At 36.1% G+C, this 72,089-nt stretch overlaps 2 protein-coding genes across 3 annotated transcripts; one reads left to right on the top strand and one right to left on the bottom strand.

Annotated features, from left to right (window-relative positions):
* The first annotated feature begins 24,634 nt into the window (after positions 1-24,634).
* Positions 24,635-26,436, top strand: LOC111915396 (uncharacterized). The gene is made up of 3 exons (XM_023911057.3): positions 24,635-24,794; positions 25,201-26,037; positions 26,141-26,436. The coding sequence occupies exons 2-3, from the start codon at positions 25,208-25,210 to the stop codon at positions 26,313-26,315; spliced, it is 1,005 nt and encodes a 334-aa protein (XP_023766825.1). The 5' UTR covers positions 24,635-24,794; positions 25,201-25,207; the 3' UTR covers positions 26,316-26,436.
* A 3,765-nt stretch (positions 26,437-30,201) lies between these two features.
* On the bottom strand, positions 30,202-31,926 carry LOC111915397 (uncharacterized). Of its 2 annotated transcripts, none has more exons than XM_023911058.3 (3): positions 31,769-31,926; positions 30,656-31,492; positions 30,202-30,550 (listed from the first exon to the last, which is right to left on the bottom strand). In XM_023911058.3, the coding sequence occupies exons 2-3, from the start codon at positions 31,483-31,485 to the stop codon at positions 30,376-30,378; spliced, it is 1,005 nt and encodes a 334-aa protein (XP_023766826.1). In that variant the 5' UTR covers positions 31,486-31,492; positions 31,769-31,926; the 3' UTR covers positions 30,202-30,375. The 2 variants fall into 2 exon arrangements, with proteins under 2 accessions (XP_023766826.1, XP_023766828.1); XM_023911060.3 differs by having other exon boundaries at positions 30,656-31,472; positions 31,769-31,922.
* Between the last annotated feature and the right edge of the window lie 40,163 nt (positions 31,927-72,089).

Genomic DNA, 72,089 nt, shown 5'->3' with positions numbered 1-72,089 from the left:
CCTCCCACGGGTATGGCTTGGCATGGACCCTCTGGTCATGCGTCTCTGTAAGGTCCTTGATGGAAGGATCTTCACCAATGATCAATCAAGAAAATGAAATAAAGAAGAAGATGAGTAGAATAGTGTGATTAAAATTAAACTTGCATACGATTATAGCTACAAACCGTCTGATACAACTCAATGGACCGAAAACCTCACAGTGAACAACTCCTTACAAATGACAACCTGATAACCTATTTATACCAACTTAGACCGAAAACAGGTTTTCGGTCACACCCTAACCGAGAACCTTCCTAGACCGAAAACACCAAAAATACCGAAAAGACTACAAATAACAATCTCAAATGCCCTATCTCATTTATACATATATTGCCTAGCCCAAACCATATATTTTGACCTTTCAATCTCCCCTTTGGTTTGCGGCTAGAATGATTTAGTCTTTATCAACCAGCATCACATCGGTCCCCTCCATCGATCCACTCCACATTCCCTTTTGGATAATGTTTACCACCATCGAAGTGAACTCCTTTGCAGCATGCTCGAAGATCTCCTCAGCGACTTTAATTTGATGCAGAGACAAGTGATGGATATCCCACTTTCCAAATTGAAGCAGGCCATTTTTGTCATAGAGACGAAAACTGCCATTTGGAAGTTTGATGATAGCGGTAGTCGTTGTTTCATCATAAATCTAGAAGAGCATGTTTTCAAGTGACTTGTCTTTAAAGTTTTGTAGCACATGAACTTGCCTCACTTGGTTAGTGGGAGGCCACATCATTGTTCTGAAAGGTCTATCTATCTTCGGATCAATAACATATGGGGATAGCTTGATGATAGACTCGGCAGTCTCCATGATAGGAAACCTCTTCTTTGTCTGATCTTCCAGAAATAACCTGAAGTGAGTTGCTTTAGGATTGCCTGACGGATTCGCAAACGGAGCGTTAATGAGTTTAGTTAGATCAACTTTTGTCCAGGATTCGAAATCATGAAAATCCTTGTAGTATTCAACATTATTGCTCTTCCGTCTCACGACCCACATGTTCAAACGGTCGTGGAAACCCCATGATGAAGCAATGAATCAAGTATAAAATGAATCAGAGTTTAATGATAAAAGTAAGATTGCGAGATTAGAACACAGATGTAAATAATATTTTTCACTTAAGTTTTATTACACTTTCAAGTTTTACAGAGAACAAAATGACTATTCTGTAAAAGACCCGTTCCTATGACTTTAGTAAACACTCCTATTTATAGGAGAGAAAAGTGTACAAAAAATATACTAAGGACTAAACACTTTAAGCTTCGAATAAAACTACCTTAGTAAAATACATTATAAACCATACGAAGAGTACAAAAGACTTCGACTCATTACAACACAAAATACCCTTACAATCTCCCCCTTTGTAAACAGAGTTGAAGACTTCAATTTGTAAGAAGTTGAATTGAATACAACATAACTCTTCGTATTTATGTATACCAGTTGATTATCTTTTTCAGCTCCTTCTTGTCTCATTTATTATTCTTTTTGCAATGATTCACACGAACAATTAAGTTCGTATATTGAGAAGTTGAATACCTTTCTACTTCACTTGCTTGAAACAAAAACTTCTTAGATCTTCCAGACTTGTCCTTCCCAGAAAAGACTAAACCAAAAGGTTTCAAGCAGATTTCCCCATCAGTATATTTCTTAAGTTTTGCATGTGTCTTCGAAGGATTCATTGGAGCAGTGATTTCAAGACCATTCACTGTAGCTAACTCCACATCTGTCATTGCTAGACATTCGTAATAATTTTCAATGAAGATTTTGATGTGAGTAACTCCCAGCTTAACCTCTTTCGGCTTAGTGTTTTGTAGATAAGAAAATGACCTTTCCTTCAGAATTAATGCAACGTGTATAAGATCATACAAGTTCATCAATGGAAAGTCAGCAACTGTAAATTCACACACTTTTCCATTCGCCCTTACCACCGCGTACTTCAAATTTTGGACTGTGTCTTCAAAGACTGCATCCTTCTTTATACTTATAACTTTCATGATCTTCGTCGAAGACCACACCTCCTCATCAGATTTTTCAAGAACAGCATGAAATCTGATCTTCATGTGTGTTCCTTCATCCTTTTCCTTAAATTTGCTTTCAGCTTTAAATTGAGGCATGATAAACATCATCTCGTTTATAGGAAAATCCAGCTGGCATGCATCTGTATTTGTGACAACTTACAAGGTAACTCTGCTTGGGATTTTTCTCAAATGCGTACATGTGATTGAATGCAACCTTGGCTTCAATCGTTTCGTAATTGTAATGCTTCGAAGGATCACCCTTATTCAAGCCCGGAGGGTCACTGGCCCTTTGAGTCATTATACTTTATATCATTCTCATTTTCTCAACCTCAGCCTCAGCCTCTGCTTTCTTTTCCTCTTTGGATTTTTCTATCAGAATCTCTTTACCTTTTGACTTTGAACCGGACTAGACAACATTATCTCTAGGATTTGAAGCACTTCCACCAATGTCTCCAGTTTTACCAATCACAATTCCTTTCGGTTTCGTGATTGGCACAGTTGTTACAACTGTTGAAGTGATATGACCAACTGTTGCCATTATCGGTTTTGTTGTTGGGATTTTCGAAGAAAATACCTTCCCCACTATTTTCGAATCCTCTCCTCCAGTCTTCGAACCTACAGATATTTTTCCTCCCCCTTGAACCCCTATGCTAGCAGGTGGGACATAAGTAGTTGGAAGAAGACTGGAGATGCATGACAAAGGGGCTAGGTGTTGGACAAGTAGTTCTTCAAATTTGGAAAATTTCTGGATCAAATATTCCGAAGATAGCAAAGACACAGTAGGCTTTGAAGATAGACTTTTAAGCTCCTTTAAGAGTTCAAACACCTCCATAAAATTCTTGTTATCATTAGTTGAAAGCTGAGTAATCTGAGGGATCAGACTTTCGTATAACCTTGCAAATTTTGTAACTACGTAACAAATAATATCCACCTTTTTGTTGATGGAATCAAACTCATTGCGAACAACCGATATTTCTTTCTCCATGTCTTCGCGTAGTTCCTGAAGTTTGAAATTTACATCTTCTCTCACCTTCTTTACATCCTAAAAAAACATCACATGCCTCTCTTTTGCAACCGTCTGCAATTCTTTCAAGTCAGATGCAAATCCAAACTTCTGAGAATTCACTCATAATTCATTATTTTGATCACAATGATCAATCTTCTCCAATAAATGAGACTCTGAATCTTTCAACATGCCAGAGACTTTTGTGGTTAATCTTGCTTCAAGTAAGGACAACATGCCATCAACTTCAAGACTTGATACATAATGACCTCCCCCTAGATCAGCTTGAGATTCAATAATCGAATTGAGCTTCGTATTCAAGATTTTGAATTGTTTCATCATCATGAGCATATGATATGGGAAGTCTGTTTCCTCTTCATCAAAATCCAGATTCTTAAAACTTCCCCCAAAACCTTCAGACTCATTTTCTGTATCTATGAATGAATCTTTTATCGGAGAAGTAGTGGTTGGTGGATCAGTGGCTTGTGAAGAAAAAAGAGTTGTGAAAGGTTGTGAAATAATGTTTGCAAAGGTTGGAGAATCAATGGTGGATGTTATAGGAACAATGGGAGTAATCTGTTGAGGTAAAGAAATGAAAGAATATGAAACAACACTCGAAAGGTAACATTTTGCTGCTTTATTCGAATCGTCCTCACCCATGATGACATTTGTATTCATATTAGATATGTTTACAGAGATGTCTGAAGTTCGTGCCTCCACAATAACTATTTTAGCAATCAAAACTTTGGGTGGTGTACTAACTGAAGTATCCAGTTGAGAAGAATCTTTAATCAAATCTGCCTCAGGTGTCTCAGGAATAGTTTCACCCTCATCGGCAGTAGATTCTGAGGTAAGAATCGCCCTATGCTTCTTCTTCTTTGAGATTTGTTTTGCCATGTCAGCAGCTATTCGCTTTTTCGAAGACGGTGAAGCAGGAGCAGGTACTTCACGAAAAATTACCCCTTGATGTGAAACATGAGGTTTGTGAACAATATTCGTAAGAGAGGATCGTCCCTTATGCTTTGACTTCAATTTCATTTTGATTCTTATAAATACACCAGTCTTCAAAGGAATAACTTCCTTTTCAGTTAACTGGGTATCAGCAATAATAGGCTCTGGTTGGATTGGCTCGGCTTCAATAACATGAACCTGCTTTGGACTTTTAGAAGAACTGATTGGCTTCACCTTGGTACCCGAAGACCCAACGTCAGTTTTCTTCGACTTCTTTGACTTCTTATCATTGGTTTGTGGCAAAAGAACACCTGTTTCCACAGAAGAATCTATTGATTTCAAATAAGTAATCAATACAGGATTTGTAGAATCAACCCTTTTTAGCATAGCATCAGGGATACGAGCAGCAAAAGGGAATACATACGAGTCATCTGTAGCATCCTTCGGACATCCATAAGTATGAAACACATCGTTTTCTTCTTCTGCTGGAACTAAAATTCCTTCCTTTTCATAGAAATATTGCTGAATCAAACTCCAATATCGAGCACACGAAATGCCATAAATAGCATTCGTGTTTTCGATACTCTTCTAAAACTCCTCCATAGTTGTGTGGAGTAATCTACTTGAAGATCATAGTACAACCCTGCAACCATGGTGTACACCTCCATTCTTCCCTTATCTAGCCCAACCATTCTGCCAATTAAACACCGAAGAAAAATCCCATACAGAAAATTCCATACACTTGGTAACCCTGATTTCTTGAAGTCACTAATCTTTGTCAATTGGGGTTGATGACTCATTTCATTGAACATATGTACGATTTGCAAAAAGATAAAAGTAACATATGGTGGTGAATTAGGTATGGCAAGGATTTGGCAAAAAAACTTCTTTGATAATCTAACCTTTTTATCATTGATGAGGTTGAATGTAATAGCTTCCAAAGCTTTTGAATAAGTTGCAGTTGAACCGGCTTGAGATAACCAAGAAAAAGGAACATAAAATGAGTTGAACATGGCCTTTGATATTACCGATTTTTGCAGAGCAACCACCAGCATTTTCAATTCTTCAGGATACAGAGAAACATTGGATTCAACCTGGTAATTAGTACCCTGAATCTTCATGATCGGCAGAGAAGTAACATCATCAGTTGTGTGAGAAAGAGTAGCATCAGGAATTGCAGTCACCATTTTTAGGGTTTAAAAGCAGATGATTATTAGAGAAACTTTAGTAAGATGAAAGCATAAACTGATAATGAACCCTTGAATCCCCTTTTATATGTAACTCTTCAATTTGAAATCAAAGTGGGATATGCATTTAATGCTTGCTGATGTGTCACCAAGAAAAGCGCATCATGATGATGATAAAGTAACCATGCGTCAAAAAGTAACTGTCACATCGCCTTGAAAATCGGAAGTAATATAAAATGTCTCCTCAAACAGCCTGTATTTATTGACCCAATGGAATTGTAACTGTCAGAACCCTTCGGATGAAAGTTGAGCTCTTTCACTTTTGGGATGAAAAGCAAAGTCATATGCCAGATGTTTGAAATCATCAGCCTGAGTTGGTGTTACTCAGAACCTCAAGGATTTCGTTGGTGCAGTGTTCAAAAGAAAGTAAGACAAGAAACAATGGAAAAAAATTGGGATTATGTGATGTCAAAAAGTTAATTTGACACAAATGCAGTTAAACCCCAGGCAAAGGTTGCTTCGTTAATCATCAAGAGAGATGATCAACAGCTTGTGTATGTTCCCGTGAATTACAATTGAAAACTTGTAGAGAAGTTTCGAAGGGTTTGTAAGGCTACATAGGTGGCTTAATAAATTTTGTTACATATTAGCCTTAACATAAGGTGAGTAACTGTAACAAAAATTACTTGTTTGACCAGAGTAGTCAGTGACAAGTATGCTTTGAAAAACATTGAATGTAACTTTGGGATTCAAAGTAAACTCACACAGAAATCATATTCATGAAAAAAATTATGCTAGATCTTGTTGGGTAACAAACACCGTGGGTTTCAAATGTTTGATCAAGAACACTCATATGAAATGAATATAATTTGGAGTTTTGAAAATAGGTACTAAAACAAAAGTTTCGTAAAGTCTAGAACATAGTTCCCTGTCAATTCCTTAATTTGCAAGAAATTTGGATTTCACTTTCATCACGGTCTTATGATGTTAGATCATTAACACAGATTGTTGATATGTCTAAGTCTCGATTGGTTTGATCAGACACCTCTTGTACATATGTCTTCGTGTGTGATCATAAAAGAAATTTTAGATGAAAAAGATTGGTGAAGATCCGAAGTGTACCTCTGTTATATTTGGACAAAACAGTAAACTCTTTACTCATATGAGAAGAGTCAGGTAGCTCATAAGACTAATGTGAATACAAGCCTGATTGGGAAGAAATTTTCATATGAAAAGTTCATTAAGGCTTTCGTACACACACATTGAGTCATTGGAGGCTTTGGACAACATGCAGCAGCATGCTTCTAGGGACATCTTAACTAGTTCAAAGTAAATAAAATGTAAAGAGTTGAAAGATTCATTTACTTGACCCTAGATCTGCAAGCATGTGCCTCTTCATTCGTTCAAAAAGATCTGCAACAAAGTACTTAAATGAAGAAGAAAAAATATAAAATCTTTTTGTTGTTTTTGATTTTTCGAAAATAAAGAACAAAAGAAAATGAAAATATTTTTTTTATGTTTTTTTTTTCGAAAAGAAAGAACAAGAACAAAATAAACAAAAGTACTTGTTGTAAACCTATGAAGTTTTAAGATGTGATGAAAAATACCAATCATACGAATTCGAAGCATACGAAGAGTGACTTATGAACAGTAACCTTATCCTTTGATGATGTATCTGTGAAATATTATTATCAAACCTTCAATCTCCTTTTTCGTATGAAATTGAATTACCATCAATCATTCCAAGTCCTTCCAAATCCTCACAAATGATTTTTCATCTAGTGCTTTTGTGAAAATATCAACTAACTTATCATTTGTTTTCACAAAATGAACTTCAATATTCCCATCCTCTACATGATCTTTTATGAAGTGATAATGAAGAACAATGTGTTTCGTCTTCGAATGCTTCACATGATTAATAAAAAATTCTTATTGCACTTTGTGAATCACAATATAAAGGAATCTTTTTCATATTAATTGCATAATCACGTAATTTACTTTGAATCCAAATTATCTGTGAAGTGCAGGCTGCAGCAACAACATATTCAGCTTCAGCCGTTGAGATGGCTACACATGTTTGCTTCTTCGATTGCCAACTCACTAACTTACCATCAAGTAGCTGACATCCTCCAGTCGTAATTTTCCTATCCAAAGTACAACCACCCAAATCTACATCTGAATATGCTTGAATAAAGATCCACTATTCGAAGGATACCACAATCCTAACGAAACAGTTCCTTTGAGATAACGAAAGATGTTCTTCACATCAGTGAGATGTGGTTCTCGAGGATTTGATTGATACCTAGCATAGTTACACACAGAAAATATGATATCAGGTCTACTTGCTGTTAAGTAAAGTAAAGATCCAATCATGCTCATGTATAGAGTTAGGTCAACAGATGGTTTATCTAACGAAGGAGTTAGTTTTATGTCGGTTGCCATTGGTACTCGTAACTTTGTGTTATTCATCATCTCAAACTTTTCCTGTAAGTTCTTCGTATATTTCTCTTGATTTATAAAAATACCTTCTCTATTCTGACGAATGTTTAAACCACAAAAATTGTTAATTTTACCCATCAAGCTCATTTCAAATTTGCTCTTCATCAAGTCTTCGAATTCTTTCGACAACGCAAGGTCAGTTGAACCAAATATGATATCATCAACATAAATTTGAACAAGCATTAGATGATTCCCAACTTTCTTATGAAATAATGTGGGATCAACTGATCCTTGTTTAAATTTGGATTGCTTCAAAAATGAAGTAAGAGTTGCATACCAGGCTCGTGGAGCTTGTTTTAACCCATAAACTGCCTTATCTAGAATATAAACATGATTAGGATGTTCTTCGTTTACAAAACCTGGGGGTTGTTCCACATAAACTGTTTCTTCAAGTTTGCCATTAAGAAATGCACACTTCACATCCATTTGATAAACATCAAAGTTTTTGTGAGCTGCATAAGCCAAAAATATAGGAACAGCCTCGAGTCTTGCGACACGGGCAAAAGTTTCTTCGTAATCAATTCCTTCTTGTTGAGAATATTCCTTAACAACAAGTCTAGCTTTGTTTCGAATGATATTTCCATCTTTGTCAGTTTTATTTTTAAAAATCCACTTTAATCCAACAATTGAAACATTTTCAGGTTTAGGAATTAATCTCCAAACCTTTTTTCTTTCAAATTTCGAAAGCTCAGATTGCATTGCAACAACCCAATCAGATTGTTCCATTGCAACCTTAACATTCTTTGGTTCAATCTTAGAGATAAAAACATTAAACATGCAAAATTCTTGATGAGGATTTAATACCTCATTCTTTGCACGAAGCTGAGCTCTTGTCAACACTGTTTCTTGTGGATTTCCAATGATTTGTTCCTTCGGATGACTTTAAGTCCATTTTTCCATTCGAGGATATGTTGGATCAAAATCCAAAGGTGCATCTTCGAACATTTCATCATTTTCTTATCCGGCAATTGAACCAACATCGTTAAGATCCTGAAAATCCTCATTATTTTGAACATGCTCCCCCTCAACAACATCAGCAATTTGCTCATTCTCCCCCTCGAATGAATGCTCCCCCTGGACTAGAGTATTTAAATCCACATGCTCCCCCTCCACTGGATCATTTTGCTGACATTCGTCTACTTCTTAAGGAGTTGATGTTGATTCCTCAGTAAACTTCGCAAGTTCTGGTATTTGATTATCAGGAGCATGAATTTCAGCATCTACTACATGATCTGAAATTCCAAAAATAAAATCATAATCAATATCATTCATTTGTAAAGATTCATTTTCAACTTGTGTTTCTTGTAAAATTGGATGATTTGCAAATGTATGCTCATTTTGTTTAACATAGTAATCATCAAATGTGAGATTGAAAGTTTCTTCCACTTTTCGTGTTCGCTTATTTAACACATGATATGCAACAGAATTGTGCGAATATCCAAGAAGAATCTCTTCATCAGCTTTTGCTTGAAATTTCGAAAGATGATCCTTGAGATTCATAATACAGCACCTACATCCGAAAACATGAAAGAATTTCACATTAGGTTTACGATTATCCAAAATTTCATATGGTGTTATATTAAAACGCATGTGTATGAAAGATCTGTTCTAAGTAAAACATGCAGTGGGTATCGCCTCAGCCAAAAGATATTGAGGTAAATTCACATATGCCAACATGGTTCTTGCTGCTTTGCATAGTGAGTGATTTCTTCGTTCAACAACTCCATTTTGTTGCGAAGTATATGGAGAAGAAAAATTATGCGAAATGCCTTTGTACACCCAAAATGAATCAAGAACATTGTTCTTAAATTCAGTGCCATGATCACTCTTGATTTTGTGTACAGTCTTTTTCAATGTTGTTTCCATTTTCTTGATAAAATCAATCATGATTTGTGCCACTTCGGATTTTTTTTCTGAGAAAATAAACCCATGTGAATCTAGAAAAATCATCAACAATAACTAAAATATATTGTTTGTTGTTGAGTGTTGAAACACTCGAATGACCACATAAATCAATATGTAATAGTTCCAAAGGTTCAATAATCTTTGAGTCAATTGTTATTGGATGACCTTGTTTATGTTACTTGTTAACTTCACAAGCTGCACATAAAGAATCATAATCAAATTTAAGCACAGGTAAACCTCTTACCCGATCTTGAATAACAAGTTTGTTGATGTTTTGAAAGTTGAGATGTGAAAGTCTTCGATGCCATAGCTAGCTTAGATCAGATGTGGCTTTCGAAAGAAGGCATACAGCAGGTTTACCTACAATTGGATTGATATCCAATGTAAACATATCACCTTTCCTCTTTGGTTTGAGCATAACTTCTTTTGTATTGAAATTCGAAATAACGCTTCCTTTTTCTTTGAAGAGAACTTGATTGCCAGTGCCCACAACTAGTTGTGAAACACTTATAAAGTTATGTTGCAGACCTTCAACATAAGCAACTCGATTCACAGTAAATTAACCATTTGTAATTTTCCTATATCCTTTGACCTGGCACTTCTTATTGTTTCCAAATTTGACAACTCCAGCATTTTGTAAGCTTCGAAACTCTCGTAGATTCTCCTTCTTTCCAGTCATGTGACAAGAACAACCACTATCAATATACCATTTGTTATCGTATTGCTTGTCACATAGTACCTGCGATCATTGGAAGAATTTAGGTACCCAAGACTTTTTGGGTCCTTGGAAATTAGATTTCAACATGGAATTAAATAAAGAATTTTTGACCCAATCACAAACTTTAGTTTTGAGACTATTAATAATCTCCACATCATCATTTGTAGGAACCGAAACATAAGATTTTGTTGGTTTCAGATGTACACTGACTTTACCCTTTGCATCTTGAGTTTGTGACTGAACTGTCTTTGCTTTTGTGACTGGTCTCCAAGCTTTGATGGAAATGTTCGAATCTTTTGAGGATGAACTTCTATTTGAAGAAGTATTGACATACTTTTCATAAGCTTCGTTGATTTATTCTTCTGAGTATTTGCTTGATTGATAAACTTTTCCTCATCCTTCGAGCCAGTGATCTATATTTTTCCTTGAAGTGATGCCTTTTTCATGCGAAGCCTTTAATGTTTGTTTCTTCGTATGATTAGGAAAATTTGGTTTTTGAGGAACAAAATCAATTTTTGGTTTTGAAACATATGATTCAGCATAGGAAGTATCAATTTTTGATTTAAAATGTTGACAAGGAGTAAAAAACTTTGTTGAATGAGAATTCAAGAAATTATCAGAAATCTTGCTTGAAATATTAGATTTTGACTCAGTTGAAAACTTTAGGGTTGTTTCCTCTTTAGACTTTGTATGAGTTTTTGGACGATAAACTTGTTTTACTTTTGAAAAAGATGAATTTTTCACTTTGAAAAATATATTTTGATTCAGACGCATTTTTGTTTGAATGATTAGAATTTTTCCTTTTGTCTGAATGATTATCTGAATTCACAGACTTAACTGGTTTTGATAATTCAGTTGACATTTTTCGATACTCAGTTGTTTGCCAAAATATTTTTTTTCGTGCTTGTCTTTTTGAAACATTATTTTCTTTTGAAAATTTGACAATTTGTTCTTTGAATTCCTTTGAATTTAGTGTTACTTCATCTTTAATTTCCTCAATGACTGGTTTAACAACTTCTTTCTCAAATTTTGATTTTTCAACATATGAATTTTTTGTTAGATTGTTTTCAGTTGTAATTTGATTTGAGAAGAACCCTTCGTCTGACGTTTTCAGATTATCTTGTTCCACCAATTTCTTGAATTCTGGTTTGATTTTTTCAACATTTCCAATTGTTACGAATACTTGATTTGGAGACACAACATCATCCAAGCACTTGAAAATTGGATACACTATTGCATTTGTTTCACGATAATGAGCACCTTGTTCTTTCAACACTTTTTCATATTGTTGTGTATCACTATACACCTGATCAATTACAATTCGAGGAATATTTTCATCTTTTGACAATTCCTTTTCCTTCGAAAGTCCCTCATCTGTTTCATCATCACTATCATCTGTTTGACTGTCTAGAATTTCCAAGACGTCCAAATCACAAACTTTCGAAGTTGAGGGTTGATCAGTGTCAATCTCAACCAATAAATCCTTACCTATTTCTTTTCCTTTAAATGATGATGCAACATTTATAATAGACAATTGAGAATAGTCAACATCCTCAATATCACTGATTTCACTAATATTGTCAGAATTATCCTCAATATCAGCAAAATTAGATTGATAATCAGATGTTGAATTTTCAGTCTTTTTCAAAATGTGAATTTGTTCAGACTTAGTCAAAGTGTCATTTACAATATTAACCAATTCAGTTGAATCAATACATTCATCTACTTTGACTATTCCATATCTACACATATCATTCAAAACTTTGTTAAAATCAGCAATTTCATTTTCACAGTCATACAAAATGTTATCTACCGTAGCTCTTTCATAAGCTAAAAATGGCAGCAATTTTCTATGTTGTTCTTTATTGATTTCACACGAATGATGTAGTTCAGTTAATTTCTCATACAATCTTTAGCCGAATTACAGTAAATGTTCCTCTGGGCTAATAAAAGTTTAGACTCACTCGACAAATTGTCCCTATCAATCATGATATTAGTTATTTGAAGTTCTAAACAATCTATCTTAGTAATTTTCAAATCTAGTTTCTTCTGTGTCTCTAGCAACTGCACAGACAACGTCTTAGCCTCATTGCTAGCAGATACCACAATTGAGTTAAAATAAGTAACAGTTTCATGGGAAGATACTAATTCAGAATTATAAGCATGAACTGGAATATTGAAATTCAAGAATATTACGTAGCTTTGTGGTCATCGGAGATTTATCAGCGGCTTTTGATATGAAGCATCTTCCATGAACTTCGTATTCCTCCTCATCTAATTCTTATTCCATCTTCGCATACATTGCTCCATGGGTCGGATTTCGCATCTCCTCATCATCTGATCCAGATGACTAGATTTGATAAGTTCCATCTTCTTCTTGTTCACCATGAGCAACTAAAGAAAGATTATTTGCCTTCGCATGCAACTCCTCCAACTTTTCCACATAATACGCTTCATCCTTCGTCTTATTCTTTTTCTCATCTTTCTTCCTTAGCATGCAACCATTAGCTAAATAATTAGCCCCATTGCAATAATGACAATCAATCCCAACATCTCCTTTCAACTTCTTCTCTGTTTTTCCCTCAACAACCTTCACATCTTTCTTCTCTTCTTTCTTCTTCTCATCCCTAGCACTTTTACTCACGAAATTCCCTTTTGTCTCAGATGAGTTTGCCTTTGGATTAAATGACGTTTTGAAGAACTTTTTCACACGATTGTTTGAATAGAAAGCAATTGCCTCATCATCTGAGTTCATGATAAACCCTTCGTCTTCATATGACACATCCTTCTCAACTTCCCTTTCAGAGATCTTTGAAACCAATGCTAGTGGTCCTCCCAAACTTGCATTTGATTCTTCAGCAATTTCATTCACTTCGCTTTCATGAGACTTCAGCTGATTGTACAAGTCATTCAAATTTGACGTATCAAAGCTCTGTTGATTCTTAACCATCATGCTCACACTACGTCATTCCTTACGAAGACCCATAAAAAAATTAAATTGAACGCCATAGCTGATCTGGTGATTCCATATCGATTGCATCGATAGATTAATTCATTAAGACGATCGTAGTAAACTTCAATCGTTTCACCATTTTTTTTGTCTGAAATCCTTCAGTTCCACTAAGCATTGCATCACAGAGTTAACTTTCGTCTTCTCACTCCCCTGAAATTTTTCCTTGAGATTGTTCTAGATTTCCTCTGCAGTTGTACAACTCCTAACATAGTGGTAAACAACTTGAGGCAAAGCTCCTCTTAGCTCTCTCATGCATCTCTTCTCTAGCTTTTTCAGACGATCAGACTGATTCTCAAAACCGGAACTTCCAGAAGATGATCCAATTGGTTGAATATTCGTTGGTGGATTGAGATTATTAGAAATGCAATTCCACAGTTCTTCATCCAATCCGTTGAGATAATCCTACATGCGATCAACCCATTGATCATAATACTCAGGGATTAGCAAAGGAATTTTGGTGGATGATCCTAGAAGATGAGAAAATGAAGTCATGGAATTAAGATTGAAAGACGCCATTGTTGTACGGAATAAAACCTTGAGAATTTTTGAAGAAACTTTGATAAATTGACAACAAACTATATGATTCAAACTAGAATCACTAGTAGAATACTCGATTAAATGATTCAAATGCAGAATCGAATCAGAGACTTAAATCTAAAGAATTTTTCACTTTTAAAAAGTGCGGAATTTCTTAAACCAAAAAGTTGATTTAAAAACTTTTGAAAAAAAATGAAAATCAAATTAGAGATATGATTCCTGCTCTGATACCAATTGATGGAGCAATGAATCAAGTACAAAATGAATCAGAGTTTAATGATCAAAGTAAGATTGCGAGATTAGAACACAGATGTAAATAATATTTTTCACTTCAGCTTTATTACGCTTTCAAGTTTTATAGAGAACACAATGACTATTCTGTAAAAGAACCGTGCCTATGACTCTAGTAAACACTCATATTTATAGGAGAGGAAAGCGTACAAAAAATATACTAAGGACTAAACACTTTAAGCTTCGAATAAAATTGCCTTAGTAAAATACATTATAAACCATACGAAGAGTACAAAAGACTTCGACTCATTACAACACAAAATACCCTTACAAAGAACACTAGATTAACACCTTGAAAATGCCAAGAACCCATGAACATGAGGTGTGTACGGCCGTACACCCATGGGTGGCCGTACACTCCTCAAAACACCCTTAAAGGGCCTCCAAAGTACCTTTCTTGCTTCAAGACTTGAAGAGCAGTTGTCCCACAAGCATCCCTATGTCACACCCCCAAACCAAGGATGGCGGAAATGTCCGGGGGCGGAAGACTTCATGTATAGTATCATAACCACAATTGCAATAGTAATTTAAGCAAATACAACCAACATATATATATATATATATATATATATATATATATATATATATATATATATATATATAATTGAAAAAGTTACATCACTTGTATGAATTACATGTTTCAAAATCAATTACAATATGTTGACAGAATATGAAAAGTTTGACGCCTTAACGTCCCATCCTCGAAAGCACTTGGTTACCTGTTTAGTGATTTCCTGAGAATACAAGTTGTTTGAAAAAGTGTCAACACGAGGGTTGGTGAGTTCATAAGAGATTTATTTAGAGAAGTAAACCGTTTTCCTTATAAAAGCGATGGAATATGTATTCAGAAAATCCAATATTTTCTTAAATGTGTGTATGTAGTTCTATATCCCGAGTGATGTGTAGTCGTAAATACCTAAACCGAGAGTGTACTGTAATATCTGTATTTATTGATATAAAAGTGATTTTATAAAACCCCTTTTGTTTTATAAAAATCCCGTAAACTTTATGTATTGTTAGCTCCCTATGTGAGTCGCTATAACCATACTATGACTAGAGGTAACCTGCACAACGTCTTTTAGACACCCTGATCCTATGACTCTTGTCACCCGCAGACCTGCCGGTCCGGCTGTAGCTAGAAGCGAGGTGTGAGATGTCAACCCCAATATAGATCTATACACAATTATCATGCTCTCCCTACAAGAGATTTTGGTTATAACTTACAGGAATTGGGATCCCGTACTCGGACGTACGGGGAGAGATAGTCTCACATTCTGAGTTAACGAGTTTACGTGTAGTGTGCATGAGTGTAGAACCTTTTTGTATGAATGTACCCTTTTTGTACGAGTGTGTTATGTGATGAATCATAAACTATACCTATTATAGTTTATCCAAAACGTTTGTAGTGTATAAAAACTCTTTTATGAAACTGCAATAGTGCCATAAATCCATAAACTCTTTTTATTATAGCTTAATATACGTGTTCTAAATGAATGAATAATCTTATAATGAGTGACTAAGTTTCAGTTTATTAAGATAAACTAACAAGGTAACACATTCAATATTTAGAACTTATTGTTATACACTTTGCTCAACATAATACAAAGTGTTATGAAATTTATATGTTGTTAACTAACTTTAACCCTTCTGCGTTGTTTTAGAAAAGCCATAGAAAAATCATACGAAGTCAAAAACTAGATTCGTAAATTCAGAGAGTTCCCAAAATGTGTCTAGTTTACTCATAATTTTTAATGACCTCCAACTTGGGTGAAAAAGTCCATAATCACAGGCTGGTCCGGATTGGTGTTTGAAATGATAGGCAGTTTTGTAAAAATCACCATAAATTGTAGAAAAATCGTATGGAGATGTGCAAGTAGTCGTTTTAAAGCTAAGAACTTGAACTACTTGCACCTTGTACAGTTTTGAAAAAAAAATGTTTAAGTTTCCCAAAACAGTCCGTGAATGGAGTTGAACTTTTCTGATGAAGGCTGTTAGAAAAGTTTAGTTATGTTATTGGTGTTTTAACTTGTATTCCCCCCCCCCCCCCCCCCTAAAAACTTGAGAAAACATGAAAATGTAGGGGTATCAACTCACCTTGAGTGATTTCAGAAGATGGATGATGGAGAAAAGAAGTGTTCAACCTAAGAACACTTGAAGAATCACTTGAAGATTTGTAGATCTAACAAGAATGTGATGATGTTTGTGTAAGAAATCAATGATTTGAGTAGAATGATGTGTAATAATCACAAGGAGGATGAATTATACTTACCAAGGGGAGGGTAAAGCTTGAAGATCAGTCTTGGAGTCATGGAATAGTGAGATAAAGTTAGAGAGAAAAGTTGTGTTGTATCTTTGGTGAAATGAGGTAAAATGAAAGAAGTGAGGAGAGGGGATAGGTTATTCCACCTCTAAGAACGTGGGAAAGGCTAATAACTGAGTGGGAAGGACATTGAAGTGACCTAGGTAAGGTGGGAAGGTGTGGTTGGTCATAGAGTGGGTATGGGGGTGGTTGCTTGTGTCATAAGGTAAAGTAAAGTCAACACTCCACCTCAATTATTCACCCACTATATTTTTATTATTTAAATAGGAATTTTCATGAAAATATAATTAAATTATGAATATTTAGGGTTTATTATGTTAAAATATGATTTTTGGAGAAAATCCCGCGTTAAAATCACGAAAAACGGGCTCAAAATGTTAAAAATATCAAAAATGGGTGAAAAGTGTCGTTTTTCCGAAGTCTGGCCGAGGTTCGGTCCTCTGGTGCAAAGAACCGAGAGGAGAGAAGAAGAACCGAGAGAGGGAAGGGAAGGACCGAGAGAGGGCAAGAAACCGAGAGGCGAGAGGAGAGATCGAGAGGCGAAGAAGAGGGACCGAGAGGCGAGACTCGGTCTTCGCGAGTTTCGGCCCGAGAGGCTTCTCTCCTTAGTTTCGGCTACTGAGTCTCGGCTGCTATAGGGTTTTGGTCCTAAGAAGGGTTTCGGTCCCTAAGAAGGGTTTCGGTCCCTAAGAACGGTTTCGGGCCCTTAAGTCTATTTTACTCGTTTTTACCCCATTTCAAGCCGTTTTTGACCCGGTTAAGGGTCGGAATGACCCGAATGACTCCCAAAAGTTACGGAAACTTTTGAGAGAGATTTGGGAGAGATTTCACATTCTTGGAGAGATTTCACATACAAAGAGAGATTTCACATTCTTGGAGAGATTTCACATACAAAGAGAGATTTCACATTCTTGGAGAGATTTCTCATACAAAGAGAGATTTGGGAGAGATTTCACATTCTTGGAGAGATTTCTCATACAAAGAGAGATTTGGGAGAGATTTCACATTCTTGGAGAGATTTCTCATACAAAGAGAGATTTGGGAGAGATTTCACATTCTTGGAGAGATTTCTCATACAAAGAGAGATTTGGGAGAGATTTCACATACTTAGAGAGATTTAGGAGAGATTTCACATACTTAGAGAGATTTGACATTAGAGAGAGATAGAGTGAAAACGATTGAGAGAGGTTTCATGTGTGACAATTGTGAGTGTGGGGCTCCGCAACACAAGGTCCGTGAACTCCGTTAAGCCATGATTTAGGATCTTTCACACTCCCGATGAGTATGTAACATTGTTTCCTCATTTTGTTCATTGTTTAGCACTAAGGCTAAGGAAAAATTAAACACACGATTTTTCCAAGTGATGTTTTCTCATTAAAATAGTGAGTTATATAGTATTTACATAACACGAACCCTAATGTACCAGGTTTAATTGAGTTGATCGGTTTGAGTTGATGACTTTGTTCTACTTAGACTTGACCCGAAATTGACTATTGTCACACCCTACCATTAGAAAATGATTTTTTGCACTTGTTACCATGAGTGTATGGTCGTACACTCCCTGGCTGTACACTCCTAGCCACATAGTCCTCCATGTGGCCGTATACTCCCCTTTAGTGAATCACATGTGATTCCAACACTTGGTCAAAGTGTTCCTAGTCCCATGAGGTGTTTCCTTGCATTTGGTTGCTTCCAAACACTATATTTATGTCAATGTATGCCATTATATGTCATTTAGGACCCGTTAAGTCTCGGGAGTCATTCGTGCAGGTTCTCATCCTTACACACATATTCGTTTGAATCATTCACATCAGGTGAGTTCATACCCCGAAATAAATCTTTTAAACTGTTTTAAATGCTTTTAAGGGGGGAATACAAGTTGAACACAATTGATAATTGTGTAAATGTGTGTTAAACCTCTTTTAAAAGATTACTTATGTATTTTATAAGTGATCAAATTATTTCAAAAACTCTTTTAAAGTTATGTTACTTTATAGTTTAACAAAACTCCGTTTTTAAAGTACAAGCATAACTTGGTATTAAAATGAGTCTTTTCAATAACAGTTCAAGTAAAATACTAGTAAACTATAAGGGGTATAGTTTAGAGGTTCAGTTCATACTAGATACAATACACGATAACATAACAGAACACATAATAAAGAGAAACAGGGAGGAAGATACAATACACGATAACAGAAGGAACATACTAAGATACTATAATAGAATGAACACACTAAGTTGCTATAGCATGGAACAACTACAGGATCTAACTATACCAATAATCACTAACACATTGTTCTAAACAAAAGGTGATAACATATTGGGTATACATGATCATATAGCTTTAATGTGGATTACATGGCCTAGCAACTAGTTTGCTGATGTTGCATTTGGTTCCAAGAATCTTTTGATAGGGAGAGCGTTTAGTATGGGAACTAGCCTTCACATTATGAACTTAATAAAACAAATATGTTTTAAGGTAATTAGTACGTTAGAATGTCAATTCATAAGACAACTGAGTACTTATATTCTCCCATTACTTTCATAAAGTGACAGTTCCACTTGAAAGTTAATGCAAACTATTTTCGAGTAAAGATAGTTATAAACTAGGGAAAAACTTACATTTTACAAACGACAATCAGAATAGTCGAGTCTAGTACATTCAGTAGAAAAGGGACCATAATTCTAACCTTATAATTCCTCAATGTATACATCAAGATATATATATATATATATATATATATATATATTAATAATATTTAGCAGGTAATAGGATGTGTGCTTTCCGCTTCATTTCATGTTTCTTGTTTGGTAGTGGGCATATAACGGATTCACCCGGCCTATTATCCATTCGATATTAGTTATATATGTTCCGTATACATTAAGTCATTATAAGGAGTACCAGGTAATGGTCAGGTTATAGGATACTAATTTAATGCATAGTTTTCTAGTACAAAACATACTTTTCAAAGCATAACTTTTGATATACAAAACTAGAAACTTACCAATAAAGGGTTTAATCCATTTTATTAAACCATCATTTTAAAGGATCTTAGGTAGTTAACTCTATAATATCTTAGTTTATACATCAAAGGTTATATATAATTAATATCCAATAGGTAGTTGGATGTGTTCCTTCTGCTTTATTTCCTTTTCCTTGTTTGGTTGTGGGCTTAGAGCATATTCACACAATTAACTATTAGTTCGATATTAGATTATATATAGCTAGTATAAACTAAGTGATTATAGAAGGAACCACTATGGCTACTATTTTATTATAATAAATAAGGGTTTCCTTAAACAATCTTTTCATAAATTATAAAGGAATTATTACAATTAACTATGTGAGTACCAAGGGAATACACCAGGGCTATATACAATAAGGATCTAACAACTAATGGGATGTGTGTCATCCGCCTTATTTCCTATTCCTTGATTGGTTGTGGACTTAGAGCAGATACACATAATATATTGTTTGTTTACTTTAAGTTTTATATAACTTGTATCCATTTAGTACTCATAGAAAGGATTGTAGAGTCATTTTTACTTATCTTTCTTCAAATCAGGAAATATAGGGTTTTCTGGAGGAACATGCAAACTTTTCTAAAACAAAACTTACAATTTACTACAACTTACTAAGTTTTCTACAACTTACTTACCTCACTCATAGAAAGGATTGTAGATAGGTACTCACATTGAGAATTCAGAAGATGGAGCAGTATAGCTTCAAGCCTTGTTTTGTTATTTGCTTATGTATTCTATGTTTTGTGAACACACACCTTGTAAACACTTTCTTTCTAATGAAATGGTTGTTTATTTACTTTGATTACTATGATGCATGTCTTGTGATACTAAACATGACGTCCTCCACCCCCGAAAGTTTCTACTGTACCGGTTTTGGGGTGTGACAGTTTGGCATGCGGAATTAAAGTTTGCACAATTGAACATGGTGATTTGGGTGCTAAAAGATATATTCGATCATAGTAAATGACTACAAAAAGGGATCTAGTCTAGAACTTCATAAATACACTCACTAATCACTATGATTACATCTCTCAAGCACACCTCTACAAGTGGTATGAACCCACCTTATATAGAGGTGTTTACATGTCTCTCTCTCACTCTCAAATACTCATTAGTCATAAGGCTAATGCACCACATGCTAGTGGGTCTACAAAATTCAAATCATTTACAAAGTCATACATGGAGAACTTTGCACCCCAAAATTCTCCCCCTCAAAGTTAGGAATGGATGACCCACTTCAAATCTTCCAAAATCGAGAAACTATGCAGTTCAAGCCTCAAAGGTGACACATATCGAAACGAACTTCAATCTTCAATTCTTCCATGATTCATCAATTTAGGCTCTAGGATGTGAGACCATACAATTCGAGCATCAACAAATGATCACGAGCTTCTCAAACTCTAAATCAATCACCAAAAGTTGAGCATAAAAACACATCCCAAAAATCTTCAATAATTCCAAAACCATTTCGAAAATAAATCATTTCCGAACTTCCAATTGCCTCATTCCGTAAGCTTCAAAACTTCAAGATCACTTCGGTCTTCAAATCCGCGTAATATGAAAAATTCAAGTTCGAATTTCCATATAAACTTCTCCCCCTTTTTATAATTGAAATTTGATTATAAAACTCCAAGGAAAAAGAACGTGCTCTTTTCGTAATTTTTCGTGTCAAAACTCCCCATTAACATGTGGCATAAACTTTGTGCTTCAATCTGGAAAACCCAAAAAATATTCAATTTTTAGCTTCGTTCACGGATCGTCTTTGACAAAATTTCTTAAAAATTGGTAGAAATTGTCAATTTCAAAATTCTGCAGTGACTCGTTACGCCCAAAACAGCAAAATATGCAAAACTCTCCCCTTTTCCAAAGTTGGGTAGAAAGCGTCAATTTGCACAAACTGTAGGGGCCTAAAATGCACTTTCTTCAATTTTTAGCAAAAACAGTCCTTTTTCGAATTTGGGTACGAACTACAAAACATTCAAAACCTCAGGGACTATTTTCGATAATTCTGCCCTTTGTGCTCAAATCATACCAAGAATCACCCCAAACATACGAAGCTTCAAAAAATTTCGAATTTGAGTGAAAAGTGTTAAACATTCGAAACTTGAATTAATTTTCGAAATGTCACATATTCGAAGGTACAGGGGCTGTTTTCGAAACTTTTTCATTTGATCCAATCATACGAAATGTTCAGCTATCATATGAAGGGTAACATTCGAACATGTTAAACTTTCATAAGATTAGGGACCAGTTTCGTAACATTTCACTTTTATGCGAAATTGCAAACGTTCATTTAATTCATTAATACCCCTTATAAAACCAAAACACCCCTTTCGTATATATTCCAAACAACCCTTCGTTCAAAATCAAAAACACCTTCGATCATTCCAACACAGTCATCCTTCGTTCAAACCCAAAACCACCCTTCGTTCTTAAAGTCACAGATTCGTTATCAACCCAAGAAATCCTTCTTATGTTTTATACCCTGATAAGCTTCGAACATATCTCAAAAACCTTCGAAAACATTAAATACAGAACCAAAATCAATAGCCAATAAACTAATCTTCGAACATCGATTCTTCAAGTGTCAACCATCGACTCCAAAATCAAAATCAACTCCAATCCAGTTCGATACCCAAATTAAAATCAAATATGTTCAACACAATCATCCCACAGGAAACCATCTCCTTCGATTTTGTTCATCCTTAATCCATCGAACGAACATTGACTCCAAAAAGTCAACTTTCAAATCAAGTTCCTCAATTCGATCCCAATTATGTTTTATAAACACATTGAAATCGACTTCCAAGAATCGAAAATTGAATGAAAATCACCACATTCGTTACCGCATTACAGTGACCCCAAAATTATTTGAATCGACATCACAATGACCGTCAATAATTTTGATCATTTGTAAAACTGAACTCGATCAATCGCCAACTCAGTACCAACAATCGACATAAAACAAATTCCAATCTAACTCAATAACAGATAGAACATTGTTCAGAAACGATTGAACTATCAACTCATCTTAAGTATGAATCGAGAACAGGAGGTAAGTAAAATCAATATCGATCTGTTATTAATCAAATTAAATCGATCAAAAGAATCGTTTATCAAGAACTTTTGAAAAACATGAAACTATACTTATAAGAGATCGATAGAAGATATCAAATGAAAGCGAATCTGTATAAAAAAAATGAAACTGTAACTAATTAGTGAAAGCGATGAAAGCGAATCTGATAGAAGATATCAAACAATTAGTGAAATTGTGGCTCGATCTTGGGTTGAATAAACTGTAAGGGTAATGGATCGTGGGCCATTTGATGAAGAGTATCTAATTATAGATAGGAATCGAAACTGTTCGGGCTCAAACAAATAGATGAATGAATTAGAAAATTGATTTTGTTTTGATTTGGGCTTGTGAATGAATTAAAATGAATCAAAATGATTTTAATTCAAATTTTGGACTTGATAAAAAAAATTTGGATCTTTGATGGGGTTTTTCAATAAAAATTTGATCTAACGAGTCAAACGATCACAATTCAAAAACACAGCGTACGATTTAATGAGATTAAGAGAGATCATAGAAAGAGACTCATCAAAATTGCTCAAATTGCGACAAAATTTGCCAAACCAAGAATCGTTTTTCAAAAATCACCTTAATCTTGAAAATCTCACTCTGATATCAATTGTAGAATAAAAGAACATGGTTTGGCATGCGGAATTAAAGTTTGCACAATTGAACATAGTGATTTGGGTGCTAAAATATATATTTAATCATAGTAAATGAGTACAAAAAGGGATCTAGTCTAGAACTTCATAAATATCTCACTCACTAATCACTATGACTACATCTCTCAAGCATACCTCTACAAGTGATATGAACCCACCTTATATAGAGGTGTTTACATGTCTCTCTCTCACTCTCAAATACTCATTAGTCATATGGCTAATGCACAACATGCAAGTGGGTCTACAAAAGTCAAACCATTTACAAAGTCATATGCGGAGAACTTTGCACCCCAACACGGTTACAGAGTGTTCTTGCTCGCATGACATAATGAGAAAATCCAGCTTCTTGAGATGCTTGAAGGCGACTGTGAGAGAGGAATAAAAAGATAGGGTAATAGGGAGATAAATTTTAGTTTTTTTTTATTAGTAAAATCAATTATTAAATATAAAACAGACAAAACTTCAAGAATGGTCCCTATGTAATGGAAAAGACTATTATACCCTCATATAACAGAAAAATTGGTAGGGTTACCCAAAAGGACATCCATTAAAAGATTTTAAACCAGATGTATCATCCTTGATGACCTAAAAAGTTAAGGAATGAATTCGATTTTTCTAAAAATCATAAGGACCACAAGATTTTCCTTATTATTATTATTATTATTATTATTATGTCATTTTGTTTTATTTATTTGTGTTTTAGAAAAAAAAAAAAAGTATATAGTTGTATCTTTATTTTACCAATGATGTTATCTTATTTATTTTTCAATAAAATGATTAAGAATAATTATATGTGTATTTGTGTGTGTGTGTTGTGTTTTAAAACATGTTCTTATTTATTTGTAAATTTTTCGATAAAAACATCTTTATATATATATATATATATATATATATATATATATATATATATATATATATATATATATATATATATATATATATATGTGTGTGTGTGTGTTTGTATGTGTCTTAACGTGAGATAGTTTGAATAAAAAAATAAAACAATAATAGTTTGAATAAAAAAAGATAACCTGTTCATACGAAAAAATAACATAATACAAAAAAAAAAATATACTGATAGTTTGAATGAAAAAAAAAAAAAATAACATATGAATAATCGGAATGAAAAAAAATAACAAAAGAATAGTCAAAACGAAAAAATAACACCGGATGAAAAAATAACGACCGAAAAAAATAATACAATAAGATACTAAAAAAATATATAAAAAAATAACACGGTTGTAATCCAAAAAATAATAATAACAATAATAATAATATCTAGAAAAATATCATATAAAAATTAATTAATTATAACTATCTAAGGTTGCTTTAACTTGAAATAATAATATTAATCAAAAAAGAAAAGGAAAAAATGAAATAAATCAATAAGTCTAAAACACGAGGCATGAAAAGTAAAGCAAAGAAAAGAAAAAACGATTGAGAGTGAGAGGGGGGAGAGCTCCGAAGGTCATCGTCATCGGCCGATTGTGATCGTCTCTGCCACCTCCGTCCAATCGAAATTAAGGCCTCCCAAGGTTTCTCAATCCAATAGAAAGGTACTCCTGACTCCTGAATTCCTCATTTCCTTTTCCCGCGCATTTGAATTTCTCCGATAATAAATACTAGGGTTTGCTTGATCAGGTTTCCAGTTTTGATGGTTTTATGATATGCATATAATTTCAATTTTCAAACCACTGTTATTCGCACTTGTACGTTAAACAACATACTTGTAAAAACTAAAAAGAATACCCGATTTTGCATAAACCAGAGAATGTAACGCAACCCTCTAGGGTTTCTAACCACGGCATGTCAGCTGTTTAGATTAACTGTCTCTTGTTTTATATGTTAAAATCATAAACTTTTCGGCAGTTTATACTGATTAGATTGATTATTTGTTAGGGTTTATTGTACATGTACAAGTAACCTCTCTTTGATTCTTGTATTTTTTTTTTTCTTGTTTAGAGAAGTGATGGCATTGGCAGGTAGAGAGCATGTTGAGTTTTCATCTTTAAACTCTGAATCAAGCAGCCAAACAGAACCAAATTCAAATCAAGACATGAATCATATCAATTCTCCTTCTATAGATACTGATATATTACAAGCACAAGAACAAGAGCAACTTGGTGAGGTCACTAATTCATGCATTCATGAATCAAAAAATAAAGACCCCAAAAAGGAATTGGATGTACTTTGGCGTAGAGTAAAGACAACAGCCTCATTATTGAACTACTTGAAATCAAAAGCAAAAAAAACAATGACAAATCCCCATTTCGCCCTCACCTCCCAATCCCATGACATCACAAACATAGATTCTTCCAATTTCAACTCCCCATGGATAGACATAAATACCCTTCAAGAAGAAGAAGAAGAAGATTGGGTTTACATGAATGAAGTGGCAAAGACTGTGGAAATGATCACACAGGTGATGGAGTCTCTTGTTGAAAGGGTAATAATGGCAGAATCAGAAACCGATATTGAGAAACAGAAGGTGGCAATAAGTCAAGAAGAGATTATGAAAAAGGAAATCCAGGTTGAGATAATGTCTGAGAAATTAGATGAAATGGATCGATTTGCAGTGGATACAAACTGTGTTCTGAATGAAATGAGACAGTGGGTTGACAATTTGGTTGAAGAAACATCAAGACAAAAGCAAAGGGCAACACAAAATGAACAAGAACTTATTCGTGTCAAACAGGATTTTGAATCTTTGAAATCTTATGTTAATAGTCTTATTAGTGTAAGAGAAACACTTGTTTCTTCAGAAAAACAGTTTCAAACAATGGAGAAGCTTTTTGAAAGGTTAGTTATCACTTATTACTTATTACTCTTGTATAAACTCAAAAAAGAAAATGTAATTTACTTTTTGTGTGAAATGACATTTACGCCCTTGTGTGAAATGAAGGTTGATTGCAAAGACAACACAGCTGGAGAGTGAAAAGAAGCAGAAAGAAGGGGAAGTTGAGAGATTAATGGAGGAGAATTTAAGATTGAATGGTGTTTTGGATCAAAAAGAGGCTCAATTGTTGGCTATGAATGAACAATGCAAGTTTATGGCTCTAAGTGGGTCCCATATCTGAGTTTTTACTGAAATTTCTAGATCATTAATATGTAAGGGAATATGCTGTTGTTGCTGCATTTGTATCAAAAACATAATCCATTTTTTTTCAATATAAAGTCAAAAAATATATTTTATGTTCATATGCAGACATTAGATGTGACATCTAAAATTTTCTAATTCGTTATATGATTAAGCAATGTGAATTGATTAAGTATTGGGTATTTAGGCTCTAGAAAGACTAGCCTATGTTTTATTGGGTTAAAATAAATCATAAAGCAGAAAAATTTTACTACTTTGATTTGATAAGATAGAGGGTATTTGTAGTGATTATTAAAACTTATGAGGCATTTTGGGATTATATAGTGAAAAATGAAATAAGTACAAATTTGTGGGGTTTTTTTAATTGTTTCGGATCCAAAGAAAATGAAAAAAAAAATGTGGTTATTATATTTTATTTTTTTTGAACGGTTAGACATCATAAAAAAGAACTAGCGTTTTGCTAGAACAAAAAATTACATAAGACATAATAGGGTTTTGCAACCACAATAACCAACTAACTTTAAGTTTTTGGAATCTAAACATAAACAAGATTGAAGGAGATGGCAATTATATTGCCAAAAAGAGTATCATTTTTCATCTTCTTGGTTCCAAATGTGGCATGAGTTCCGATATATCCAAATATATCAAAACATGGTCAACATGATCGATTACATAATATTCTTTTTGGCTTTCGACAACTTCAACACACTTATACCATGCCGACACTTCATCTTCTAAATTGACATTAGAAAGCGGTATGTCACACTACATAAGAACAAGAGCACGAATTTACGATGCTACCTTACAATCCGACCGAGTCTCACAAATTGGACAAAGGGTAGAGTGGATATCTATACCTTTATTAGAAAGATTCGCTCTAGAGGGAGGACGATTTAAAGATAACCTCCAAGAAAAAATATATTTTTTCTTAGGAACATAAGGACACCATCTCGTAGGATTATCTTAATTATCTAACTCCAAATCATCACCGGTTTGTCTGCGGACATCAACGATTGAGAACTTATCCTCAAGTTCTGTGGCTATGTGTCATATTCTTCTCGAAGCATAAATGATCCCAAGCAAGCAATGAATGAGAGACACGAGAAAAGGAAAGAGAAAATATGGTTAATAATTATTGAAAGAAAAAGAAGGAGAATGTTAGGAAAACCATACAATACTTGTCAAGACTCAGAACATATCTGATGTTACTTGCCAAGTTCTGATGATCCTTGTTAGGAAGTAATGCGGATAACACATGAAACCAAAAGCACACAAAGACACAATATTTACATAGTCCGGTCAAGATGACCTACGTCTACGAGCAGGGAGGGAGTATTATTTATTTACATAGTTCTCAAACAGAGATTACACGTACAACCGATTCGACCTACTCCCAAAGGATACAAAAGACACGCCAAATGAATTAGCAGACATCCTTATTTATAGTGAAGGGATTAGACCTAGAACCCTAGTGAGCCAAGGCTATTAGCCCATAGGCCCATGAATGGTGTCAACCAATCACAATCCGTCGCACAGTAGCTTCTAGAACATTCATCTATGACATACAACCTATGAGTATCAGCAACACATATGATATCTAGATGCAAGTTTGAGGAGTTCATATCCCTATTCCTCCAATGTTGTACCCTTGGGGGCCTATATGTAAGAACAAATCAGTCCATATGATCATTTGGGGAGTTCATACTCCTTCCACCAGACACATTGATTCATATTGGTTAGGAAGTTCATACCCCTTCTTCCTTCAAGGTTGTACCCTTGGGATCCTTTGAGCACTACCTCGCGATTGATTATATCGTCCTCATGGTGCCTAATATAGTGTCTGGACGATTTCAGTATGCATGAGGCACCCTTTCCCGATGCATATCATACCACACATATAACATGATATGCAATGAACAATGTCAATTTCCATCATATGAAATAATTTCTAATCATAAATAATTCATAAGGTGCTATTAAATTAGTATTATATAACATTTTATAGTATGAACTGTCATAATGAAAAACATAGTAGTTTTATTACATGTACCCAAGCTTAAAAATTCATTTGTACTCAAGTAGGGATATGAGCATTAGGTTTCAGCTTGGTTAGTATATGAATATCATTTAAATAGGTTATGTTGGTAAAAGTTACTAACAAACGTTGCTGTTTGGGTAAAAGGGCTTGTACTAATACAAAATTTGCCTAGAATAAGTAGTAAATGAAAGTTACTCCATGTTAAAATCATTGGATTTTTGCCAACAATCATTGAATTTTTAGGCAAACCGGATCAAACAAGATTAAGGAACGTTATGAGAAAATATGAGAAGTTAATGCAAAAAAATATCTTTAATAACTTACAAAACATATCTTTGTTAAGTTTCAAATCAAATTTTGAACAAGAATAATTAACTATTAAACGAATGTGTTGTTTTTTTAAAAAAAAATAGCTAAAAAGAAAAACTAAAGAAACTAAAAAAACAAATATCTTAATCTGTTTAATAATATATTATCCAATAAACCTATTAAAAGGTTTTTGATGATTGTTGATTGAGTCGGATCAGACAAGTAAAAAAACATATCAAATGTTTTTAATTGTAGTATCAAACAGTATGAATCTGACTGAATCAACTTAACCTTTTACATGACCTAATAAAAAACATATCAATCTGCCCTAAATCATAAACAAAACACCATTCTCCATAAAGCTAACAAAACCAATTCTAACTTTATATATTACTATTGGGATCTCAAAATAAACAAGTAAGACCTCTATTTTATGGGATAATATAGTGTTTGAAAAATAAAAAAGTTCGAAGTTATTTGATGAGCACGAAAAAAAGACACGCTTAATTTATAAAAAAAATATTAAATTAATGTTATTTAAGTTATTTGATTTAATCAAATAAAAATAGGGTTAAGTGAACCCAAACCAAATAAAGTTATACTAACACTTTATACTATACTAATACTTTTTACTTAAGATTAGAGTATAATAGGATAGACTTGTTCCAAACATAAATCTTTTAACTTTTTTTTTTTAAGGTTGATGGGTATGGGTCTATGTCATAGCATTATTTTTTTATCATCTTATATTTTATATCATCCTCCACACCACATCATTTTAGATAAGAAATTGTCATCACACACTACACTATCTTTATTGGTTGAAAAATGATTAAATTTAAAAAATAAAAATAAAAAATTGAATCATTCTCTCTCCTCCATATGCGTTGAGTTATATTGTCTGCTCAACGCCTCTTAACATAACATGGTAAGGATGGTGTTTCAAAAGCCTTAATGTCATTAAGGGGGTGCTAAGTAGGATACTCGACACCTAGGACCCATAACGATAAGCCTAATAAAAATCATATAACTTTAATTTTTGTCTATAGTTTGACTTTAACCAAAAAGTCAAATCTATCCATTTAAGCTAACTTGTCATTTCTAAACTCAATATTTCAAAATGCTTATTTGATGTCCCCAACTAAATAACAATAGTATTTCTTGATCGAAACTCAATTTCAACATATATCAAACATATGCCAAGTAATTCCACTTTCATAATAGATGTTTGATTATATCAAATGGTGAAATCCATCATATTCGATTAATTTTTCATTTTTCATAATAGATGTTTGATTATATCAAAAGGTGAAATCCATCATATTCAATTAATTTTCCATTTTGACTCGACCTTTTGAAGAATATAAGCTTTTGAGCATTTACCAAGCATTCTTTATACTTGCAATTAACCATGTCCATCTATCTAATGTATAACATATAAGAAGCAACTTAAACATCATCATCTTTAACATATGCATTTCAAGAACTACAAATTTCCATTAACAAATTGACTTAGGGATTTAAAAAACACCTTCAATTTTCTGTCCAATAAAAGAAATAGAAAGCATTGAGTTGTTCCAAACAAGAAATGGATTAGCTTTTTTATACAAATGTAGCAACAACATATTCCCCTTCACATTAACAATTGACATTTGATCTAAGAATAAAAGTTCCAGAAAAAAAAAAAAAAAACTCAAATATGGGAACCACTTAAAGCCATAAACTTGCATTGTTCATTCATAGCCAACAATTGAGCCTCTTTTTGATCCAAAACACCATTCAATCTTAAATTCTCCTCCATTAATTTCTCAACTTCCCCTTCTTTCTGCTTCTTTTCACTCTCCAGCTGTGTCGTCTTCGCAATCAACCTTCATTTCACACAAGGGCGTAAATGTCATTTCACACAAAGAGTAAATTACAAGTACTTTTTTTGAGTTTATAGAAGAGTAATAACTAATAAGTAAATAACTAACCTTTCAAAAAGCTTCTCCATTGTTTGAAACTGTTTTTCTGAAGAAACAAGTGTTTCTCTTACACTAATAAGACTATTAACATAAGATTTTAAAGATTCAAAATCCTGTTTGACACGAATAAGTTCTTGTTCATTTTGTGTTGCCCTTTGCTTTTGTCTTGATGTTTCTTCAACCAAATTGTCAACCCACTGTCTCATTTCATTCAGAACACAGTTTGTGTCCACTGCAAATCGATCCATTTCATCTAATTTCTCAGACATTATCTCAACCTGGATTTCCTTTTTCATAATCTCTTCTTGACTTATTGCCACCTTCTGTTTCTCAATATCAGTTTCTGATTCTGCCATAATCACCCTTTCAACAAGAGACTCCATCACCTGTGTGATCATTTCCACAGTCTTTGCCACTTCATTCATGTAAACCCCATCTTCTTCTTCTTCTTCTTGAAGGGTATTTATATCTATCCATGGGGAGTTGAAATTGGAAGAATCTATGTTTGTGATGTCATGGGATTGGGAGGTGAGGGCGAAATGGGGATTTGTCATTGTTTTTTTTGCTTTTGATTTCAAGTAGTTCAATAATGAGGCTGTTGTCTTTACTCTACGCCAAAGTACATCCAATTCCTTTTTGGGATCTTTATTTTTTGATTCATGAATGCATGAATTTGTGACCTCACCAAGTTGTTCTTGTTCTTGTTCTTGTAATATATCAGTATCTATCGAAGGAGAATTGATATGATTCATGTCCTGATTTGAACTTGATTCTGTTTGGTTGCTTGATTCAGAGTTTAAAGATGAAAACTCAACATGCTCTCTACCTGCCAATGCCATCACTTCTCTAAGCAAGAACAAAAGAAATACAAGAATCAAAGAGAGGTTACTTGTAAAATAAACCCTAACAGATAATCAATCTAAACATTATAAACTACTGAATCGTTTACAAGTATGTTGTTTAGCGTACAAGTTCGAATTACTGTGGTTTGAAAAATGGAATGATATTTACATCGTAAAACCAACCAAACTGAAAACGTGATCAAGCAAACCCTAGTACATATTATTGGGGAAATTCAAATGCGCGGGAAAAGGAAATGAGGAATTCAGGAGTCAGGAGTACCTTTCTATTGGATTGAGAAACCTTGGGAGGCCGTAATTTCGATTGTAAGGAGGCGGCAGAGACGATCAGAATCGGCCGATGACGATCACCTTCGGAGCTCTCCCCTCTCTTCAATCTCTTTTTTTCTCTGTTCTTTTGCTTTGCTTTTCTTTTCTTGCTTTGTCTTTTAAGACTTTTCTTTTTTTTGAGTAATCGTCCTTGTAGTATTGTCTAATATGCGTGTTCGTCCCTAACTTTTGACTTTTGTTATTTACGTTTCTATGATTTAGTTTTGTTTGCGGCTTTAGTTCATGAGACATAAAATAACTATAATATATTTTTAAACAAATGTTCTGCTATGCATTTATCCTTAATCTAAAAAGATAATTGGAAGATGAAATGACACTTTGTGGTGTTTTGGATCAAAAAGGCTCAATTTTTTTTTTCTTTTTCTTTTTAGAACAACTTGATTTGTTTGTTGATTTTGACCGATTGAATCTAATTGACGATCGCTATACTTCAATTGCAGTTTGGTTGAAGAATGTACATAAACAAATTCCTGTTTTTGATCTATTTTTGAACGGTAATTCTGATTTATTTATATGTTATCTCCCTACCGATTTGAACTTGTTTTCTCTTGCTATCTGCTCCTTAGAATGATGATTTTGCATTGAGATTTTCTGGATTGATGTTTCAATGGAAGAAGATAGAATTCTCAAGAGCCTTTTCTTTTGCCCTCCAGGTGTTTGATAGAATGCTTAAGTCAATTTTTCTCCATGTTTTCCTTTTGTTGCAACTTTATTTTTCTACATCCATTCATATTGATACCTCGTCTTCATGATAATGTAGCGAGCTATTTCAGTGCACACTAGTAGTGTGTTGGTGTGTCATTTCCTTTTTCTCCTTTAAATTTATGCATCATAGGTTAAGCTTTCTCGAGGCTTGCTTTCTTTTATGGCTTCTTCTTCTACAATTTCAAATGGTATTTGTCTGTGCCCGTTTAAAAGCTTCCATCGTTGCCCAAATGGTGAATTTGGAGGTAAGGGGATTGTCCGTATGATTTCACACTTCAAAAGGCATCATCTCCTAACTGGAGATCGTAAATGTGTTTTGTGTGAAGCTCTTTCTACTGATGATGGGTTTTTTTTATGGCGGTAGAGGACACATTAAAGGCTTTTAGTCAATGGATGTCTAGGAAGTGTATGACTTTACATGCTACTAGTCATGTTTTTCGTCACCTGGATGGTCATGTTCGTTTTATTATAGGGGTTGACGTCTTGAGTAGTTATATTGTTAGTATTTCAAAGTTGTCTACCAAAGATACCACATCAAACGTTTTGGGGGTTTGGTTTTAGATGTTGGGCCCCTTGATCGTGTTCTTAAAGAACCTATCACTACTGTCAAAAGTATCCCCCATAGTTGCCGCCTCACTTTCTCTCAGGCATTGAAAACAGTTCTTTACAAGGTGATTGCCCTACCAATTTCTGTTGATGCATGGTTTAGTATGTTACTTCTTCCTCGTTGTACGTTGCAGGTGTTTAGGTCCAAGAATAGACAAGAATGTTGTAACATCATGATTTTTCACCTAAATTTGTCTTTTTATTTTAAACACTTTTAACCAAAATACGTTAGCGGAAGTCTTATATTGAATTTTATGAAAACATCGCCGGTGTTACCTATTGAAACATGAAGTGATCCTCGGCAGCTAAAAGTGTGTTGAAATACTGAAGACATGTTTTGATTGATGCGGTAGAAGCTTTTGTTGAATGATCACTTGCAAAGACCATGAAGATAATATTGAAGACTTGGAATACCAGAGTGAAGGATGATGACCCAAAGAGAAGCAAGTTTTGTCTTTTGTATGCCGAAGTGTCAGAAAAGTAATGTTCACCTTTTCTGACATTGTTTGTTAGATGAGTTATGTTAGTCCAAGCGTGGCAAGCATGGCCGCCTGACTTTAGAATATATATTTTTTTATCATGTACCATGTTTTGCTATAAATGGATGATCATGTTGATTGATCTAAGTACCACTTCCTAGATTTTCAGTGTATTACTCTTATTGAATACAAGTCTTCATTATCTTAATTATCTCTTACTTATGTTGTTCATGATTTACTAACTTGTGTTTGAATGCAAACCTTGTTACGATTCAACTAAGTATTATTATTTACTTATGTTTACTGATTAATCTTGTTGCTATATTTATCTCCTTATCATTCCGCATATTTCTTCATTGTTGAGCTTATCAAAAGATCCATTAAGATTAACTTATATTTCCACAAATCTATTCAAAATTCTTCTCTCAATAATTGGTATCAGAGCCATAGTGGTTGCTTTTTAATTTTCTTTAAAAAGCACAACTCGTTTTCAAAAGAAAATTTCTAATTTAAAACGCTTTATATACCACCTAGCATATCTTTTTCAAAATCTAAGGAAATATGGAACAAGCTTACTCTCTAAATATATCTAACAGTGTTAGAGGTTTTAATCAAGCTCAATACTTGTTACAAGTGAATATCATCACTGGTCTCAACGTATGGAAAGATATGTGAAAAGACGTGGTAAGGGAGTTTGGAGATCTGTGGAAAAAGGATCACATGTACATGTCCTTACTCCCATTATCACCGATGAAACTCAAAACAGACTTGGAGGCAGTCGAGCTACCATGAACAGACCTACCAACGATAACATTGAAAAGATGGAGAAAGATGAAATTGCTTTCTTTGAAATCTCTTGTGGGGTTCTTCGTAATAGTTTTGATCTTATTATTAACTGTAAATCAGGAAAAGAAATTTGGGATGTTCTTAAAAATCTTTATGAAGGAAATGAGCAAGCTCAAGACAAAAGCTGACCACTGCCCCGAACAAGTTCAAAAACATCAAAGCTCTACCTGGTGAAAGTCTTGATGATTCCTTCAAAAGATTCAACGTCATTATAGCCAAACTCTCAAATGCAAGCATCACTCGAAGTGATCATGAAACAAACATGTAGTTCTTAAATGGTTTAGGAAAGCAGTGGACCATGGCAAAGATTATAGTTCAAGGTGACATCATGATCAAAACTCTATCATTGTACAGGCTCTACGGTGAATTACAAGATCAAGAGTCTACAGTGATGAAAGATTGCATGGATCTAGGTGGACCGCTCGCCTTGGTCGCCCATTCACAACAGTCAACCAACCGATCTCCTTAGTATCATCATAATGGAGAGTCATCATACCAAACCACATATGATGACATACTGCTGTCATATGACCCAGAGATGCAACCTGATGATGAAGAAGCTTTTCAACACGCATTAGCCCTTTTCAGCCAATAGTTCAACAGACTCCCTCCACCTAACTACCGTAAAAATCAACAGTTCACTAAACCTCCTTTTAACCACAACTACAATCCTCAAAACAACTCCAAATCAACACTATCCTCATCCCTCCATATATCCCAGAAATCCACCATTTCAACCACAGTCTCAAAACACACCTTTGATGCTCACAAATTCCAAAAGAAGACAAATAATCAGATATCGCAGATGGCACCTAAGAGAAGAAAGAAACAACTCTCATATTCCATAAGTGTTACAAGGAAATTCACTTCGCAAGAGACTGCAAAGCCACCATTATGAAAGACAAAGCATTATATCTTAGAATGGATCGAGAAGTTGAATACAAGGAAAGGGTTGAGAAAGCATTTGTAGCACAAGTAAGGAGAGACCATCACGTATGGTCTTTGGGAGATGAAGATGAAGACAATGACAACAACAGGATACGGGACAAATGTGTCTGGTTGCAAAGAAAAAGGAGAACACCAAAAAGCTAAAGGAAAACTATTGCTTCATAGAAAAGGAAGGGAGCATTAGCATCGTCGAAAAGGTAAAATTTATTATTCAGTCAAACAGTTATGACATGCATGACTATGAACCACATCTAGAAAAACTTCTCAAACGTGTGTTGACCTCCTTTCATATTATAAAAAGCCTTGGATGAAAAGAACATAGCGACTCATGTAACAAACCGTTATTTCAAACTTATGTAATAGTGTAGGTCAAATTGTACTTCTTTTTAATTAAATAAAGAGAAATTTTGGCATACTATGTATATTTTCATAATTGACCCTCAAAAATAAATTATTAAATAATCTTAATTGGGTTAAACCAAGTGATAGAGATTGTAATAAGGTTTCCAAAAATATAAAGAGCACTAAAATCCGAGTTATAATGAAGAAGTTATGACCAATCGAAAATCCGCGACAAAACCGGCAAAACACTGTTCAGTGTAAAAACTGAATTTTTGATAAAAGGCTTTCTAGCCTTAACAATCTAAATGAAAGTTATAGTTTATGTTAAACCGAGAACTTTCATAAAAAGAACGCCAAAATCTGACTTCGTATGAGGAAGTTATGATTTTTCAAAGTTTCAGTATAGAAGTGTACAGCTAAAAACTCGAAATAAAGATCGACTGGTTTTTAGCCGACACAACCTAAACGAGAATTGAAGGTCTCGTCATTAGTAGTACAACGATAAAAAGACAGACAAAAACGGACGTCGTATGAAAAAGTTATGAATTCATAACGGATTCACGTCCCGGTCTGTTTAAAATAATAATATAAAAAAATAAATTCAAAATTTGCCGACGAAGTCTAAACGAAAGTCGTAGAGTATAATTTTAGCTACGCGTGCATATAAAGAACGTCAAAAACGGAGTTCGTATCCTACTCGGACAGCCTCGCAAGGAGACACACCGAGGATGCTCCTCGCACACGCCTCGCACCACCCTCGGACACCCCTTCGCACGTGGCCTCTTTTCATTGGACCGAGGGCTAGACCAATCCGAGCCTACCACCTTCGAACCGAAGCCGCTTCCCTTCGCAGAGTGTCAGCTTCGCATAGCCTCGCACAAGCTTCGGATCCGAGGCTTCGGCCTATATAAGGCATGCGAGGGTTTCCGAAATTTTTACACTTTTCACCCCAAATTTTATTCTCTTTCACTTTTTCCACACCCTTAAACCTATATACAACCCTTAAAGCCCCGGTATCAAGACTCGAGCCTGAAGTAAGTCGTGAAGCCCCGAAATTCTCGAGAATTCATCCTCTCTCCTGTCAAAACTCTGCCCGATTTGAGCCGGTTTCTCGACAAATAAATTCCTTTTCGTGAAACGAAACCCTGTTCGAATTACCACCTATCAAGTGAGTTCATACCCCCGTATTTTCATAATTTCTACTGTTTTAAGGGGGGGAAATTCAAGTATAACACAACAACTTTGTGTTATAAATAAATGATTTCAAATCACGATAAAATGATTTTAAAGCATCGAAAATACTTCAAATTTTGAACTCTTTTATAAACTTATATTTTTCCCAAATATACATATTTGTATATATAATTTAATATAAATAAGATTTAAAAGGCTTAGGACTAATAATTCATTCTAGGCCCTTTTCCTTGTTTGGATGTGGACTTATAGTACCAGTTATTTGTTCGAAGGTCGTTCCAATTTTACTTATATTTAAAATTGTTTATGTATATAAAATTAAAAGTTATTTCATCAGTTAATCACCCTTTGTAACATGTTGAACAAAGGATTACATGCAAAAATAGTTATTTACAAATTCATAAAGTACATATAAATTATAATAGGTATAATTTATGATACATAGAGCGATAATTCATATGAATACACAGTTTTACATGCAACAAGGGTTTTAATTCAAAACAAATCAAGGGTTTACATATATCAAATACATGTTCGGGATATGAAGTCAAGAACATACTGTCAATCATTTGTTTCAGAATGATTGGGTTTTCATAATTAATATACATGTAATGTTTATATGTTTTTTATGAGACATTCAATTCAGGTTGTTTAGATTCAGTTTAGACAACCAAGGTAAAGCCCTGACATTACAACTAGAATCTCTAGTCCGGGGATCGAAACAAGTTGTGTGTAGATCTATATTGGGATTGAAAACCCCGCACTCAGGCTGCTAGCTACAATCAGGCATACACGCCAATGAGTGGAAATTGTTATCAACAGTTTAAGCGCTCACAAGGCGTTTGTTTCAGGCGTTCATGTCTTAGTATGGTTATAATAACTCATTAAAAAGATATTAACCACACGTTAGTGTATAACAACTAAAGTACATCTTCAAAGTACCAGTTTACAAAATACAAAGTACAATGGTATACTACAGTTTTCAATAACAGCTGGTGAAGCCAGGCACACTCTCAAATACAAGTTTTACAAATACAATGGTTTACAAATAGGACGGTTTTATGAGAATAAAACTACTTTTCACATACCACAGAAAATATGGGATTTTCTAGAACGGTTTTCTTATTCAAAACACAAAGACACCTATGCAAACATAAAGACTTATGTACTCACTCAACTTATTGTTGATACTCTCTTTTCAAATTACTTGTATTCTCAAGGGAAATAATAACAGGTACTCCCCGAGATTTTTGAGAAGATGGAGCCATTATGAGTCTTATCTTCTTCCTTTGTATAACTGTTTTGGTTTCAATATACAATGATTGAACACATGTAAATATTATACTTTTAAATACAATGGTGGTTTGTACTTTGATTACTATGATGCATGTGTTGTGATACTACAAATGAAGTCCTCCACCCCCGGACGTTTCCGCCGTCTGGTTTGGGGGTGTGACAGATTGGTATCAGAGCATTGTTTATAGTGAACTCCGTATATCAATCCATAAAAGATATACAAACTATAAATACATTGGGGCTAAGAGCTCTGACTACAAGTACACTTATAAAGAATTTTAAGTATTTTTAAAGAAGTATACTAACCCACATACCTACAAGTACATAATCATAAGAACTTAAAAGTATTTGGATGTTGAACATTACAGTTAAACCCGGGCAGTTATGTAATCATATCTAGAATTAATATAGCCTGATCAACTATATTGATTTCAGACATGACCAACATGTGTTTGGGAGTGATAGTAGTGTTGTGACATGTCTAAAACTTACCAACTACGAAAGAAACTCTAAGAATAGAACATAAAATACTATAAGAATATTATAAACATCGATACGCTTTAGTTTTCTTTTCAGGCATTTCTCATAACCTCATTCTCGTACAGACACAATGGCAGGACATCATCTACTAGGGGACCCTTATTTTCCAAATCATGGTAATTAAGGATGGATAGAGGAAGATCCGGAGGAAGATCCGGAAGAGGATCCAGAAGAATATTCAGATGAAGAACCGTTTGAGGACAACGTATCAAGCGGTACAGATACAGAGCCACAAGTCTGCAACCCGGGGATACATCCCCCGAGACAAGAGGAAGCAATCCCCATACCCGAGTGGGGCCAATACATAAACTATTAGAGTCGACAAGACGGCCAACGCCCTCCCTACGGAATGGCACCGGGTTTTTATAATGTCTCAGAAGGAGGAACAGCCGACAGAGCTCTTCCAGTTATAGTGAACCGAATTGCCCGAAAATTCGATCAATCAAGGATGTCAATCAATCGTATCCTAGAAGTGAATGCGGCTACGCAGGCTAACGCTGCTGATATCCTTCGTCTTGACGAGATGCAAGATGATACCCAGCACCATACTGAGGCCCTTCAAAGGCAACTTAATGTTGTTGAATCAGAAATCAAAGAACTAAGGGAGCATCAAGCTACCCAAGAAAGGCACTGGAAATCGCAAGACGAAGCGGAACCCAGTAACCGTCGCAGCAACCGTCGCAACTAGTGTTTACACTATATTTCTAGTTTAATACACTGAATGTATAGACTACTTTCAGGACATGTACAAAATCAAGCATCAATAAAATAATAAGCACCTTAATTCAACAAGAGCTATTACAATTTTCACAAACCTTCCATTCCAAAGTTTTGGGATTAAGGATATGTTCCAGTGTTGTTTTTCATACTTTTCGATACGACCGCGAAAGATTTTATTTTCGGTGGGTCGGTTTAATGTCGATACTTTCATAGTATTATGGACCTGCTTGAAGGTCACATATATAGATTACATAGATATCAACACAATCGACATGTATTTAGATACTCTTTGAAAAATAACCACTCCAATTTATATTATCCTATTGCAAGTTATACTTGCAGTGGACATTTATTTTCAATTCTTTACAAGATTCTTGTTGAATTAAGTGTTTAAGTTCAGAGATATCAAATTCATATTCATTCTTGATATCCCATTATCTTTTTATTGACTTTTATAGAAAAAAGAGATGCCTCCTCGTAGGAATCCAAGGCGTAACAATGAACTGGAAGCACCGACGCCACCTCCACCACCACCCTCTCAATTCGATGCTGCCATGTTCCAAGCGGCAGTCACGATAGCTGTAGCGACTGCCTTATCTAATATCAATGTTGCTGGTACTAGTGGGTCGGGAGTTGATCCACGTCCTTCTAACCTTGTCAAGGGTCATGAGCACTCGAGGGAGTGCACTTATAAAGACTTCTCGAATGCCAAACCCAGGACCTTTAATGGAACTGGAGGAGTAATGGTTTTAAGGCAGTGGATTGAGAAGATAGAAGCAGTCTTTGAAATTTGCTCCTGTCCAGAGGGTAGCAAAGTTAAATTTGCTGCCTTTACTTTCTTAGATAGAGCCCTAACATGGTGGAATGGCCGTGTTAAGTCACTAACTTTGGTAGTGGCTAATACTATAAGCTGGGAGAACCTAAAAACCATGCTGATGCGTGAATACTACCCACGAGGGGAAATTCAGAAATTAGAACAAGAACTCTGGGGTATTACTATGGCCGGTGCCGACATAACGACTTACACGAATCGATTCTGTGACTTGGCGATTCTGTGTCCGGAAATGGTTGCTCCAGAGAGCAAAAAGATTGAAAGGTATATTTAGGGACTGTCGCCCCAGATACAAGCAAGTGTCATTGCATCTAAACCTGTCACCTTTGACAGTGCCAAGGAACTGCACAGTCACTTATTGACTACGGAAACCATCAAAACTCTGTGGTTACTGCCCCAGAACAACCTAGGGAGAACAACAACAACATCAAGAAGAAGGGTTGGAACAAAAGGAAGGGAAAATCTCCTCTGGAACCTTCAAAGAAGCAACAAATAGTGGCATTCCATGCTACTACTATGCCTGCTACCATATCTACTACTGCACCTATTGTTGCCCGTAACTACCCCGCACCAACTTAGCCCTATGCCGGTAGTCTCCCTGAAATGCAGTGTCGTAACTGCAACAGGAAAGGGCATACTGCCCGATTCTGTCGAACACCACCTCAACCCTTTAACCAAGTACCTGCCGCTGGAGTAAGTTGAGCATGCTACCAATGCGGTGATGTGGGGCATTTCAAGAAAAATTATCCAAAAGCTGGAAATGCCAGTGGGGTTGGGAGAATTCTAGCACTAGGTCACGAAGAAGCGGTGGCAGACCCTGCTGTGGTCACGGGTACGTTCCTTCTCAACAATACTTATGCATGCATTCTTTTTGATTGTGGTGCCGAGAGGAGCTTCGTGAGCCATAACTTTAAACATCTACTAAACCAGAACTCCCAACCACTAAATAAAACCTTCACAGTAGAAATGGCTAACGGGAAATCCGAATCCACCAATGATATATACATAGGATGTACCCTTATGTTAAATGACTTGTCTTTCCCAATAGACCTTATGCCGGTCTCTATCAAAAGTTTTGACATCATAATAGGTATGGATTGGTTGTGCCCCAACCATGCCGACATCCAATGTTATGAAAGAGCTATTCGTTTGAACTTGCCAACTAACGAAACTCTTATTATCTATGGCGACAAACCCGAAATGAACCTTCAGATCATTTCTTGCATCAAGGCACAAAAATACCTTCGCAAGCAGTATTGTGCATTCCTAGCTCATGTGGTAGACAAAAAGCTAGAAGTGAAAGATATCGCAAGCATTCCTGAGGTCTACAAGAGACTGAAAAGCCACCATTAAGAAAGACAAAGCATTATCTCTTAGAATGGATCGAGAAGTTGAATACAAGGAAAGGGTTGAGAAAGCATTTGTAGCACAAGTAAGGAGAGACCATCACGTATGGTCTTTGGGAGATGAAGATGAAGACAATGACAACAACAGGATACGGGACAAATGTGTCTGGTTGCAAAGAAAAAGGAGAACACCAAAAAGCTAAAGGAAAACTATTGCTTCATAGAAAAGGAAGGGAGCATTAGCATCGTTGAAAAGGTAAAATTTATTATTCAGTCAAACAGTTATAACATGCATGACTATAAACCACATCTAGAAAAACTTACTCAAACGTGTGTTGACCTCCTTTCATATTATAAAAAGCCTTGGATGAAAAGAACATAGCGACTCATGTAACAAACCATTATTTCAAACTTATGTAATAGTGTAGGTCAAATTGTACTTCTTTTTAATTAAATAAAGAGAAATTTTGGCATACTATGTATATTTACATAATTGACCCTCAAAAATAAATTATTAAATAATCTTAATTGGGTTAAACCAAGTGATAGAGATTGTAATAAGGTTTCCAAAAATATAAAGAGCACTAAAATTCGAGTTATAACGAAGAAGTTATGACCAATCGAAAATCCGCGACAAAACCGGCAAAACACTGTTCAGTGTAAAAACTGAATTTTTGATAAAAGGCTTTCTAGCCTTAACAATCTAAATGAAAGTTATAGTTTATGTTAAACCGAGAACTTTCATAAAAAGAACGCCAAAATCTGACTTCGTATGAGGAAGTTATGATTTTTCGAAGTTTCAGTATAGCAGTGTACAACTAAAAACTCGAAATAAAGATCAACTGGTTTTTAGCCGACACAACCTAAACGAGAATTGAAGGTCTCGTCATTAGTAGTACAACGATAAAAAGACAGACAAAAACGGACGTCGTATGAAAAAGTTATGAATTTATAATGGATTCACGTCCCGGTCTGTTTAAAATAATAATATAAAAAAATAAATTCAAAATTTGCCGACGAAGTCTAAATGAAAGTCGTTGAGTACAATTTTAGCTACGCGTGCATATCAAGAACGTCAAAAACGGAGTTTGTATGCAAAAGTTATGAATTTTACAAGTTTTGGCAAAAAAATAAAGAAAAATAAAAATACCCGGGAAAATTCGCATGAACAGTACCGCCACGTCACCCTTCGCATGCGAGCCTCCACGTGTCGGCTGCTGAGTGGACCGAAGTATCGCGTGTCATCTCCTGATTCGGCCACCTCTGCGGTCCAATCCTACTCGGACAGCCTCGCAAGGAGACACACCGAGGATGCTCCTCGCACACGCCTCGCACCACCCTCGGACACCCCTTCGCACGTGGCCTCTTTTCATTGGACCGAGGGCTAGACCAATCCGAGCCTACCACCTTCGAACCGAAGCCGCTTCCCTTCGCAGAGTGTCAGCTTCGCATAGCCTCGCACAAGCTTCGGATCTGAGGCTTCGGCCTATATAAGGCATGCGAGGGTTTCCGAAATTTTTACACTTTTCACCCCAAATTTTATTCTCTTTCACTTTTTCCACACCCTTAAACCTATATACAACCCTTAAAGCCCCGGTATCAAGACTCGAGCCTGAAGTAAGCCGTGAAGCCCCGAAATTCTCGAGAATTCATCCTCTCTCCTGTCAAAACTCTGCCCGATTTGAGCCGGTTTCTCGACAAATAAATTCCTTTTCGTGAAACGAAACCCTGTCCGAATTACCACCTATCAAGTGAGTTCATACTCTCGTATTTTCATAATTTCTACTGTTTTAAAGGGGGAAATACAAGTATAACACAACAACTTTGTGTTATAAATAAATGATTTCAAATCACGATAAAATGATTTTAAAGCATCGAAAATACTTCAAATTTTGAACTCTTTTATAAACTTATATTTTTCCCAAATATACATATTTGTATATATAATTTAATATAAATAAGATTTAAAAGGCTTAGGACTAATAATTCATTCTAGGCCCTTTTCCTTGTTTGGATGTGGACTTATAGTACCAGTTATTTGTCCGAAGGTCGTTCCAATTTTACTTATATTTAAAATTGTTTATGTATTTAAAATTAAAAGTTATTTCATCAGTTAATCACCCTTTGTAACATGTTGAACAAAGGATTACATGCAAAAATAGTTATTTACAAATTCATAAAGTACATATAAATTATAATAGGTATAATTTATGATACATAGAGCGATAATTCATATGAATACACAGTTTTACATGCAAGAGGGTTTTAATTCAAAACAAATCAAGGGTTTACATATCTCAAATACATGTTCGGGATACTAAGTCAAGAACATATTGTCAATCATTTGTTTCAGAATGATTGGGTTTTCATAATTAATATACATGTAATGTTTATATGCTTTTTATGAGACATTCAATTCAGGTTGTTTAGATTCAGTTTAGACAACCAAGGTAAAGCCCTGACATTACAACTAGAATCTCTAGTCCGGGGATCGAAACAAGTTGTGTGTAGATCTATATTGGGATTGAAAACCCCGCACTCAGGCTGCTAGCTACAATCAGACATACACGCCAATGAGTGGAAATTGTTATCAACAGTTTAAGCGCTCACAAGGCGTTTGTTTCAGGCGTTCATGTCTTAGTATGGTTATAATAACTCATTAAAAAGATATTAACCACACGTTAGTGTATAACAACTAAAGTACATCTTCAAAGTACCAGTTTACAAAATACAAAGTACAATGGTATACTACAGTTTTCAATAACAGCTGGTGAAGCCAGGCACACTCTCAAATACAAGTTTTACAAATACAATGGTTTACAAATAGGACGGTTTTATGAGAATAAAACTACTTTTCACATACCACAGAAAATATGGGATTTTCTAGAACGGTTTTCTTATTCAAAACACAAAGACACCTATGCAAACATAAAGACTTATGTACTCACTCAACTTATTGTTGATACTCTCTTTTCAAATTACTTGTATTCTCAAGGGAAATAATAACAGGTACTCCCCGAGCTTTTTGAGAAGATGGAGCCATTATGAGTCTTATCTTCTTCCTTTGTATAACTGTTTTGGTTTCAATATACAATGATTGAACACATGTAAATATTATACTTTTAAATACAATGGTGGTTTGTACTTTGATTACTATGATGCATGTGTTGTGATACTACAAATGAAGTCCTCCACCCCCGGACGTTTCCGCCGTCTGGTTTGGGGGTGTGACAGATTGGTATCAGAGCATTGTTTATAGTGAACTCCGTATATCAATCCATAAAAGATATACAAACTATAAATACATTGGGGCTAAGAGCTCTGACTACAAGTACACTTATAAAGAATTTTAAGTATTTTTAAAGAAGTATACTAACCCACATACCTACAAGTACATAATCATAAGAACTTAAAAGTATTTGGATGTTGAACATTACAGTTAAACCCGGGCAGTTATGTAATCATATCTAGAATTAATATAGCCTGATCAACTATATTGATTTCAGACATGACCAACATGTGTTTGGGAGTGATAGTAGTGTTGTGACATGTCTAAAACTTACCAACTACGAAAGAAACTCTAAGAATAGAACATAAAATACTATAAGAATATTATAAACATCGATACGCTTTAGTTTTCTTTTCAGGCATTTCTCATAACCTCATTCTCGTACAGACACAATGGCAGGACATCATCTACTAGGGGACCCTTATTTTCCAAATCATGGTAATTAAGGATGGATAGAGGAAGATCCGGAGGAAGATCCGGAAGAGGATCCAGAAGAATATTCAGATGAAGAACCGTTTGAGGACAACGTATCAAGCGGTACAGATACAGAGCCACAAGTCTGCAACCCGGGGATACATCCCCCGAGACAAGAGGAAGCAATCCCCATACCCGAGTGGGGCCAATACATAAACTATTAGAGTCGACAAGACGGCCAACGCCCTCCCTACGGAATGGCACCGGGTTTTTATAATGTCTCAGAAGGAGGAACAGCCGACAGAGCTCTTCCAGTTATAGTGAACCGAATTGCCCGAAAATTCGATCAATCAAGGATGTCAATCAATCGTATCCTAGAAGTGAATGCGGCTACGCAGGCTAACGCTGCTGATATCCTTCGTCTTGACGAGATGCAAGATGATACCCAGCACCATACTGAGGCCCTTCAAAGGCAACTTAATGTTGTTGAATCAGAAATCAAAGAACTAAGGGAGCATCAAGCTACCCAAGAAAGGCACTGGAAATCGCAAGACGAAGCGGAACCCAGTAACCGTCGCAGCAACCGTCGCAACTAGTGTTTACACTATATTTCTAGTTTAATACACTGAATGTATAGACTACTTTCAGGACATGTACAAAATCAAGCATCAATAAAATAATAAGCACCTTAATTCAACAAGAGCTATTACAATTTTCACAAACCTTCCATTCCAAAGTTTTGGGATTAAGGATATGTTCCAGTGTTGTTTTTCATACTTTTCGATACGACCGCGAAAGATTTTATTTTCGGTGGGTCGGTTTAATGTCGATACTTTCATAGTATTATGGACCTGCTTGAAGGTCACATATATAGATTACATAGATATCAACACAATCGACATGTATTTAGATACTCTTTGAAAAATAACCACTCCAATTTATATTATCCTATTGCAAGTTATACTTGCAGTGGACATTTATTTTCAATTCTTTACAAGATTCTTGTTGAATTAAGTGTTTAAGTTCAGAGATATCAAATTCATATTCATTCTTGATATCCCATTATCTTTTTATTGACTTTTATAGAAAAAAGAGATGCCTCCTCGTAGGAATCCAAGGCGTAACAATGAACTGGAAGCACCGACGCCACCTCCACCACCACCCTCTCAATTCGATGCTGCCATGTTCCAAGCGGCAGTCACGATAGCTGTAGCGACTGCCTTATCTAATATCAATGTTGCTGGTACTAGTGGGTCGGGAGTTGATCCACGTCCTTCTAACCTTGTCAAGGGTCATGAGCACTCGAGGGAGTGCACTTATAAAGACTTCTCGAATGCCAAACCCAGGACCTTTAATGGAACTGGAGGAGTAATGGTTTTAAGGCAGTGGATTGAGAAGATAGAAGCAGTCTTTGAAATTTGCTCCTGTCCAGAGGGTAGCAAAGTTAAATTTGCTGCCTTTACTTTCTTAGATAGAGCCCTAACATGGTGGAATGGCCGTGTTAAGTCACTAACTTTGGTAGTGGCTAATACTATAAGCTGGGAGAACCTAAAAACCATGCTGATGCGTGAATACTACCCACGAGGGGAAATTCAGAAATTAGAACAAGAACTCTGGGGTATTACTATGGCCGGTGCCGACATAACGACTTACACGAATCGATTCTGTGACTTGGCGATTCTGTGTCCGGAAATGGTTGCTCCAGAGAGCAAAAAGATTGAAAGGTATATTTAGGGACTGTCGCCCCAGATACAAGCAAGTGTCATTGCATCTAAACCTGTCACCTTTGACAGTGCCAAGGAACTGCACAGTCACTTATTGACTACGGAAACCATCAAAACTCTGTGGTTACTGCCCCAGAACAACCTAGGGAGAACAACAACAACATCAAGAAGAAGGGTTGGAACAAAAGGAAGGGAAAATCTCCTCTGGAACCTTCAAAGAAGCAACAAATAGTGGCATTCCATGCTACTACTATGCCTGCTACCATATCTACTACTGCACCTATTGTTGCCCGTAACTACCCCGCACCAACTTAGCCCTATGCCGGTAGTCTCCCTAAATGCAGCAAGTGCAATTTTCACCACATCGTAAATTGCCCTGAAATGCAGTGTCGTAACTACAACAGGAAAGGGCATACTGCCCGATTCCGTCGAACAACACCTCAACCCCTTAACCGAGTACCTGCCGCTGGAGTAAGTCGAGCATGCTACCAATGCGGTGATGTGGGGCATTTCAAGAAAGATTGTCCAAAAGCTGGAAATGCCAGTGGGATTGGGAGAATTCTTGCACTAGGTCACGAAGAAGCGGTGGCAGACCCTGCTGTGGTCACGGGTACGTTCCTTCTCAACAATACTTATGCATGCATTCTTTTTGATTGTGGTGCCGAGAGGAGCTTCGTGAGCCATAACTTTAAACATCTACTAAACCAGAACTCCCAACCACTAAATAAAACCTTCACAGTAGAAACGGCTAACGGGAAATCCGAATCCACCAATGATATATACATAGGATGTATCCTTACGTTAAATGACTTGTCTTTCCCAATAGACCTTATGCCGGTCTCTATCAAAAATTTTGACATCCTAATAGGTATGGATTGGTTGTGCCCTAACCATGCCGACATCCTATATTATGAAAGAGCTATTCGTTTGAACTTACCAACTAACGAAACTCTTATTATCTATGGCGACAAACCCGGAATGAACCTTCAGATCATTTCTTGCATCAAGGCACACAAATACCTTCACAAGGAGTATTGTGCATTCCTAGCTCATGTGGTAGACAAAAAGCAAGAAGTGAAAGATATTGCAAGCATTCCTGAGGTCTGCAACTTTTCCGATGTATTTCCCGATGATCTTCCATGGGTGCCTCCCGAACGACAAGTCGAATTCCGAATCGACCTAATCCCTGGAGCTACCCCTGTAGCCAAATCCCCCTATCGTCTTGCACCTTCCGAGATGCAGGAATTATCCAGCCAACTTAACGAACTCCTAAGAAAAGGTTTTATAAGACCAAGCTTCTCACCTTGGGGAGCATCGGTTTTGTTCGTAAAGATGAAGGATGGATCATTCCGCATGTGTATAGACTACCGTGAGCTGAATAAACTTACCATCAAGAATCGATACCCTCTGCCTCGCATTGACGATCTGTTCGACCAACTTCAAGGGGCGAACTACTTCTCGAAAATAGACTTAAGATCCGGGTATCACCAGTTACGAATTTTGGAGGAAGACATTCCCAAAACCGCGTTCAGAACTCGTTATGTTCATTACGTGTTTATTGTGATGCCATTCGGATTGACGAATGCACCAGCAGTGTTCATGGATCTAATGAACAGAGTGTGTCGTCCATTCTTGGACAAATTCGTTATAGTCTTCATTGATGATATCCTTATCTACTCAAAGAGCAAAGAGGAACATGGCCAACATCTTCGTCAAATATTACAAACACTTAGGTCGGAGAAGCTCTATGCGAAGTTTTCAAAGTGTGAATTTTGGATCAGGAAGGTAGATTTCCTACGTCACGTGGTCAGTTCAGAAGGAATACATGTCGACCCTTCCAAAATAAAGGCAATTGAAAACTGGTCAGCACCCAAAACACCTACAGAAATCCATAATTCTTAGGTCTTGCTGGCTATTATCGCAAATTCATTCAAAATTTCTCTCGAATAGTTAAGCCTCTTACTACTATGACCCAAAAGGGTGTAACTTTTAGCTGGGGAGAAAAGCAAGAAACAACGTTCCAAATGCTGAAGCGAGCCTTGTGTAGTGCACCAATCCTGTCTCTCCCTGAAGGGACAGAGGATTTCGTAGTGTACTGTGATGCTTCTAATCAAGGGCTTGGATGTGTTCTTATGTAAAGAGGAAAGGTTATATCCTACGCCTCAAGATAGCTAAAGACACATGAAGTCAACTATACAACACATGACCTTGAACTAGGAGCAGTGGTGTTTGCTCTAAAGATTTGGAGACATTACTTATATGGCACAAAATGCACAATATTCACGGACCATAAAAGTCTCCAACACATCTTTGATCAGAAAGAGCTGAATATGAGACAACGACGATGGGTGGAGCTACTGAACGATTACGAGTGTGAAATTCGTTATCACCCTGGTAAAGCAAACGTAGTAGCTGACGCCCTTAGTAGAAAAGAATACTCGGGACGCCGGGTAAAGTCGTTGACCATGATAATCCATTCACATCTGTCCACGCAGATCAAGGAAGCTCAACTTGAAGCCTTGAAACCCGAAAACGTAGCAGGTGAAACTCTGAGAGGAATGGATAAGAACTTCGAAGTCAGGGATAATGGAGTCTATTACTTCATGAACCGGATCTGGACACCAAAGTTCGGTGGTTACAGAGATGTGGTTATGAATGAAGCACACAAAACCCGATACTCCGTCCACCCAGGTTCAGACAAGATGTATCTGGACCTTAAGAAGCTGTATTGGTGGCCTAACATGAAGGCCGGAATCGCTACCTTTGTGGGCAAGTGCCTTACTTGCGCGAAAATTAAGGTAGAATACCAGAAACCTTCAAGTTTATTACAACAACCTGAAATCCCTGAATGGAAGTGGGAGCGGATTACAATGGATTTCATAACCAAGTTACCCAAGACATCAAGTGGTTATGATACTATTTGGGTAATCATCGATAGATTAACCAAATCCGCACACTTCTTACCAATCAAGGAGACCGACAAAATGGAAAAGCTAACCAGAACATACCTCAAGGAGATTGTTAGACTACATGGTGTACCAATATCTATTATTTCAGACCGAGATAGTAGATTCACCTCTCGTTTTTGGCAATCTTTACAAAACTCTCTGGGAACTAGGCTAGACATGAGCACAGCCTACCATCCGCAAACCGATGGACAAAGTGAAAGGACGATTCAAACGTTAGAGGATATGTTACGAGCTTGCGTGATAGACTTTGGGAAGGCATGGGATATTCATTTACCCCTTGCTGAGTTCTCTTATAACAACAGTTATCACACTAGCATAAAAGCTGCTCCATTCGAAGTCCTCTATGGCTGCAAGTGCAGATCCCCTCTATGCTGGGCTGAAGTGGGTGACACGCAGCTAGCTAGAGGTCAAACTCCTAACAGTGCTCTCACTGGTCCATAAATTATTCGAGAAACTACCGAAAAGATCATACAAATTCGGGAACGACTTAAAGCTTCCAGAGATAGACAGAAAAGCTACGCAGACAAAAGGAGAAAACCCTTGGAATTCCAGGTTGGCGACCGAGTTTTGCTAAAGGTCTCACCCTGGAAAGGCATGATACGCTTTGGAAAGCGTGACAAACTGAACCCAAGGTATATAGGACCATTCGAGATTCTTGCCCGAATCGGCCCTGTAGCTTACAAACTTCGATTACCCCAAGAACTAAGTAACATTCATCCTACCTTCCATGTTTCGAACTTGAAAAAGTGTGTTTCCGACGAGACTCTTGTGATACCACTCGAGGAAATCGAGTTAAACGAGGACCTCAATTTCATGGAAGAACCCGTAGAGATACTAGACAGGGAAGTTAAGAAAACCAAACAAAGCCGCATCCCGATAGTGAAGGTCTGCTGGAATGCAAAGCGGGGACCTGAATTCATATGGGAGCGGGAGGATCTAATGCAACAAAAATACCCACATCTTTTTCCCTAGTCTATCTGTAAAGTAAATTTCGGGACGAAATTCTCTCTAACGGGGGGGGGGGGGGGGTAATGTAACAAACCGTTATTTCAAAGTTATGTAATAGTGTAGGTCAAATTGTACTTCTTTTTAATTAAATAAAGAGAAATTTTGGCATACTATGTATATTTACATAATTGACCCTAAAAAATAAATTATTAAATAATCTTAATTGGGTTAAACCAAGTGATATAGATTGTAATAAGGTTTCCAAAAATATAAAGAACACTAAAATCCGAGTTATAACGAAGAAGTTATGACCAATCGAAAATCCGCGACAAAACCGGCAAAACACTGTTCAGTGTAAAAACTGAATTTTTGATAAAAGGCTTTCTAGCCTTAACAATCTAAATGAAAGTTATAGTTTATGTTAAACCGAGAACTTTCATAAAAAGAACGCCAAAATTTGACTTCGTATGAGGAAGTTATGATTTTTCAAAGTTTCAGTATAGCAGTGTACAACTAAAAACTCGAAATAAAGATCGACTGGTTTTTAGCCGACACAACCTAAACGAGAATTGAAGGTCTCGTCATTAGTAGTACAACGATAAAAAGACAGACAAAAACGGACGTCGTATGGAAAAGTTATGCATTTATAACGGATTCACGTCCCGGTCAGTTTAAAATAATAATATAAAAAAATAAAGTCAAAATTTGCCGATGAAGTCTAAACGAAAGTCGCAGAGTATAATTTTAGCTACGTGTGCATATAAAGAACGTCAAAAACGGAGTTCGTATGCAAAAGTTATGAATTTTACAAGTTTTGGCAAAAAAATAAAGAAAAATAAAAATACCCGGGAAAATTCGCATGAACAGTACCGCCACGTCACCCTTCGCATGCGAGCCTCCATGTGTCGGCTGCTGAGTGGACCGAAGTATCGCATGTCATCTCTTGATTCGGCCACCTCTGCGGTCCAATCCCACTCGGACAGCCTCGCAAGGAGACACACCGGGGATGCTCCTCGCACACGCCTCGCACCACCCTCGGACACCCCTTCGCACGTGGCCTCTTTTCATTGGACCGGGGGCTAGACCAATCCGAGCCTACCACCTTCGAACCGAAGCCGCTTCCCTTTGCAGAGTGTCAGCTTGGCATAGCCTCGCACAAGCTTCAGATCTGAGGCTTCGGTCTATATAAGGCATGCGAGGGTTTCCGAAATTTTTACACTTTTCACCCCAAATTTTATTCTCTTTCACTTTTTCCACACCCTTAAACTTATATACAACCCTTAAAGCCCCGTTATCAAGACTCGATCCCGAAGTAAGCTGTGAAGCCCCGAAACTCTCGAGAATTCATCCTCTCTCCTGTCAAAACTCTGCCCGATTTGAGCCGGTTTCTCGACAAATAAACTCCTTTTCGTGAAACGAAACCCTGTCCGAATTATCACCTATCAATTGAGTTCATACCCCTGTATTTTCATAATTTCTACTGTTTTAAGGGGGGAAATTCAAGTATAACACAACAACTTTGTGTTATAAATAAATGATTTCAAATCACGATAAAATGATTTTAAAGCATCAAAAATACTTCAAATTTTGAACTCTTTTATAAACTTATATTTTTCCCAAATATACATATTTGTATATATAATTTAATATAAATAAGATTTAAAAGGCTTAGGACTAATAATTCATTCTAGGTCCTTTTCCTTGTTTGGATGTGGACTTATAGTACCAGTTATTTGTCCGAAGGTCGTTCCAATTTTACTTATATTTAAAATTGTTTATGTATATAAAATTAAAAGTTATTTCATCAGTTAATCACCCTTTGTAACATGTTGAGCAAAGGATTACATGCAAAAATAGTTATTTACAAATTCATAAAGTACATATAAATTATAATAGGTATAATTTATGATACATAGAGCGATAATTCATATGAATACACAGTTTTACATGCAACAAGGGTTTTAATTCAAAACAAATCAAGGGTTTACACTTATCAAATACATGTTCGGGATACTAAGTCAAGAACATACTGTCAATCATTTGTTTCAGAATGATTGGGTTTTCATAACTAATATACATGTGACTTTTATATGCTTTTTATGAGATATTCAATTCAGGTTGTTTAGATTCAGTTTAGACAACCAAGGTAAAGCCCTGACATTATAACCAGAATCTCCAGTCCGGGGATCGAAACAAGTTGTGTGTAGATCTATATTGGGATTGACAACCCCGCACTCAGGCTGCTAGCTACAGTCAGGCATACACGCCAATGAGTGGCAATTGTTATCAACAGTTTAAGCGCTCACAAGGTGTTTGTTTCAGGCGTTCATGTCTTAGTATGGTTATAATAACTCATTAAAAAGATATTAACCACACGTTAGTGTATAACAACTAAAGTACATCTTCAAAGTACCAGTTTACAAAATACAAAGTACAATGGTATACTACAGTTTTCAATAACAGCTGGTGAAGCCAGGCACACTCTCAAATACAAGTTTTACAAATACAATGGTTTACAAATAGGACGGTTTTAATAGAATAAAACTACTTTTCACATACCACAGAAAATATGGGATTTTCTAGAACGGTTTTCTTATTCAAAACACAAAGACACCTATGCAAACATAAAGACTTATGTACTCACTCAACTTATTGTTGATACTCTCTTTTCAAATTACTTGTATTCTCAGGGAAATAATAACAGGTACTCCCCGAGCTTTTTGAGAAGATGGAGCCATTATGAGTCTTATCTTCTTCCTTTGTATAACTGTTTTGGTTTCAATATACAATGATTGAACACATGTAAATATTATACTTTTAAATACAATGGTGGTTTGTACTTTGATTACTATGATGCATGTGTTGTGATACTACAAATGAAGTCCTCCACCCCCGGACGTTTCCGCCGTCTGGTTTGGGGGTGTGACAGATTGGTATCAGAGCATTGTTTATAGTGAACTCAGTATATCAATCCATAAAAGATATACAAACGATAAATACATTGGGGCTAAGAGCTCTGACTACAAGACCTATCCTGAATACAGTCAATGTTATTTTGGAAAACTTCGTGTGCTAAGAAACAACTATGTCATTGAAGAGATTATCCCAAAAACATCGAGACTCTCTGATAATATTCATTCCATACCATTCATTGGAAAGATATATCCTGGATCAGGATTAGACATGGACGAAGAGATAATCTTAAAAGGACCTGACTTACCTCCCAAATCCATTGTCCCAGAAAAACTGACTACTGTACCTCTGCTGTATCCCACTTAATAGAAGTCTCACCGCAGACTTCTTTTAAATCCACCACTAAGATTCAAACTCTTCCTCTAGGAGTAAGAATAGGCAAGTTTGAGATAGGAAAAGTGCTCTAACTGTCAAGAACTCAATAGTTCTGATGACTCTTCTCCTAGACCCATATCGATGTCCAAAATTTTAAAAAAGCAAAAGTCCTAAAGTAAGCAGATATGATATTTTGTCACCAATAGATGAAGCAAAGTAATCTTAAAAGTTGAAATTAAATATCGTATTGAGAAAAGGCAAGCTGAGACTAATCTCAAGGTTACTGAAAACAAAAGGTCACCATTTTCAAAGAGAGCATTTTAGAAAGACTCTACGGTTGGAAAACGTTTTCAAAATAACTTTGCACAAAAAACATTTTAACAAATATAACTCTTCGCAGAAGTTAAAACAGGAACAAAAAAATCAAAAGTTCCAACAGGTCACCAAGTCCCAAAAGATCTCAAAGTTGTGAGCCCAAACCAGCAGGAATAACAACACCGTAATTGTTGTTCCTCTAAAAAAAAAGCCTTACCAAAAACTCAGGTCACTCAAAATTGATGACATCGCAACTGTCAATCAAAACGACAAAGAAAAGTCTGAAATGAAACAAAATCTCAAGAAGCATATCGATTATGTTCCTAAATCCAAACCTAGGCAAAAATTATGGATAAATGAAAAGAAACTCACTTTTACTTCATATCCACCTATTAAGAAAAATGTCTTTAGATCTAAAAAGAAGAATTTTATCCCGAAAAGGATTTGGAAGAAAAAGGAGATAAAGAACAACACATCGTAAAAAGTCACAATAAAACCACATACTGCATATTTTAAAAATCCGTATTATGTTGTTGCGGGCCCAAACAAGTTTGGGTGCCCAAATTAACTAAATAATACCTCATGCAATGTGCGAGGAGGATCAAAAAATAGAATGGTTAATCGATAGTGCATGTTCCTTGCACATGACAGGAAGGTTGGAATACCTTCGTGAGTTTAAGGCAGTCATAAATGGTGGTCACATAACTTTTGGAAACGATGCAAATAGAACCATTCGAGGATATGGTGTTCTAACAAATGGAAAGTTTTCAATTCAAAGAGTTGCCTATGTTGAAGGGTTAAAACACAATCTCATTAGTGTTGGACAACTCTATAAAGCTGGTCCGCGTGTTGAATTAGATGATGAATAAAGCTACATCTTAAAGAAGGTTTATTAACACTTGTCAAATGTATGAGTAAAATGTTTTCTACTCTTGTACATTTGAAATTGGTAAGTTGTGATGTTTTGGATAAAACAAAGACCAGCTTAGGCCAATTGTGTGAAGTGTTAGTCTTGATAAAGAATCCGCACTATCTCTTGAATGTTTGACAAGAGAGTCTTATATGTCAAGAGGACAGTGGGAGTCTTAAAGGTCTTGAAAGTCTCAAGAACTAATCAAGAATAAAACCTGAAGTTCTTCACTAGCACACGACTTGAGGTTTATAACCTATCATGTTGACATATTCTGTGCCCATTCCAGTTAAAGTTGGCTTTGCATAGGAGTTCTGAGTGTTCTCAATTGTTTGCATAACTACTTGGAAGCAATGTCAGGCCCTGAACTGCCAGGTGGCAAGAAGTTAAGATTACATAAGTTCAGTCCATATGAGTTTGGATTTGTCACTAACCTAGTCTTGTGATTATGGTTTTGACAAAATTCACATCGAAAGGAACACATACACCATAAAATCTAAGGGTCATAAGGTTTCTTTCCGATTCATGAAAATGATGGTGAGGAAACACTTCTACCAAGTAGATTTGAAGCAGATAGCAAAGATCTAAACAACTGAGACTATGATTACGACATCCCTTTTCATAGTTCTAAAATTCTTTAGAAACACCTGTGAGCTATCTAAGATAAGGTGTATGATTTTGATAAAGTATTATCAAGGCAATCTCGTCTCAGAAATCTGAACTTTGGTAAGAAAGTCAATAAACTATTGACTTCTAGAAGTCCAACTGATTTCTGAGTACATGTCAAAGCTAGTGGGAGCATATGTATTATGAAAATAATCATCATGTTAGTGGGAGCATGATAATTATGATAAGTATTGCAAGTTAGCAATGTTAATTATAGAAAACAAAAATTTCAATTTGTGGAGTTGCAGGGGTTGAAAAGTTGTTTTGCTATAATCAAGGGAGAGGAAATTATACTTCATTTCAATTCTAAAAGCTTAGATTGAGATTTTAATCATCTTTAGTCAAGAATATATATATATATATATATATATATATATATATATATATATATATATATATATATATATATATATATGAATTTTATGTTGGTTTGGTTCAACTTAAGAAAATTCTATATATTGCGTTTTTAAAGTTCGATGATGATTACGACATCCCTCTTCATAGTCAAATTTTGAGAACATGGCAAATAAAAAATATTGTAGCAAAAGACGGGTCTAGAATCATGTCTTTATGTGAGACATCATGAATCGTGTCCCATTTGCTTTGGGTACAGGATCGATTGCATGTGCTATAATATTCATCCTTTCTAAAATTTTCCAAATGCCTAGGGCATTAAGAAGGGAAAAGGTCTAGAATTGGATATGACTAAAATGATTAAGCAATTTTCGTGGAAAATCTAAGGTTTACCAAAGATTGGTTGCTCAGGGATAGTTGGAAGTATAGTGTTAATTTTTGGAAGGACCATATTGACATATTCTGAAAAGAGGCAACTCTTGTTCAGAAGTTATCAGCAAAATAGGAATGCTTCATAGGAGGAAGTTATTCAATATATGTAAGATTAGAAAAACTTAATGCAAGAAGGATGTTTCCCAAGGAATGGAATACTCTGTAATGTCTTTTGACAAGTCTTTGTGACTGTGTACATAGTCATTATAAGAGGATCTGTGCATATAAGTTTAAAATTTAACAAATTTCGATAAATGATAGGAATTTGGAATTCTTATATTTTCGATAAAGATTTGGGAGTGTGAAATTAGAATCATTGAAATTATGTTGAATTGATTTATTTCACAAAGTAAGGATCATAGAAAAACATAGAGTGCATACTTGGTGTATGGCAAAGCTATTGTTAAGAAAAACATAATGTACATGCTTGGAGCATGGGACACCTAGTGTTTTAATTCAAGTATAAAGTTGATAAAACCGAAACAATGATTAATGAGTAATCAGTATGGTGATAAATAGAAAGTGTTTTTATTTATATTCATAGGTATTGATACCATATTAGATTCATCTATTCTTGTGTTTCACTTTGCATGTTTTGACTTCCATAATAACTAGGTTATTCTTCTGGAATGACTAAGTTATTCAAACAATCCACAGTCGGTCATATGTTGGAAGTAGATATGAATCAAGACTGTTATGGGTTGGCTTGTAGAGGTCTAAGTTGGTGGAAAAAGTTGGATTCAACCCACGCTCATTGGAATCACTTCATGGATTTTATCACAAGTGATCATGAGACGATAATATCTTATATTCTTCAAACCTAGAGATGAGAGTTGTTACTATGAGTTGGTTGTACATTGATTGCACGAAAACACATTGGTAACTCGATGTTATAAAACGTGCCTTTGTGTATGATTCAACAAGTAGTAGAACAAGCCATATGAGTCGAAGTTTATCCATTCCTTTTACCTTCGCGATAAAAGCGATATCTGTGGGCCCCTCGATGATTTAATGATAATACATGTGAGTGCTTGGCCAAGCCAGGACTGATTTGATTTGTTCAATCAGTCAGTCATCATAAATCGGAAATCGGGAAACAAAAAATGGACAGAGAGAATGATTTATAATCCATGTCTCAGTTCATATGAGATCTAGAATGGAGGAATATATGATCCCTAATCTAATGGACAAGTCATTGACAAGATCAGAGTTCAGTTAACACGTCTGAGTTCGACAGAAGCTTTTGAGAGCTACGATTGCTAGTCGGGTTTTGAAGTCATACCCAATAATAGTTTTAGACTTATCCAAGTGGGAGACTGTTGGATTCATGTCTAAGTCCATAACTATAATCGGTAAGACTTGACCCGACCCAGCATGGTCCATTTTGGTTGCATGGCATCGGGACAATTGCATAGACAAGATGAGGAAAAAGGATACTAGTGATATATATTAATATATTATAAGTTCTAATATATTAATATATAATCATATTATTTAATTAGTATTGATCAAGAATTAATTTATAATTAATTAAGTGATCAAAAGGAACTAATTAAATATGGACTCTTAGATATATATGTGTGGTGGGCCAAGTTCATTTAGGTTGGGCTAAGCTTTCATGGATAGTCCATGGAGTGTTTAACCCATGGATCATATGAAATGAAAGGTCATGGGTTTAACCCTAGTCTCCACACTATATAAAGGTGTCATTGGTTGGTGAAATTGGCACTAGTGTGGGTACACTAAGAGAGCTAGCCGATTTCACTAGAGAGAACCAAAGTATCCTTATTCTCAAGGTTATTCCAAGTGTTCATGGTGTTGTGTGAACAATTTGAGGTGTCACACTTGGGGCACTAGGAACTCAAGCTTCATGAAGACATTCTACATCAAAGAGGTATGTAATTCTAACTTGAGATATTCATATGAATCAATGTTATTATGCTAGTTAGGATGAATATCTTGGAATATTCATATTTGCATGTATAATAGAGAAAACATAGATCCATGGTATTTAGGGTTGCATGTACACTTAGGAGTGTTAGAATGCTCAAAATCCAACAATAAGAGCTCTACAGTTAAGCATGCTCAGGCGAGAGTAGTACCAGGATGGGTGACCCCCTGGGATTTTTCCTGACGGGAGCCCAAAGCGGACAATATTGTGATATGTGCTCGAGGGGGGATGTTACAAACGGTATCGGAGCCAGGGCATGGGTCGATGTGTTCGATTGGGACGTCGGACCATATAATGGGGGTGAAAGTGGGTTAGACCTGATCCCACATCGGCTGGGAAGGAGAAGTAAGCATTCCACAAAAAGGGTGTGGATACCTTCCATATCACAACGTGTTTTAAAGAGATGAGGGCATCAGATCCCATAAGAACTCTACAGTTAAGCGTGCTTGGGCGGGAGTAGTACCGGGATAATGACCTCCTAGGAAGTCCTTGTGCCGAGTAGCCCAAAGCGGACAATATTGTGATAGGTGCCATAGGGGGATGTTACAGTTACAGTAAATTGGAAGGAATTGACTATGACGAAACATACACTCCAGTCACGAGGCTAGAGGCTACATGCATATTCCTGGCATATGCGGCGCACAAGAATGTAAAAGTACATAAAATATATGTAAAAGTGCTTTCCTCACTGGTGAACTGAAAGAAGAGGTATACTTATGACAACCTACAGGTTTTAAGAATATTGATCTTCCTCATTACTGTTACAAATTGGAGAAAGTTATGTATGGCTTGAAGCGGGCACTAAGAGCTTGGTATGAAACTCTTTCTACGTTTCTTATAGAGTCTGGATACAAACATGGGGTCATTGTGATGGGTTTTGAGCATTCTAACACTCCTATGGTGTACATGCAACCCTAGAAACCTTGGATCTACGTTTGACTAAGATACATGCAAATAATTATTTTTCCAAGGTTCTTATCCTAACTAGCATGGCATTGGGTACTTGAATCAAATAAAGCTAGTAGAATTACTTACCTTGTAGTAGTAGTTGATTGTTTGGAGTTTGAGAGCCTAGCACCAGTAATGTGTATGTCTCAAATGGAAGTCACAAATTACCACAAACTTGGAAAACTTAAGAGAATAGCTACAACCTTCTTGAAATCGGCCCTCTTAGTTTACACACATCAACTAGTGTGTTTTCAAGAACCAAAGACTCCTTTATATAGTGTGGTGGATTAGGGTTACATCCATGTAAACCCTAATACCCATGTCTTTTCATTTCCATGAGATCCATGGGTTAAAGCTTCATGGAGTATCCATGGACTTTCCATGCAAGCCTAGCCCATTCCAAATAAGCATTAGCCCACACTATATAAATGCAAGAGCCAATATTTAATTAGTCATACTTTTGATCTCTAAATTAATTCTAGATTAATTATAGATCAACACTAATTAAATAATATGATTTTATATTAATATATTAGAACTTATAATATATTAATAAATTATAACTTATACTATTCTCAAAAGATTATCCATAAATTGTTCGGGTGAAGTGCAACCCAAATGGACCATGCTGGGTCGGGTCAAGTACATACCAAATATTGTTATGGACTTAGACACTATATCCAACACATTGAACCTACCTTCTTGTACAAATCTATGTGGATGACATCATTTTCGGTTAAAGTGATCAAGTTATGGTAGATGACTTCGCCAAGCACATGACTAGTAAGTTTCAAATGAGCATGAATAGAGAGATTAACTTCTTTCTTGGTTTTAAAATCAACCAAGTCCCTCAAGGAATCTTCATTCATCAAGAAAAATATACCGCAAAACTATTAAAGAAATACTCTATGGATAATTGCTCCTCGGCAAAGGTTCCTATGGCCTTTGGATACAAGATCACCGTAGATCCTACCAAAGATTCAGTTGATCAAAATGTATACCGAGGAATGATTGGTTCTCTATTGTACCTGACCGCAAGTAGACCAAATATCATCTTTGCAACGGGTTTGTGTGCCAGATATCAAGCTGATCCTAAGGTTTCTCATCTGAATGCAATAAAAGAGATTTTCAGATACCTCAAAGGGAGTAAGGCTAAGTCTTTGGTACCCAACAGGAAATGACTTCAGTCTGCAAGCCTTTATAGACTCATGTCGATTAGACCACACGATCACTTACAAAGGATGTCAATTCCTTGGTATGATACTGGTGAGTTGGTCTTCAAGAAAGCAGAATTGCGTCTCATGTACTCTCCACCGTAAAGGTAGAATACGTTGTTCCAGCCAGCTGCTGCTCTCAAGTCTTGTGGATGAAAACACAACTCATGGATTATGGCTATAAAATGTTACAAATACAGATTTATTGTGACTCAGAGAGTCCAATTGCTATTTCTCATAATCCAATTCATCACTCAAAGACGAAGCACATTGAACTATGATATCACTTTCTCAAGGATCATATGCTAAAAGGTAACATTGAACTCATCTTTGTTCCATCCCATTAAGAAATAGCAGATGTTTTCACAAAAGAACTTGAATCCACAAACTTAACAGACTTTTAGAAATGTTAGGAATGATGAACCCTGATCCTTCATTTTTCTTGAAAGGATAAATTGTGAAGACCTCAATTCTTCGCATTTCACAAATGGATATGCTTCATTCATCTAATCATTGATCTTTGAAGCACATATATTTGTTTATGATGTAAAATTTATTTGTTTTTGAGTTTAACTATTCAACACAGATTTCATAAATGTCTCCTCGGTATCCTTTGGTTATTGAAGACTATTTATGATCTATGTATTCTCCAGGTCAATTTATTATTTTTATATCTAACCTTGTGATCAAGTTTATCTATAATGCTCACAATTTCACAGTCTCTATCCTATGACATACCGTAGTTCTTACATCAAGAACATGAAGTCTTGTTTTTCTATCTGGCAGGAAATAATTTTTTTTAAGGTGTGCTATTTAATGAATCATATAAACTTTTTGAATGTTTTTATTCCTTTTCATTAAATTTGTTTAAACCTTAAAAGGGTATCTTTTCAAAGCCACCATTTTTTCTATTTAAATAAAATGAAGATTTATCTTGTCAATAAAAGTACTTTACCAAAAATTTTGTTAGGTGACTGGTCCAAATTAAACGATTAGACGAAAAGTAACCCCTATAACCCATGATTTCTGACAGTTATCTCAACCATTACCCCACGTTTACCCATTTCATCATAACCTTCATTTAATGCAACCCTTAACTACATTTAATGTTGGTCATTTCCAAATAAATACTTTTATTAAAATAATCTAAACGATAGAAACCATTGGGCTTTTATAGTTAAAAAATTTCTCGTTTCGATTCCATTTTCAAATCCGGAGGTTTAAAAACTCCCATTTCCTTCCAAGAAAGCTTTATGCTTTCTGAACCCTAATTGGCGATCATCTTCTTCCTCATCTTGCTAAAAACATTTTCTGCAAGTTCTTCAAAACCTTTTTGAATTAATAATGATGAAATCTGGAGTCTCAAAGAAGCAATCAAACTCAACTGGTTCAACCTAAACTGCCAAGAACACAAGCCCCACGATTGCAACAAACAACTATCGAGCAATCTTCATTAATCATGATCTCAATGACACTGCAATCAACCTGATGATTCGTACCTACACAAACACCCATTGTTTGGACCATTTGATGCCTTCAATGAGGTTGTTCCCCAATTAATGATCTTTAACTGTGCCTTTTATACATTCCGATCATTAGAAAAACTCAATGAATTTCATCTCAAGCTCGCTGATGAATCCATGACAGTCCTCACAAAACCCAAATTTCTCGAAGCCATTAGCCTTAGGATTCCTCCTTCAACCACCTTCAAGAACCCTAGCAATCCTAAAATCTTCACAACTCTCTGCAAGATGGGTTATCAAGCTAAAATAAAAGGAATTGTAGAATTCGAAAAGGGGAAGCTTCCAATTGTTTGGCAATATGTTTGTCAGTATGTCATTAGGTGCTTATCTGGAAGAACTGGAGGAACTGACAACATGGGGAAGTAGTTACTCGACATTGTCTAGAGCATCTTCACTAGAGAAGCAATTGATTTTGGAACCATCCTTTGAGATGATTTTGCTCAGTATGTTGGTACAAAATCACCTAAAGAAGGACTCACCAAGCTCACATCCGCAAGATTTTGGTCGCTCGGCTTGGTGGACCTTCATAAAGACGCTGGAATCAGTCTTGGAGATGAACTGAATTGATTTTCATGACGAGATCTCAAAAGGTATTCTCTTCCTAAAGACCAATCTGGTTTTGGTCATTTTAGATAGCTACCAATGCACATCTTGACTATAATTGGACTTTTCATGCCGACATCTTGACTATAATTGCTTTTCATGGTGACATCTTGACTATAATTGGAATCTATGGTCACTGATCACATTGAGGCTACGAGTGATACAACACTGTATCGCTCTACTCCACCTAGCCCCATACCACAGACTACTGGTCCGATCCCTAAACCCAAAGAAAAGAAAGTCATTCGGTTTTCAAGAGGAAGACTCCATTGAAAATTGTAAATAAAGGAGCCAGAGTCCTTAAGAAAAGGAAGACTATCACCGAAGACCCTATAGTGACCGAAGACCTAATCCAAAATGAAGAGTCAATGAGTGTAAATGAAGAAAAAGATGAAGCAAAAAACGTGTCTGAAGATTTTTTCCGAAAGAAGAAGGTCAAAATCCATACCTTTCTTAACAAAAAGCGACCCACATCACGTACCAGAGTCTCTCAATTGTCTTTAGATTATGGTCATGGAGACGATGTGCAATTAGGATTCCAAGTGGATTCTAGTGTCGATAAAACTCCTAAGGTCTCCAGGAGAACACACTTGCACATTTTTACACCTGAGGATTTGCACTCCGTATTTCTTTCTTTAACACATACACTACAAACACCAAATATACCAGAAGGTCCTTTTTCAGAGACCCTAGCTAGAACAAGGCTAATGCCAAACTTGGTTATAGACCAAGGAGACCTAGGAATCCGTAGAAATCATTCGCCGTCAACATTTCAACCAAGTGGCATAGGTATGGTGAGCACCAATTGTTGGATAAGGTGTCTAAGTCCATAACTTATTTGGTATATACTTGACCCGACCCGGCATGGTCCATCTGGGTTGCACTTCACCCGAACTATTTATGGATAATTTTATGAGAGTTATACACATTTGTTTATTAATATATTATAAGTTATAATATATTAATATGAAGTTATGTTATTTAGTCTTAGTCTTAAATTAATTATGAATTAATTTAGAGATTAAAAGGAAGACTAATTAGATTGTGGGCTATTGGTTTTATATGGTGTGGGCTAACACTCATTTGTTAATGGGCTAGGCTTGTATGGAAGTCCATAGATGATCCATGGAGCTTTTAACCCATGGATCCTTGGAAAAGGAAAGGTCATGGGTTATTAGGGTTTCACCCTAACCATGCACACTATATAAGCATGCTTATGTTGCATGAAATAGCCACTAGTGTATGTGTGTTTGTGTGTGGCCGAAATTGTTAGTATGTATACACTCTCTCAAAGTTTTCCAAGTGTTTGTGGTGATTTGTGATTTCCATTTTAGGCATTCACACTATTGGTGCTTGGCTCTCAAACTCCAAGGAATCAATCTCATCAAAAGGTATGTAATCTTATCTAATTCTTTTATGTTTAAAAGTACCCCATGCCATGTTAGATAGGTTATGAACCTTGGAAAATTATTATTTTGCATGTATTTAGACAAACATAGATCCAAGGTTTATTAGGGTTGCATGCACACTTAGGTAGTGTTAGATTGCTCAAAACCCAACAGTGGTATCAGAGCCTAGGCTTGCTTGTTTGATACTTGATGCAAAATAGTGAAAAAAGTTGAAATTGTTGCTGTCTGGCTGATGGACTCGTCGAGTCCATGGGGGGACTTGCCGAGTTCAAGGCAAAATTCATCCTACTCGCCGAGTAGGTTCGTGCACTCGGCGAGTAGAAGGTTCAGAATGCAGAATTTCGACTTTTGCTGCTGGAAATGGAGTAGAAACATTACCCTAAACTGTTTTGGTGTTTTAAAACTTGTTTTAGTTGGTGTAATGGTTGTTCTAATCCATTTACAATGGCATATATCAAAATTTCATGCTTTGTATGTGTTCATATAATTCTTGAAACTTTGATAATCATGTTCATGTTCTTATGAATTTAGAAGATGATAGGAATTATTTGCTGAATTGTTTAGGATTAATTCTTGATCATTTATGTGTTTTAATGGAGTCCATAATTTGTCCTCAAGTTATGGATATCCAAAGGTCACTTTTCTTTAACACACATTTAAAACACATAAGTTACATGAAAATGAAGAGTCTTCATTTTATGAACCTTTAATTCATAAGTTATGAAATGAAAAGTTTTGGATAGTTACAAAACTTGCCCTCAAGTTTTGGAATTTGTAAAGTTTCACACACTTTAATAAACTTTAATTCCAACCTTTAGAATTTTAATAGTTAAAATTCAACCCTTATACTATTTATAACATTAATGGTTAATTATTATATATATATATATATATATATATATATATATATATATATATATATATATATATATATATATATATATGTATAAGAATAAGTCGTTCTACCGTTAGTAGGCCTCATTCACGAAGTCGGTCTATAAGGGGGGTATAAGGTTGTTGCCTATAAAATGGCAGCTTAATGGGTGTCCACTCTCACCCACCGCTTCCTTGATCGGGGGAGGGTCGTTAGCCGAACGGGTAGGACAATGACTTTAAATCCTCATTAAAAGTATAATGATTATTATAAAGTAACTAAACATTTTTAATTCCCAATCTTAGTTACTTTAGGAAAATGTGAACATGGTGCTAGTCCATGGAATTCACACTTTGTACCTTACCAAGTCGTTGGTGGAGTGTGTGTAGTTAACCGGCACACTAACTTGGACTAGTAAGGATCACGAAGGGTGACTTAATGTTTGTCATAGATCGATGGAGCGTGTGTGGTTAACCGACACATTGATTAGGTGATAATATTAAGGGTACCAAGTGAATTAGCATGGTTATTCACACCTTGTTTTGTGATCCTCGGCATCCCAGTCACAAAACTTGAAGGGCACAATCGAGATTGAAACATGCCATTGAAAAGTTCAATGAATCTCAAAAGAATCTAGGAATTTCAAAACCAATTAAAACCTAATAATTCAATTCGTTTTCATGGTGGAAATTGGTGAATCGTCATTCACCTACCTTTCAAATATATTATTACTTAGATTACTACATCCCTCTTCTAAGTATAGTATATTGTGATTGGATCCTAGCCTTAATATTACATTTGGGTGTCTTATTATGGACTCTATATATCTAATCTCAACTTGCTTTCTTCTTTCAGATGTCTTCCAACACTAATGCTTCGGGCTCTAACCCAACTGGTTCTTTCTCTCTCATGAATCTTTGTGGGAGAGTCATCTTTGATGGTTCCAACTTCATGGACTGGATCAGGAACATCAGGATGGTTACTTGTTATGAGGACAAGGAATATGTCCTCGATAAGGAGTTAAAAGAGCTTGATGAGTCTACTGCTACTCCTAAGTAGATCGCTGAATTCAGGACACATGAGAGAGATGCTACTAAGGTGGCATGCATCATGTTGGCCACGATGACAGCCGAGCTCCAAAAGTCCTATGAAGACTTCTAGCCTTTTGAGATGCACCAAGACCTGATGGAAAGGTACCATCAGAGTGCTCGTCAGGAGCTGTATGAAATAATCTCCTCCATAATAACAACCCACATGAAGGACGGTGAATCTGTCATGGCCCACATGCAAAAGATGAAAAGGTATGTGGACCGTTTGCTGAAGCTGAATGTGAACTTCCCTGAGGAGTTGGCAATTGACATCATTTTGCACTCCTTACCTTCTTGTTATGACCATTTTCGTATGACATATCATATGAACAAGGAGGAAGTTACCCTCAGCAAGCTTCAAGGACTCTTGAAGACCGCTGAAACCGGTCTTAAGGGCAAGGCGGTTGTTGCCTCTACTACTCCTACTCCAACATCTACCCCTGTTTTGGCTATCGGGCAAGGCAAAGGGAAAAAGAGGAAGTACCCTTCGAAGGGTACCAAGGGAAAGTCTCTTGAAGGGTCCTCATCGAAGACCAAGAGCGGTTCTGTCACTCGTTCTGCCATTCCCAAGGATGATGATTGCTACTATTGCCTGGACAAGGGGCACTGGAAGCGAAACTACCCTAAGTACTTGCAGGATCTAAAGGATGGGAAAGTGAAATCCACCCATGCATGTATTTACACAATATTGTCTAATTACTCATCATATTCTAACTCTTGGGTACTTGATACAGGATGTGGTATTCACATATGTTCTAATTTGCAAGGCCTAAGAAGAAGTGAGGATGTGGAGCACGGGAAGATAAACTTGATCATGGGGAATAGGAAGGCTTCACCTGTTTCCAAGATTGGAGTTTATACTTTGTTGATGAATAATGGGTTAAAATTAGATTTGAATAAATGTGTGTACTCGTCTGAAATGGCGAGGAATATTATTTCTTTTCATGCTTTGTACAAACAAGGTTTTACCTTTTCGTTTGATAATGAATGTGGTGGTATTAATGCTTTCTTTAAAAATGTGTTTTATTTTAAAGGATTACCTTGTGATGGTGTGTATGAAACTGTGTCGATTGTAGACAACTTAGGAAATAATGTGTTGTATATTGATTCTTCTACTAGCCTAGATAAAGCATCATTGTGGCATTGTCGTCTTGGACATGTAAACAAGAAACACATAGGCCAACTCCAAAAGAGTGGAGTCTTGGAGTCATTCGACCTTAAATCGGATGATAGTTGTGAATCTTGTCTACTTGGAAAGATGACAAAATCGCCCTTCACTGGAACTTGTGAAAGGGGTGAGGGTTTGTTGGACCTAATACATACTAATGTATGTGGGCCATTCAAAACTGCCACAATGGATGCTAATCGGTATTATGTGACTTTTATTGATGATTTTAGTAGATATGGGTATGTCTACTTAATCAAACATAAGTCAGAAACCTTTGAAAGGTTTAAGGAATTCAAATAGGAAGTATAAAATCAATTGGGCAGGAACATTAAGATGCTTCGATCCGATCGAGGTGGTGAGTATCTTAGTACCGAGTTCCTTGACTATCTTAAGGAGTGTGGGATTGTCTCACAATTGACTCCTCCCAGGACACCACAACTAAATGGTGTAGCTGAGAGGCGTAATGGAACCTTGTTAGACATGGTTCGCTCTATGATGAGTCGAGCTTCGCTACCAATCTCTTTTTAGGGGTATGCCTTAGAGACTGCCGCCCATATCCTTAATCTAGTCCCTACAAAGAAGGTTACCAAAACACCTCATGAGATGTGGACTGGGAAGGTTCCCAATTTAGACCACATCAAGATTTGGGGTTGCGAAGCTTTCGTGAGGCGTGAGACTCATGATAAGCTTGAACCCCGAAGTGAAAGGTGTATTTTCATCGGCTACCCACAGAAATCCTTCGGTTACCTCTTCTACAGACCCAGTGAGAATGTGGTCTTTGTAGCAAGAAGAGGGGTCTTTCGTGAGAGAGAATTTATAAGCCAAGGAGACAGTGGGAGGCAAATTGATCTTGAAGAAATTCAAGAAGCAATTGGTGAAGGAACCTCAGACACTAGCAATCAACCTGAGGAGGAAACTCCTGTTGAGCCAGCTGACAAGTCTGTACCTCCGAGGCGTTCCACACAGGTTAGGAACACACCTTCGTTTTATTATGGCTTTCATATTACTACGGAAGGTGATACGTTTATCAGCGATAGTACACTGGTAAATTTGGATGAACCTAGCAGTGTTAAGGAAGCCATGGCAGGCCCGGAGTCTGCTAAATGGAAGGAGGCTATGGACAGCGAGATACATGACAATCAAGTTTAGAACTTGGTTGACAATGTACCAGGCCGTAAAACAGTCGGGTGCAAATGGATCTTCAAGAAGAAGACCGACATGGAAGGAAAAGTGCATACTTATAAGGCTCGACTGGTTGCGAAGGGTTTTACTCAGACTCAAGGTATTGATTATGATGAAACCTTCTCGCCGGTAGCAAAGATTAAGTCTATTAGGGTTATGCTAGCCATTGCTGCATTTCATGATTATGAAATATGGAAAATGGATGTCAAAAACACTTTCCTTAATGGAAAGTTGGCTGAGGATGTGTACATGAATCAACCAGAGGGTTTTGTCAGTGCAGAGTACCCTAATAGAGTATGCAAGCTTGAGAAATCCATTTATGGATTAAAACAAACATCTCGTAGCTGGAATCTTTGTTTCGATGAGAAGGTCAAAGAGTTTGGTTTCTCGAGAAGTGAAGATGAGTCTTGCGTGTATGTCAGAGCTAGTGGGAGTATAGTTAGCTTCTTGGTACTGTATGTGGATGACATAATACTTATAGGAAATGACATCCAAACCTTGCAGGAGGTTAAGTCCTGGCTTGGGAAGTGCTTTGCTATGAAGGACCTAGGGGAAGCTGCCTATATCCTAGGGATAAGGATATTAAGAGAGAGGAGTAAAAGACTAATTGGACTAAGTCAGAGTACCTACTTGGATAAGGTGTTGAAAAGGTTCAACATGCAGAATTCCAAGAAAGGAGATTTACCGATCCAAAGCAATGCTAAACTGAGTAAGACTCAGAGTCCGAGTACAGAGGCAGAGATAGCTGAGATGAGCCAATTACCATATGCTTCCGCTGTTGGCTCGATCATGTATGCTATGACTTGTACCCGCCCTGATGTGGCCTTTGCTTTAAGCATGGTCAGCAGGTATCAGGGGAACCCTGGCAAGGCTCATTGGACCGCGGTAAAGAACATTCTCAAGTACCTGCGGAGGACTAAGGATTGGATCCTTACCCTTGGTGGGAGTGATGACTTGAGAGTATTAGGGTATAGTGATGCTAGTTTTCAGACTGATAGGGATAACTTTCGCTCTCAGTCGGGCTGGGTCTTTACCTTACATGGAGGGGCAATCTCTTGGAAGAGTTCCAAGCAGGAGACGGTGGCTGATTCGACTTGTGAATCAGAGTATATAGCAGCGAGTGAAGCAGCGAAGGAGGCGATATGGCTGAAGAACATCATCGGAGACCTTAGAGTTGTGCCAGCTATTAAGGAGCCTATAGAGATTTTCTGTGACAGCAATAGCGCGGTTGCCTTAGCCAAGGAACCAAGAGATCATGGCAGATCCCGACACATTGACAGAAAATATCACTTCATAAGACACAAGATTGAAGAAGGACTCCTCGTGGCAAAGAGGGTATCGTCAGATGAGAATCCTGCAGATCCCCTTACGAAGGGACTGACGAGGGTTAAGCATTTGCAGCATGCGAGACGCATCGGGCTGAGGGATGATATTAGTTTTACAGATTAGATAGCTTTTTCTAAAACTTGTAAAATGTAATCGACGTTTGATGATGAATAAAATTTGTGATTTATTTATGAGTAAAGTGTTACTATCATTGTCAATTATTTACTATTGTTTCAGTTTTGCATGTTTTGACTTCCAGAATAATTAATTTATTCAAACCTCCACAATCGGTCATACGTCGGAAGTAGGTATGAATCAAGATTGTCATGAATTGGGTTTGTAGATGGCTAAAGGTGTTTAGACATGGCAATGGTTGCTGCAACGTTCATGAGTACTCATAAGTTATGAGTATTGGAATAAACCCACGCTCACTGGAATCACTTCATGGAATTTATCTCGAGTGATCGTGAGACGATAATATCATATAAGTCTTCAAACCTAGAGATATGAGTTGGTTGTGCATTGATTGCACATAAATGCATCAGTAACTTGATGTTATAAAACGTGCCTTTGTGTACAATTCAACAAGTAGTAGAACAAGCATATGAGTCGAAGTTTATCTGTTCCTTCTAGAAATAGAAGCGATATCTGGGCCCCTCGATGATTTTGTGTTGACCCATGTACCGGGCCCGGTCAGAACTAAATTGATGTGTTCAGTTAAGTTCTTTGTCAAACAAATCGGAAATCGAGAAACAACTACCAGACAATAAGCAAGACATAGTTCCATGTGTTTGTCCGGCTGATATCATGAGAATAGAGGATTATATGATCACCTGTCTTAAAATGGCGCTTCATAGTTCAACAGAGTGTTCGAGAGCTACGATTGCTGGTTGGTTCCTGAAGTTATATAGGCAAATACAGTTATTAGACTTATCCAAGTAGGAGTCTGTTGGATAAGGTGTCTAAGTCCATAACTTATTTGGTATATACTTGACCCAACCCGGCATGGTCCATTTGGGTTGCACTTCACCCGAACTATTTATGGATAATTTTATGAGAGTTATACACATTTGTTTATTAATATATTATAAGTTATAATATATTAACATGAAGTTATGTTATTTGGTCTTAGTCTTAAATTAATTATGAATTAATTTAGAGATTAAAAGGAAGACTAACTAGATTGTGGGCTATTGATTTTATATGGTGTGGGCTAACACTCATTTGTTAATGGGCTAGGCTTGTATGGAAGTCCATGGATGATCCATGGAGCTTTTAACCCATGGATCCTTGGAAAAGGAAAGGTCATGGGTTATTAGGGTTTCACCCTAACCATGCATACTATATAAGCATGCTTATGTTGCATGAAATAGCCACTAGTGTATGTGTGTTTGTGTGTGGCCGAAATTGTTAGTGTGTATACAATCTCTCAAAGTTTTCCAAGTGTTTGTGGTGATTTGTGATTTCCATTTGAGGCATTCACACTATTGGTGCTTGGCTCTCAAACTCCAAGGAATCAATCTCATCAAAAGGTATGTAATCTTATCTAATTCTTTTATGTTTAAAAGTACCCCATGCCATGTTAGATAGGTTATGAACCTTGGAAAATTATTATTTTGCATGTATTTAGACAAACACAGATCCAAGGTTTATTAGGGTTGCATGCACACTTAGGAAGTGTTAGATTGCTCAAAACCCAACACCAATGTGCAAGGGTCCATGAACCCGAGGGATACCCAGATGGTGACTAAAACAAATGTGATTGCAGATGATTGCTGGACCAACCACTAGCCTCCAACGAATC

Source organism: Lactuca sativa, chromosome 4 (genome assembly GCF_002870075.4).
Source record: "Lactuca sativa cultivar Salinas chromosome 4, Lsat_Salinas_v11, whole genome shotgun sequence".
Lineage (NCBI taxonomy): Eukaryota > Viridiplantae > Streptophyta > Magnoliopsida > Asterales > Asteraceae > Lactuca > Lactuca sativa.
This window is presented reverse-complemented; position numbering and strand designations above follow the sequence as displayed.

Excerpts from the sequence above, each read along its gene's own strand:
- LOC111915397 (XM_023911058.3), bottom strand. The coding sequence starts at position 31,485 with ATGGCATTGGCAGGTAGAGAGCATGTTGAGTTTTCATCTTTAAACTCT. Across the intron at positions 30,551-30,655 it reads ATGGAGAAGCTTTTTGAAAG|GTTGATTGCGAAGACGACAC; the intron begins GTTAGTTATTTA and ends TGTGAAATGAAG.
- LOC111915396 (XM_023911057.3), top strand. The coding sequence starts at position 25,208 with ATGGCATTGGCAGGTAGAGAGCATGTTGAGTTTTCATCTTTAAACTCT. Across the intron at positions 26,038-26,140 it reads ATGGAGAAGCTTTTTGAAAG|GTTGATTGCAAAGACAACAC; the intron begins GTTAGTTATCAC and ends TGTGAAATGAAG.